Below are 72,089 nucleotides of genomic sequence, written 5' to 3'. Positions count from 1 at the left end.
GCTAACACATACTTGGTTAGACGTATTTTGTGGAGGGATCTTAGTTTCTTCATAGGGCCTTGGTGTATCATGAGAGATTTTAATATTGTGCTCTCGGCTGATGACTACAAAGGGGGGTGACTCCTAATCAGGTTTTGGTAATGAATTCCTTGATTGGATTAATATTAATGATCTTACTTCCATGCCTTTTACTGAACCTTGTTATACTTGGTGTAATGGGAGGAAAGGGTTGCATAGAATTCATAGAAAACTGGATAGGGCTTTATGTGTGTCTGTATGAATGGAATTCTTGTACTTATTAGGTTCTTGTTAAAAATTGTTCTGACCATTCCCTTATTCTTGCTAGTCTTGCTAGTAATTGTTTAAGGCAAGTTAGCAATTTTCGTTTCTTTTCTATGTGGCTTCAAGACACTTCATGTATGAAGCTTATTCATAATTTTTGGGCTACTACAGTTGTTGGTTGTCCTATGTTTATTTTACAACATAAGTTAAAGAGGTTGAAAATTGAGCTCCGAGCCTGGAATAAAAATTATGTTGGTAATGTTCACAATGCAGTGCTTGTTCAGCAAGGTCTCCTCCTTGGTATTCAACAAAATTTAGTGACTGCTAGTTTGTCTGATATTGATTAGTTTCTCTGTCAAGAAAAGATTGCTAAGGAAGAGCATGATCATGCTCTTCATTGTCAATATTTGTTTTGGAAAGAAAGGGCCAAGATGCTCTGATTTAAAGATGTGATAGAAATACTGTTTTTTTTTCTTCATGATGTGGTTAAGACGATAAATAATTCTAGTGGGATTCACCGTCTACGGATTGATAATGAGGTTATTGAGGATCTTCAACTCATTGATGATCATATTTTGGATTTTTATAAAAATCTTTATGTTGAGTTTGTTTCTAATTATCAGAATACAGGTAATATGAAAGATTTTATTGGTACTTATATTCCTGAGCTGGTTTCCTCTTAGGGAGAATTGATGTTGATTAAATGCCTTGATTATTTGGAAATAAAAAATGTATAATCTTAATGGTAATAGTGCTCCTGGTCTTGATGATTTTGGTGGTGTTTTCTATCATTCTTGTTGGAAAATTATTGGGACAGATGTTTGCAAAGTTGTTCAATAGTTTTTTAAACAAAACTAAGTTCTTCCTGGAATGAACAATAATGTGGTATCTCTTATTCCTAAGATTCAGAGTGTTGAATCCATTAAAGATTACAGGCCGATTTTTGTTGCTAATTTCAAATTTAAGATTATTTCCAAAATAATTGCGGATAGGCTTGCAATTGTTGCTGCTAGAATCATTTCTCCTAATCAATATGAGTTTGTGCAAGTTAGGCATATTCATGATTGCATTGGTATTGCTTTTGAAGCTATCAACATGCTTTCTAAAAAGGTTAGAAAAGGTAATGTGGTTTACAAAGTTGATATTCATAAAGAATTTGACACTCTGAGTTGGAAGTTCTTATTATTAGTTTTGACACGCTTTGGTTTTCATCCCTTGTTAGTCGGCGGGATTAGTACAATTCTCCATTTGGCTATGCTTTCTATCAAGATAAATGGTAGTTTGGTGGGTTTTTTTCCTTGTAGAGGTGTCAGACAAGGAGATTCATTGTCTCCTTTTCTTTTCTGTCTTGCAGAGGAAGTTCTCAGTAGAGGTATCTATAAGCTTGTGAATGATAAAAAGATTCTGCATATGACTAGTTCGCAAGGTTATGTCACTCCCTCTCATATTTTATATGTTGATGACATATTTGTTTTCTGTAGAGCGGATAATAAGTCTCTTAGAAATTTGAGTGTTTTTCTTAAAATATATGGAGATTTTTCGGGTCAATATGTTAATAATTATAAGAGTAGTTTTTTCACCATGGATAATTTTGCAAGATTTGTCAGCAAAATTCAACATCTTCTTTCTTGTAGTCATGGTTGTTTACCTTTAACTTATTTAGGAGTGCCTAATTTTTTTAGTGCTCCAAAGTGTCGATTTCTTCAACCTTTGGCTGATAAAGTCAAATTGAAGCTAGCATCTTGGAAAGGTAAATCTCTTACCATGATGGGTCGGATTCAGTTGGTTAATACGATGGTTACTATATTTATAGCTTATAACTTTAATATGCATAAATGGTCTTTCTCTTCTTAAGCAAGTTGAGCAGTGGCGTAGAAATTTTATTTGGACTATGGGCTAAGATTTATTCTTATCTTGAGAATGAAGGTTTGAAGATTATTAACCTTCATCATGAAAATAACGTGTATCTTCGTAAGCTTGCTTGGAACTTTGCTTATAGCAAGAAACCTTGGTTTTTTCTCCTGGAAGCCAGAGTTCTTAAATCAAAATATAAGTTTAGAATGCTTTATAGATCTTCATCTATTTGGCCTGGAATTAAGCAACTTTATGACACTATTCTTGACCATACTTCTTGGATTGTTGGTACAAGTACTTTTATTAATTTATGGAATGATAAATGGTGTTGTACTACTTCTTTAGCAAATATTGTAGGGTTATCTAATGGTGCTAGAATTCCAAATACAATATCTTAGTTTTGGACTAGTTGTGATTGAATTATTCTTTTGTCTTCACAGCAGATGCCTCATTTTATAAATCATATCATGGTTAGGGAGGAACAAGATATTTTCAATTGGATTCTAGATGAGTCTGGTCATTTTTTCTCTTAAATCGGCTAGGACTTTTTTCTTGGAACCAGGAGTTCCCTGTGGTTGGGGTAAATTCATTTGGTCTTCATATATTTCGCCTTTCAAAACTTTAGTACTCTGGAAAGTTTTTCATGGGCGGCTTCCTACAGATCAACATATTCAAAATAAAGTTTTGCATATATGTTTTATGCGTACACTTTGTGAAAAGCACGAGGAATCTATTCAACATTTATTTTTTGAATGTTCTAATGCTTTTCATATTTGGAGTCGGGTTCAACAAATTTTTCTTACTTCTCATTTCTCTAATTAAGGATGATCTTCTTTCTTTTATTAAGAGTGATGGCAGTCCTTTAGTTAAATTGATTAAGCTTGTTGTGATAACTTTTTTTATTTGGATGATATGGCGTATGAGGAATTATGCTAGATTTTAGGATAAGATTGATGTTTCTAGGGCTATTTCAGTAATTAAATATTTAACTTGTCTAGTGGCAATTCGTTTAAAGCTTCAATGAAGAATGATATGTTGGACTTTAAAGTCCTTAACTTTTTTGATATTAATACTCGTACTAGTAAATTTTGTCGTCATCTTCCTGTTAGATGGGAGTTCCCTTCACCAGGCTGAGTTAAAATTAACATTGATGGGTCTACTCGGGGATATCCTGGTCTTGCTACTTTTGGCGGTATTTTTTGTGAGAGTATGAGAGATTTTAATTGGTGGGTTCTTTACGTTTCTTGATTTTCAAATTGCTCTGATTGCTGAATTTTATGGAGTTATATATGCTATGGAGGAAGCTCAAAGGATAGGGCTTACTAATACATGACTTGAATGTGATTCTTCCTTGGTTTGTGGTGCATTTACTGCTAGGATTATTGTTCCATGGATGAGTCGTAATCGTTAGAATACTTGTCTTAATTACTGTGGCAAAATCAGGTTTAGGGTTACTCATATTTTTCGTGAAGGGAATGTGTGTGCTAATAAGTTGGTTAATTTAGGATTTATTCATAAAGAATCATTTCATTGGTATAATAGGCTTCCTTCTAGTCTGTTTTTAGAATTCTTTATGAATAAGTATAGTCTACCTATGAACCGTTTTTGTTAACATATGGGTTTTGGTCTAGTCCCTCCATATTTTTTTGTATTTTTTGTATTTTTTTCATTTTTTTCAATAATACTTTTTTCATGTGATGACAGATGATTGTTGTTACTTGAGGTGTCAGTCTAGCTAAGATGTCAAGTTGCATAGTGATGCCTAACATGAAAACTTTTATTAAAAAAAAATTATTCAAAATCTTAAAAAAAACAAATTATAAATTATTTAATGTCATATTTAAAAAATATGAATTAATAAATATTCTATATTATTCAAAATCCTAAACAAATACAAATCCCAAATTATTTATAATCATTCGCGTCTTTACCAAGTCTAAGGATTTAGTCTCATCATCAATGAAATGGTTGATGTAGTATAATTATATTATTTTTTATTCGAATAAATATATGAATGTATTTTAATAGTTTGATGAATCACTTAAATGGTAATTACAAAAAATAACTATGACAGAAGAAAATAAAAAAAGAGTAAATATGTAATAAATTTTTATAAAATTGAAAAAATATATAGTAGTATTTTTTAATATCTTTTTACATTCATTTTACTATTGATTAAATTTTATTACAAAATAGAATTATCAGTAAAAATGGTTAAAGAAAAAATACTCATAAAATTTGATAAATTTGAATGTATAAAAAATACATTTAAAAATATGTTAAGAAAATATGAATGTTTCTCACTTCTAAGTAAAACACTCGACCCCAGTATACAGTAATGTCCAAGACAAGTTGAAAGGTTAATAATTTTGTTTGAGTAGTTTTAATTTATTGCAAGTGCAAGGAAATTACCATAAGCGTTTTTCTCCTGCTCTTGCTCTAGTCCAAGGAACACACTTTAAGTTTCACCAGTAATATTCCCCAAATGCCTTCTCTTTTCCATTGATTGACCACAAACTCCACAACTTTCTCTCTCCCCTCAACTCTATATAAACCTTTCCTCACTCTTCTCTCTCTCATCACTCCACTTCCTTCTTCCCTTCATTTTTTTTTTCTTTCATCTTATTAAATGGAGGAAAGTGTGGCACCAAAGAGGCCAAGAGAAGAGCCCCTAGGGAACGAATTTGCTCTCAATTGTGATAACATACTAGAGTCCTCAAAGAGGTACAAACCATACAGCCACATACTCTCCCTCCTTGAATCAGAGGAAGATGACTCCACACAAGATCTCTCTCCTCTCATCACTGCCCTGCAACAAGAAATCACCAATTTTGCCTCTGATTCGGACACCCTTTTGAGCCAACACACAACCACCGGTGAAAACTTGGAGGAATATTCATCCTCCACCACTCCATGTTCTAGTGGCGTCGTGGAGGAACATGACAAAGAAATGGTGATGAGACACCTTCTTCAGGCTTCTGATGATGAGCTCGGGATTCCAAACAAAGGGGGTGATGGGTTGCTCGATCTTGGGGAAGATCGTGGGTTCAACGGTGGAGACATGCTTTCTTCTATTTGTGATGGGTTGTGGGAGTTTGAAGATGAAACTGCAAACTACTATGAACTCTTGCAGTCTCAACTCTTTTTCTAGTTTCTTTAGATGGGGGGATAGAAATTTATGAAAAAACAAAAGTTTTTCATGCTTTCAAGATGAAATCCAGGGAAAAAATTTTAAAAATCTGAAACACAAGTTTTTGTTATTTTTGTTTTCATTTTTACATCCCTTTTTTTTTGTAAATTAAGCTTGTAGGCTTATATTCCCTTACACAAAGTAATTAGGTAGTAAATGATGATCCTTTAAAGTCTTTGTATACTAATTTTATCTTATCTTGATTTTTTTAGGGTAAATGAAATATTACTCTTTTCGACAAACTTTTAAGTCTATTTTGTAATAAATTTCAATTATTAATAAAGAATAAAAATATATTTAAGAGAATGTATGCTATTTTTATTTTTTTTAAAGAACCGAGTTCACCTAACTTTATTTACTTTATTGTTTTAAGTAATAATAAAAATGATTTTTATTTTTCACACCCCCGAAACCTTCATTTTTCTTCATGGCCAAAGGGAAATTCTACATGGATCACTCATCAAAATATGTGGACCAAAATGCTTGAAACTACTGTACATAAGGAATACCTTTGTTTGTTTTTTTCTTATGAGGGACATTAGCAGAATAGGCAATAGCAATACAACACAGAATATATGAACTGAAAAAAAAATTAAATTCTACAATAACGTAATGTTAGAACCTTTTTCATAAGCACGTTGTTTGATTCTCAAATTAAAGTGTGGAATGCTATTATTTTAGTCAATTAAGGTAATATTCTTTTCTTAAAAAAGCTTTATATGTTTTTTTTAATCTCAAAACCTGATATATATATATATATATATAACTACTTATTGTACGTGAAGATTGAGAAATAGACTTAAATGTGACTCAATTTTGTAAAATTAGTTTATAAATGATATTTTTATTCATTTATATTATGAAATATTTTAATCTTTAATCGATGTGATATAAATTAATTTTATTACTTAATATTTTGATTTTTATTAAAATTTTATAACTAATTACACTTTTTAAAAAATATCATTTTATTAATTTTGGACACTAAAACAGCACGTACGAAGCTTAAATACCTTAAATTCGAAAAAGTAGGAGGCTTAACAGTTTGGATCAAATACTGCTAAATTCAAATTGTTAGTACAAGAAAATCATAAAACCAATTTTAGAGATAAAAAATAATTAGTTACTATAGTAATTAAATTAAAGACTATTTTAGGGACTAAATAAATTTTTAGTTTCTAAATTAGTTTTTATAATTGTTAAATAAAGTATCGGATTTGAATAATGTATCAAATCAATTTGATAATGCATTTTTTTCTTATTAATTACTATATATTTAATATATATATATATAAATTATTTTTTTTATGTAAGTCAAGTAAAACACAAAAATATTATATATTTATTGACAATAGAATATTTGGATGCTCCAAGTCTTATACATATTTACAAGTAAAGAAAAATCACTCATGCTCATTTCCTATCTGCTTATGAAGTTCTAAACATAACATCATTGTCCATTTACCCTCCTTAGCAACAACCTAAAACTTAGTTCATGGTACACACACTTTTAGTTCATATATTATCCCAAGGCAAGTTTTATAGAGAAAGACAACAAAATAATTGTATATGTATAGCCATCACAAAAGGATACAAATACAGAATATAGATACATACACAATTCTGCTCACTCAACAACTGGAGATAGTACAAGGGTGTGGATAACATTTCATATTTGAAAAAATGGCAATTCATTCCTGGATATAAATTTGTGTTGTTAATGCTCATATTTTATATCGCAGAATTGGGTTTTTGGTTCCTGTACATCTGAAGCAAGTCCTTACTAAGCGCTGTTTGCTTGAACACATCCTATCTAACACCCCATAATCACATAGACATCACTCAAAGCAAGAACACACCAATGCCCCTGTCCTTCGTTTGTGTTTGAATGCTTCATTCAATTCCTGGCCATTTTATTTTTACACTAATCTGGTCATCTATAGTAAAAGCTCTAGACTTTCAAGCCTGAGAATAATTAGATCCCCCAAAAGTAAGTAATTTTATGACCCTACCTTTCAGCCTATGTAACCTCTCATCGAATGTGTGATTCCTAAAACCAATGCATGTAGTAGGACATAAATTGATGTTGTTTGAGAGCTTGGGTTTTCGTTAAATTTGTCCAAACACTTTGTTTCTAAGTTTTACCACCCCGCTATTTGATATTTGTTCAATCATGTTTAGTTTTTCAAACAAAAATACTAAATTTTCCTCTAATGTAATATAAGGTCAATTTAGGTTAAATTTTAAAGAAAATATGTTAATTGAATCTATTGTTTAATATTTTGTTCTTGAAAAATTAAAAGGGAAAAATTAGAATTGAAACAAGAAATGTAAAAATGTAATGCAGTGAAGTCTAAACAGAAAACTATAAACATGTAAAATGTAAATACAATAAACCGTCTAACATGCGATCGTGAATCAGACCTCTAATGTAATTTATGCATAATCAATTATGTTAAAAATCGCCTAATGGAAAAGTAGAGATGAATAGTATTATAAATTGCAGAAAAATGTAAATGACAAGAAACTTAAATTGTTTGACAACTAAAGTGTTGGAAATGTAAATAGCAAAAAAATAAAGTGCTGGAACATTAAAGTGCAGAGAAAGTAAATTATTGGAAAGGTAAATTATAGAAACATAAAACAGGGCATCATAGAAAATGTAAATAACAATGAATTAAATTGTGAATTGAGAAAAACAAAAAATATAAAATATAGAAACTCAAACAAACAAGAATTAAGATAAATTGAAAAAAGGAAAAATGAAATTCAGGTTTGAAACGAAAAATATGGAACAAAATGCATGGTCAGTAATCCTCATCTTCAATTTGCAAGAGACCCAAATCTGGAATTGTTACTGAAAAAAACACAACCAATCATTTTGTGTGTTCTTAGAAAAACTACTTTCAATCGAAAATATAGTTCCTAAAAAGATTTTGGAGAAGAAAAATACTAATACAAAGCATCGTCTAACATGATTTTCATCTCACTATTACCCATTTCCATAATCAAATTCAACTTCGAACAACGATTACAAAACATTTAATGTAAAGAGAAGAAAACGAATAATTTTTTATTAGAACTGAAACATCAAAAATAGAAAACGAATAACAGAAAAGTAAACTAATATACTTCAATGTCTAAGTCCCTATCTGTCTCCCTAATATACTTAACTTCCTTTTCTCTATGTAATCAGTTCTATTTATAGAGTTTCTACATTGGAATGGATTTTAGCTTTGGCAGCTAATGACCCCCAATTAGAGCTACTTATTGCTATTATTATTTTTTATCAGCAATGAATTAATGAAAATTAAATTGGGATACTTAAGGGGTACCCCAACCCTTATACAAACTCAAAATACATATACAACTATCAGATTTACACAAACTCAACCATCTAGGCTCACACAAATACTGATATATCCTGATTAAAAGTTGCTCCTGCAGAGCCATAATGCACCTGAAGCACTAAAGGTCAACCGTCTATAAGACCAACTACCACACCTCCAACCCATTCTGTTAGCTCATGTAACCACAGCTGCAACCCCTAGGTCACAGATGCACTTGCTCACCTTTAATATAATTGAGTCTAAACCTGTTACTCCAGGTCCAATTCCTTTGGTAGTGAAGTTGATGGAAGCTCATCCCAATTAAACAGTTGGTCTAAAAGTCCCCCAAAACCAGTATAAACCAGTTAAACTGTCTGTTATAAGACTCCCTTTGACCGCGCCAAATCATGCCTACCAAGCGAACCATGTTCTTAGCACCATACCGCACTAAACTTTAGACCATTTGTTTCCTTGCACTTAACTGTGGCACCTTGGGATACAGCTTACTACCTGTTTACACTTATTGCACTTATTGCTATTATTGACCGTCTACTACCTGTTTTCAGCAAATGGTTGACCTTCTGAGGCTCGTTTTCTACAATTTTTCATCATTTTAGCTCTCAGTTTCCAAGTCTCCCTTCTTCAGTAGTTTCTTCCATGATTCTTAACTCAATTTCAAATCTAAATCAACTCTTCAAAAAGTTAAAACATTACATTAGATTAATCACGCAAAATATAAGCTACAAAAAGTCATTTTTAAGATGTTTTTATAAAAACTCTACTTTTTTTTAAGAAAATACAAATCTAATCTAAAAACAGAAAATAAGAACAAAACAAACTTCAAAAAAATATAATTAGTCTAAAAAAATATTGAAAAACTATCTTATCACTCTCCTCTCAATAGCTCAGTTTAGTTCCCAATACCATAATGTAGTCTAAATTCTCTATTGCTAGTTTCCCTCCTTACTAAAGTCCTATGCCATATGACCTCTCTTTTGCACTTATTATCTCACTAGTCTAATGCAATGTAAAGGGCATAAACACCAATTAGAGTATGAGAGACTCACTTTTGACATTTTACATTTCTTCCATGTCCAAGTTCTCATGAGTTATACAGAAAACCTATTCAGCATCCACCTTGGCTTTCCTAAACACAATGTTATTTCTTTGGCATCAAAGACTCCAAATAACCTTAATCCAAACCCCTTCAAAATCATATTCCCTTTATGATCAAGTTCTATTAAGTGGAAATGTTGAAAAATGTGTCTTAGGTTACAATTTGTGCAAAGTTTTTCTTCTATAAAATTCAACATGAAAATACATGGAGTAAGACACCCTATTTATAGGAGATGGTGCCTTGGTAAACAATAAGCAAGGGTATGATGGGAAACACTAAAAAGGAGGTAGCCTTAGGGTTTGACTAAGTCAAAACCCCACCCTAGGTTTGTCCTTTTAGAAACTAGCTCAAATTTCCTTCCTAAAGGGATAGGAACAAGCTAAAATGATAACTACATCCCTTATTATGATAAAGGCACCTTATTCTAGCCTATCTTGCTATTTGAGCCCCTAAAGTGAGTCCAAATTATTTACAACATGTTTTATTTTTAAGAAGACCATAAGAAAGAACATTTGATGTTCTGGTATTTGCCCATTTCTTCTTTTGGTGAGGTCTGCTAGATCCTTGGTAGGGTCTTCATTTGAAAGTTGAGATGACTTCTCATAGTGTGAATGGTCATGTGAGTCCTTGGTCATCTTCTTATTGGCTTGGATTGTATCAGATCCTCTAGACATTGCTCGGGCTTTTGAATTGCTTTACAATTTTTAATAACAAGTGTATGATGGAATCAATACAACTTAAATAATCTAATTCTATAACAGATTAAACGTCGACCTGATACTTGAAGAAAAATAATTTAAATATGTTGAGTATTTAACAGATTGAATGTCGACCTGATACTTAGATCAATATGATTTAAATAAGTTGTGACGAGCTTCAAATAGGTTGAACACTGGATGGGCGTTGAGGATTGTTGTTTTAAGACAGTTTCCTTAATCGAAGCAAACTTTATTTAACCGTTCTAGAGGGATTGTCTCATGGGGGGCAAAACTTCCTTAGCCAAAGGGTATAGATTGTGGATATCGATAAGGATTGCCATTTTAAGACAAAGCTTCCTTAACTGTATCGACGCATTACATGTTCATTTGGGAAGGGCTGCTAATTGTTAAGCAAGTTGCCTTGGCCAAAGAGTTCGTTCGAAAAAGGTTGTTAATTGTTAAACAAGTGTTATTGGCCAAAGAGTTGCATGTAGTGTCACATTCATTTGGCAAGAGCTGCTAATTGTTGAGCAAGTTGCCTTGGTCGAAGGGTTGTATGTAGTGTCGCGTTCGTTCGACAAGAGCTGCTAATTGTTAAGCAAGTTGCCTTAACCAGAGTGTAGATATGTTTAGGCATCAAGAGGGATTTCCAATTGTTAGGAAAAGTTTCCTTAACCGTGTCAAGCCTTGGGGCATCGAGATGGGTTGTCATGTTAAAGCAAAACTTCATTGACCGAATGGTGTTCAAAATTTTGTCATAATTGAAAATTTCCTAGATGTGTGGAAGTCATAATGAGATGAGAGGGCTCAACCTATTGACAATACTCCAACGATCAAGTGGGTATAAAATATATCAGTGTAAGTATGTATTGCATAGAATAATACTTATCTTGTTTTTAGGGGTCATCCTCTATTTGTAGAGTTTTGGGTGATCTCCTCCCATTCCTCTTTTTTCAGGAGAATAATATCACAACATTTTTTTTGGTCAGCAATGAATTAATAAATTAAAATGGGACACTTAAGGGGTGTCACAACCCTTATACAAAAACCACTCCTAGCTTAAAAAACAACAAGCAAAGCAAAGACAAGATATATAACACTTAACATAACAACATATTTAAATATTAATAATCATATATGTTATCTTCAAAATAATATGATAACAGATTTAAATAATAACAATCATATATATCTTCAGAATAATATGATAACAAAATTAAATAATAACAATCATATATTTTATCTTCAGAATAATAGCACAACAAATTTAAATAATAAGAATCATATGTTTTATGTTTAGAATAATATCACAAAATATTTAAATAATAATAATCATATGTTTTATGTTTAGAATAATATCACAAAAGATTTAAATAATAGAAATCATATATTTGTTGAACAATGTGCTTTGATGCTTCAAATCTGATTTGAAGACTTGAAGAACCTGCTGATGTGTTTGTGTGTGTTGTTTAGTAGTTTTTGAATTGTCAATTCACATCTAGTATTGATCCAAGCTCACTTGATTATTTATATCTTTTAAAAGAATTGTTTTCTAAAAGTTGTGAAATTTAGTCAGTTGTTTTTCAAATCAATCTGTTGAAAAATCTTTGTTCTCTTTTATCTTTTCTGTCAGGAAGAAACAATCAGTTATTTCGATAAAACAACTATTGTTTTATATGAAATCCTTAACAGAAAAATAAATTCAACAAGTTGTTTTATAAAACAATCTGTTGTTTTTCTAACAAAATTATGTTAAGAATTCCAAATTGTTTTGAATGTTTCTAACTGCATTTGATTTATGATCTAACAATTTTAACCACTTCTTTGAGTCTATATAAAGACTGTTTTGTGATCTTTTCAAGTACCTAAGAAAGAGAGCTTATTAAAAATGTTTTCAAGATAATCAAGATCCTTTGGATCCTTGCTTGTGTGTGAAATAGGAACTGGGTTTTCTATCCACTTGTACTACTGCTTTAGAAACCCTAGGTGTATTCTATTTTCTTCCTTGAATACTGTAAATGTGTAAATCAGTTTCAGAAATGGTTTCTGGAAACTGAGGTGTTGCCAATGAGTGTTATGTGTTCTTGAGGGATTCAATATCAACATTTTTTGTGTGATTTTGCCTAAGAAGTGTTGTATGTTCTTGAAGGGTTCAAGATCAACATTCTTAGTGTGTTTTGTAATCTAGTTTTGATTGCATAGTAAATTTTCAGTGGTTAGATGAGGATTGGATGTAGCTCTTGGTTAAGAGTGAACCAATATAAATATCTTTGTGTCAATCTCTTTATCCATACTCTTATTCATTGATTTGTAAATCGTTCTTTGTTTTATGGTATAAACAATCTATTGTTTCGAGAAAACAACTGATTGATTTTTTTATAAAGAACTATAAAACTGAAATTTTATCTAGTTGAACAAAAAATCAATTGGTTGATTTTTCAGAACTTTTCACTTTACTTCCAATCTTTGCAAAAATCTTGTGAAAACAATTCAGCCCCTCTTGTTTTGGCCACATATTCTAACAATCTTTCATCTTCAAGATAATATCACAACATATTTAAATGATAAAAATCATTTTTCTGATTACCACACTTCGGGTTTATATCCAATTAAGATCATATCGGTCAATGTTTAAACCTTTCCAATTAGGAGGAAGTTTTGCTTCCATGATTTGATCAGTAACGGGATGTCCCATAGGTTCCTCCTCCAAAATAACAGTGCATTACAATTGGTGAAGCCTAGATGATTGATGAGTCTGACTTTAGAGGATGGTCATCCTCTCTTGATTTTGTGTGTCCTCAGATTTTTCCGGGGAGGTTGTCTTATCACTTCTAGATTTGGCCTTTGGGGCCTTGGTTCAAGTATGATCCCGACCATTTGTTGCTTCATTTGATTATTCTATTCTCGGAGGATTCGTATTTCCTCTGTATTCTTCTGGTAGATGATTCACATCTCCTTGTTCTTCTGACGCATCTCTGCCATCTCTCTCTATAAAGTCTGGAATATAGCCATTTCCTCAGCCTCCGTCATTCTCAATCTTGCCATTTTCCTTGTTCATACCATTTGTTGCTTTTCAATACTATTTTGGCCTCACAGTATGCGCCAATTGTACTTGTATAGACTGATATGGCCTAGATAGTATCTGTTATTGGCTGGAACAGTTGTCTTTGATCCCTTGGTAGCTCCTCCTTCTCCTTCCTTCTCGTATTCACTCTTTGGTGCTCGATCGCTCTTCCTTCCTCTTCTCATACTCCTTCATATTCGATCGGGAGTTAACCTGCAAAAGGTTCTCTGATTATCAAGTAAGTTTTATGTATAAGCGTATATGATGTATTTGATAAAAGCATACCTTACACCTTTGTACAGGGTTTATTTATAGTATTTGGTCATTGGCCCTCTGTTATGATGGATCGAATCTATCAAATATCAATGTTAACTTGTTTCTAGGGAGGTTCCCTGATTTCACAGGACATTGTGGGATGTGCCCTGATTCTCAGAGAGTCTCTGCAACTACCTTAACTGCTATTATTATAACTACTTTAAATATATTTTAACTCGGTCGATCGGTAACCGAGACCGAGTGACATGACTATTTTGGTATCGACCTGTACATTTTTCTTTCTTTTTCTTAAAACTGAATTATATGAAACATTGTGTAAATTAAAGATAGTTTAGGAGTAGGTTATTACTACCTTCTAGTAAGTGTATAATGAGTAATAATCTTAAGCTAAAAATTTAAAAAATTTGTTTTATTAATAGCTGAACTTGTTAATAAAGTTAACTATATATAATTGGATACAGAACTTCAAAACTGAATCCATTTGAATAAGGGGTCATGACTTTTTTTTCTTATTCCTGTGCAATTGAGTCGTGTGGCAGACAAACTTAAATGGAACAAAACATGTTAGCATAGGTTTTATTTATTTTTATGCTTTGTGTGCATTAATAAAACATAATATAGCGTAAGATTGAATATATTTTGGTTCTCCTAACAAGATCAAATTAACGTGAATAAATAACTGTCCGTTGCTTTCTGTCTGCCCATGTGCCCAACTTTACACAATATTTTTTAATCAAAATCCATTTTTCAAATATATAAAAGTGAATTCTACATTTAAGTCAATAATGCATGCCTTAGAAAACTATCGAAGCCAATATGCCTGTGGAAATAATGATAAAATCTAAAAGTGAATAGAAAATTACTGAAATGGGGCTTAAATAAGACCTTTTTTGGAATAAAAATTGTAAAAAGTTTTAAAAATAATACGAAATAGCGAGACCCATAAAATATAAATTAAGATTTTTCATAATAATACTCACATTAAGAACTTAATTAATTCAACAAATCAGGTTAAACTTTGGATTGTCTCCTAACCTATGTAGCACGGATACGACACGGACACGGAGATACGTATAATATCTAAAATGTATGACACGGGGACACGGATCTATATATTATATAATTATGAATTACATAAATTTACAATAAAGATTTATGTGCACTAATTATATTTCAATGAAGTAGATGATGCTTGTTATATTGCAAGTCTCTTATTCAAGGAAGTTATTAGATTGCATGGGCTTCCTAGAAGTTTAGTATCTGACAGAGACACTAAGTTCTTGAGTCACTTCTAAAAGACATTGTGGGGAAAACTAGGCATTAAACTCTTGTTTTCTACTACTTGTCATCCTCAAACTGATGGTCAGACAGAAGTGGTCAATAGGACTTTGGCTCAAATGTTGTAATGCCTTATTGCTGGGAACCCAAGGGTGTGGGAAAACTTAATCCCTCATATTGAGTTTGCTTATAATTAGGTAGTTAACTCTACTACTTCTCACACTCCTTTTGAGGGTGTGTGAGTTCAATCCCCTCACACCCCTTGACCTACTTCTTATTCTATACTTGATGAGGTGTTGTGCAAGGATGATTTTGAAAAAGCTTCCTTTATTCAAACCTTGCACCCTCACATCAAGCTTCAAATTGAAAGGAAGGTAGGCAAGTATGCTCATCACACCAATAAGGGGTGCAAGTCATTGATCTTTGAACCCGGGGATTGGGTCTGGCTTCACTTGAGGAAGGATCGCTTCCCTACTCAAAGGAAGTCCAAACTTCTACCACGTGGTGATGGCCCTTTCCAGATCATTAAAAAGATTAATGACAATGCTTATGAGTTAGATCTGCCTGATACATACTTAGGAAGCAATTCTTTCAATGTTAGTGATCTGACTCCTTTCTCTGCAGGTCTTCCAAATTCGTGGACGAATTCCCTCCCATCCGGAGAGCATGATGAGGACCTAGAAGAGGGTGTGCCCACTGACCAAGCCCAACCTTCCAGGAGGATGACTCGGAGCATGACTCATGATACAAGGCTAGGTCAGGATCCAAATCTAGCCAATGCCTCAGCACCTAGCTTTCCCCAGAGGATCACCAGGAGTAGAGCACAAGCCTTGGGAGCTGAGCATCAGCTAGTATCTTTATTTTTAATCTCAATAGAATAGGTTTCTTTTAGCATAATAGGGGGTGTGCTTATCACTTTAGCTTGAGCATAGCCATTTAGGGTAGGATTTTGACCTATCTTCTAGAAGAATAGGCTTTATGGTGCGACATTGACTTAATCAATGCTTAAGGCCACATCTTTCTTTTGTTTCCCATCCTACCCTTGCTTCTTGTTTTCCAAGGCACCATCTCCTATAAATAGGGTGTCATACTCCTTGTATTTTTCATGTTGAATTGTATAGAATAAGGAAAACTCTGCATAAGTTGTGTGAGGCTTGTTACTCTATGCATTAGGTCTTATCTTGAGTGAGTTGAGAGCTTTCAAGTGGCGGCCATTTACACTCATCTTGGAGAAATTCACACTCCAAGTGGCATGTCCACTCTCATTTCATCTCCTTAAGCTTTCTTTCCTTTCATCCTTTCTTCCATTTTTCATTACACTTTTATCTTTGTGTTGGTACTCTTGTTTTGCTTCATTTTCATTTTGGTTTCCTTCCATATCATGTGTTTCCTTTCCTGTCCTTTACATTCCGCACCATACATCATGTTCACCTTATTATGTGATCTTCCTTTTTGACTTTGGAAGTGAACCTTCACACTTACTTAACCACTTGGTTAAGTTCATGTCCAGTGGGGATCTTCCCTAGGTCTCACCATATACTTGTTAAAATCTCAATCATAAGTAAAGTGTCACCTCTAAAATGGAACTATCTAAAATCAACTCACAACAGACTAGAAGGAAGCCTATTATACCAATGAAATTATTCTCTATGAATAAATCCTAAATTAGTCAACTTATCAGCACATGCATTTCCTTCACGAAAAAAATGAGTAACCCTAAACCTAATTTTCCCGCAGTAATTATGACAAGTATTTCATCGATTATGAAGCATCCACAAAACTAGTCCTAACAGTAAACTTAGCACAAACCAAGGAAAAATCACATTCAAGGCATACATTATTAAGCCCCATCTTTTGAGCTTCCTCCAAAGCATGTATAACTCCATAAAAATCAGTAATCATATTAGTCTAAACTTCAAGAAACGCATAGAAAGCACCAATAAACTCTCTCATACTCCCACGAAAAATACCTCCACAAGTAGCAAGACTAGGATATCCCCTAACAGCCCCATCGGTGTTAATTTTAACCCAACCTGGAGAAGAAAACTCTCATCTAACAGGAAGAGGACGAAGAACTTTACCATTATCAGTATTAATACCAAAAAACTTAATCATGTTGAAATCCAACATATCATTCTTCATTGAAGCTTTAGACGAATTTCCCACTACACAAATTAAATCTTTAATTACCGAAATAGCCCTAGAAACATAAATCTTATCCTAAAATCTAGCATAATTCCTCATACGTCATATCATCCAAATAGAAAAAGTTATCATAGCAAGCTTAATCAATTTAACCAAAGGACTACCTTCACACTTAATAAAAGAAAGAAGATCATCCTTATTAGAGAAATAAGAAGTAAGAAAAATCTGTCGAACCCAACTCCAAATATGTAAAGCATTAGAACATTCAAAAAATAAATGTTGAATAGATTCTTCATGTTTTTCACAAAGCATACACAAAACAAATATGCAAACCTTTATTCTGAATATGCTGATCTGTAGGAATCCGCTCATGAAAAACTTTTCAAAGTATTAAAGTTTTGGAAGGCGGAATATATGAAAACCAAATGAATTTACCCCAACTAAAGGGAACAGGGAACACTTGGTTCCAAGAAAAAAGTCATAGCCGATTTAAGAGTAAAACAGCTAGACTCATCTAGAATCCAATTAGGAATATCCTGTTCCACTCTAACCATGATATGGTTAAAAAAATGAGGCATTTGTTTTAAAAACAATGGAATATTCCAATCACGATCAGTCCAAAACTGAGAGGCTGTATCCAGAATGCTAGCACCATCAGATAACCTTGCAATATTTGCTAAAGAAGTAGAAGAACACCATTTATCATTCCAGAAATTAATAAAAGTACCTGTACCAACCGTCCAAGAAGTATAATTAAGTATTGTAGCATAAAACTGCTTAATTTCAGACCAAAGAGATGAGGATCTATAAACCTTTCTAAACTCATATTTTGATTTAAGAACCTTGACTTTTAGGAGAAAAGACCAAGACTTGTTGTTATAAGCAAAGTTCCAAGCAAGCTTAAGAAGATGCGCATTATTTTCATGATGAAGGTTAATAATTTTCAAACCTTCATTCTCAATAGGAGAACAAATTGTAGCCCAATTAATAGTAGTTATGCCTTTTTTCAGAATATCACCAATCCAAATAAAATTTCCACACCACTGCTCAACTTGCTTAAGAAGTGAAACAAACCATTTATACATATTAAAGCTATAATCTAGAAATCCAGTAATCACCATATTGACCAATTGAATCCGACCCATCATGCTAAGAGATTTTACCTTTCCAAGATGCTAGTTCAATTTGACTTTATCAACTAAAGGTTGAAGAAATCGACACTTTGGAGCACCAACAAAGATAGGCATTCCTAAATAAGTGAAAGGCAAACAACCATGACTATAAGAAATAATATGTTGAGGTGACAAATCTTGCAAAATTATCCATGGTAAAATCCTACTTTTAGAATTATTAACATATTGACCAGAAAAATCACCATATGTTTTAAGAAAAATAGTCAAATTTTTAAGAGACTTATTATCTGCCCTACAGAAAACAAATATGTCATCAGCATATAAAATATGAGAGGGAGTGAGATAACCTTGCGGACTAGCCATATGTAGAATCTTTTATCATTCACAAGCTTAGAAATACCTCTACCAAGAACTTCCTCTACAAGAAAAAAAAAGTAACGGAGACAAAGGATCACCTTGTCTGACACCTCTACTATAAGGAAAAAAACCCACCAAACTGTCATTTATTATGATAAAAAAACATAGTTGAACGGAGAATTATACAAATCCAACCGGCAAACGAGGGGTGAAAACCAAAGTGTGTCAAAACTAATAATAAGAACTTCCAACTCAGAGTGTCAAAGGTTTTATGAATATCAACTTTGTAAGCCATGTTGCCTCCTCTAACCTTTACCAATACAATCCTGAATTTGTCTACCCTGCACAAACCCATATTGATTAGGAGAAATGATTCTATCAGCCACAAGTGCAAGCCTTATCCGCTAGTATCTTGGAAATAATCTTAAATTTGAAATTAGCAACAACAATTGGCATGTAATCTTTAATGGAATTAGCATCCTGAATCTTAGGAATAAGAGATACCACATTACTGTTCATTCCAGGGAGAACCCAGTTTTGTTTAAAAAACTGTTGAACAACATTGCAAACATCTGTCCCAATAATTTTCCAACAAGAATGATAGAAAACACCACCAAAACTATCAAGACCAGGAGCACTATTATCATTAAGATTAAAAATAACATTCTTAATTTCCAAAAAATCAGGACATTTAATCAACATCATATTCTCCTCAAAGGAAACCAGCGCAAGAATATAAGTATCAATAAAATCTTCCATATTACTTGTATCCTGAACGTTAGAAATAGACTCAGCATAAGGCATTTTATAAAAGTCCAAAATATGATCCTCAATGAGTTTAGGATCCTCAATAACCTCATTATCAATCTGTAGGCGATGAATCTCACTAAAATTATTTCTCCTCTTGACCACATCATGGAAAAAAGCAGTATTTCGATCCCCATCTTTAAACCATAACATCATAGCTCTTTCTTTCCAAAACAAATATTGAAAGTGAAGAGAATGATCAGACTCCTCCTTAGCAATCTTTTCTTGACAGAGAAGCCCATCAATATGAGACAAACTAGCAGTCTCTAATGTTTGTTGAACACAAAGGAGGATTCCCTACTTAAGAATAATTGCATTGTGAACATTACCAAAAGAATTTTTATTCCAGTCTCGAAGCTCAATTTTCAACCTTTTTAGCTTATGTTGCAAAATAAACATAGGACAACCAACAACCTTATTAGCCCAAGAATCATGAATAAGCTTCATACATGAAGTGTCATGAAGCCACATAGAAAAGAAACAAAAATTGCTAACCTTCCTTTAAGAATTACTAGCAAGACTAGCAAAAATAGGGGAATGATCAGAATAATTTTTAACAAGAACCTAATAAGTACAAGAATCACATTCATCCAAACACACTCCATTACATAAATCCCTATCCAATCTTCTATGAATTCTATGCAACCCTCTTCTTCCATTACACCAAGTATAACAAGGTCCAGTAAAAGGCATAAAAGAAAGATCATTAGTATTAACCCAATCAAGGAATTCATTACAAGAAACCTGGTTAGGAGCCACCCCCTTTGCAGTCATCCGCCGAGAGCACAACATTAAAATCTCCCATAACACACCAAGGCCCTGTGAAGAAACTAAGATCCCTCCACAAAAACCGTCTAACCAAGTATGTGTTAGCACCATAAACACCTACAAAGCTAAAGCATTTATCTTGCAGAAGGCAAGTTACAAAAATAAACCAATCATTGACCAAAAAATTTTGGACAAGATTTGGAACCGACAAACACCAAAGCTTAGCAGCTTTATTAGCAATAGGAGACGTTGCCACCAAATGCATATTAACATATTTGAAAATGATATCGAAAGCATCAATGTACGACATCATAGGTTCAACAAGAAAAACAAGGAGGGGTTTATGTAGTTTAAGTAAACTAATCTACATCTCCACCGTTTTGTGGTTTCCCAATCCTCTAACATTCCAGAAAAATGAAGAGACCTTCATTGGGACGTTGTAGAGAGAACTGCCTTATCATTTTTTTTGGATTTACCAGTCCCCTTAGGTGGTCTCCTTGATTTTATTTTAGTGTGAACAATTTCCTCCCTAGTATCACTAACATTTTCCTCCATCTCATTAGGATTTGTCCAAAATTTGGAGACGACCTGATTTTCAACAGTGATATGTTCATAATTAAATTCCACAATGGCAGTCAAAATAATTAGCGTACCAGTATGAGGATCCCCTCCCACATCTATAGTTTCCAAACCATCAAGAGAGGAAAAGTGATTTTGCAGGACCAACGTATCATTAGCAGGGAATAGTGCTTCCCCAAGTGATTTAGTCTTCTGAGGAGAGATAGGACGCGACGGAGATGGTACAACCACATTAGCAGAAACCTCCACATGATGACCATGAATAGGAGTCGTAATTGGTCTTTTAGCATCCCCAAGTGATTTAGCCTTCCGAGGATAGGTATGACGCAATGGAGATGGTACAACCACAGGAGTAGAGACCTCCACATGATGACCAACAATAGAAGTTGTAACTAGATTTACTACAATTTGCGACTCTTAGCCTTTGGTTTGCATAACAACCGATGAATTCCTAACAGTCCCTGGTTCTGAAACCTTAACTGTGTCAAAAGTGGGAGTGAACAACCCCTGTCTGGGTGGGGACCTATCATGATCTGAGGCATCCTCGAGAGAAGGCATATATGCAAAATCTTCCTCCCCTCCATCTATTTTATCATAAGCAAGGTGATCCAAGGGTGACCCTGCATTAGTCCCACCAGGAGCATCAGTTTTCAAATTACCAATAGGGCCTTCCACGAGCTTCGGTTGGGGATCTTTCTTCTGATACTCTTTATGTTGTTTAGGAACCGCGACCTTCCCCTGTTCCTGTTCTTCAGAAGTTGTCTTAGGCTTATGTTGAGGTCCAAGAACACGACATTAATCACACAGCATTGAGCAAGCTCATGCCCAATCATCTTACAGTGAGAGCAAAATGAAGGGAGTCATTCATATTCCACGTCGGCTACAAAAGCAAAGTCTGAACGTTCAACCAAAACGTGATCGGGAAGAGGGAACAACAGATCCATATCCACCAGTACTCTAGCAAAGAAACCCCTATTCTTTCTCATGGTATGTGTTAGAATATATGGCCTTAAACGAGAGGGGGTGAATTATTTAAGAGGGATTTTCGCAAACTTTGAAGGTATAATAAAATTCAATGCCGAATTACAGAGAAAAGAATCAAGGAAACAAATACCAAAACTGTTTTAAGATTATATCAGAAAAACAATCGGTTGTTTTGTCGAAACAATCGATTGTTTTTATCAACAGTTAATAAAAAACAACTTAAAACATATATATGAGATCAGGGAAAGAGAGAATCACACAAACATATTTATATTGGTTCACTCTTACACCAAGAGCTACATCCAGTCCCCATAAACCACTGGGTAATCCACTATGCAATCAAAACCAGATTACAAACATCACACACCAAAGTAGTGACCTTGAACCCCTCAAGAAACACACTACCTTTGGCAAACCACACCGAAAATGTTGATCTTGAACACCTCAAGAACACACAGCACTCCTTGGCAACACAACTATAGAAATACAAGGAAGAAGGGAATAAATACACCTAGGTATTACAAAGCTTAAAGTTCAGAATTATAACCCAATCCTATTCCACACACTTAAGAATGATCCAAATATCTTTCAAATCTTGGAAAAACTGTTTTGATAAACTCTTTCTCTTACTTTTAGATTAGGAGCGTAAAACCACCTTTATATAGACCAACCAAGTGGTCAAAAGCATTTAATAAAGGAGCCAAGTTAGTTAGGATCATTTAAAATATATTAAAACCACTAACATAATTTTGTTAAGGTTTACAGGAAAACAATCGATTGTTTTGTCGAAACAATTGGTTGAATTGACTTGACAGCAGAGTCAAGCTTTTCCAAACCTTCTCAAAAACTGCTAAGGTAAAACAACCTGTTGTTTCAAAAAACAACCTGTTGAAATTTTAACAGCATTTTAGAAAACTCATCTTTTCAAAAGGTTAAAGATTCAAATAACTTGGATCATCTTAAGGAGTGAATTAACAAGTTCCAAACAACTAGACAACACACACACACACACCTAGCAGCAAGGTCTTCAAGCTTTCCTCTTGGATTTGGAGACATCAAAGCATCTTGTTCAACAATATGTTCATCCAAAGACAAAGGAGTGCCAATGCCTCTAGTGATAGAAAATATCACCCTTGGTCTCCAATATTCTAAAGGAAAATGGTAGATTCTAACCCAGACCTGGGTTTTAGTACTCTTCATAGTAGATAGAACAAAGTCATTTGTCCAGGCAAACAATCTCAAGAAACCATGAGATAACTGCAATGAACTCATCCCGAGAGTCCATCGCATTGTCTTCTAAAGAAGTGAACTCAAACACATATAAACCCTTCCCAAGAGGGATTGCTTTCCACGGTCCAATAGTCTTCCACACAAGCTGCAACTTTTTAGTTAAATCAAGATGTGTGAGAGCTCTTAGATAGAATAATCTGACTATGTTCTTAAATTTCTTATCTTTTCTTTTCATAAATGAGGTCTTCACTTGAGGAGGTAAGCTAAAATAAAGTATACTCTCACACTTATTCAATAACCTATTTTTAAAATAATTTTAAAGCTCCTTTATCGTCTAATGTTAGGATAATCATGATTTTTTTCTTTTAAAGGTTTGTAATAAGGTTAGAAACAAGAAAATGATAAAATCTCAAAAAGGCTACCAAGTGGATTATCATCAAGATAGACAAATATGACTAATGGCTCAAGATCCTACTCACGAATCTCCTTTAGAACCATCCCATCTCCTATTTCTTCATAACTCCATTCCCATGCCAACTTTTTCAAAAATTATCCTTCTTTCTGCTTCTTATAGGCGCTTGTGTGTACGTTTTTTTAGATCTTCTTCTTCCACAATGCATTAATGTTTTTCTTATGTTCTAGTTTGAATCCTTCCTTTGTTTCCTCCATCACTCGTTTGTTCTTCATGCCTATGATACTTTGGCTGGTTAAAATGCATTTTTTTATTCCCAATTTGAATCATATCCAATTGCTTCTCAACATATTCTGCATCCCTCACTTCAGAAAATCTCACAATGTTAAATATATGCCCTCTCCAATATTAGTTTTCTTATATAAACACTTCTTGTACTTTTTTCCACCTTTGAAAGATTTTTCACATGTCATACTGACCATAGTTCTTCGGAAAGTGGCTAAAAAACATATATGATGTTCCCTGTTAAGCTCTTATTCCTAGCCATTATCTTCGTTGTTGATTATAGACACCCATAGTTGTTCTTGAAAATACTTTGATATTAATGTTTACAATATTGATCAAGAAAAATAAATAAACAGTAGTATATCCTTGAAGTGGTAAGTAAACCACTAGAGAAAGTATATTAATTTATTGTAATATGATATTTACTCTAGAGTTAAGTCAAAGTTGTAGAGAATGAAAGAAAATATTTGTTGCAGAGTTTATCCGATTGTTACGTGACGTAAGTCATAATCAAATCATAACATTTAAGTTCTTATTATCTTAAGTAGAAAGAATTATTTTCTAACTATCCTATAATTGTTTATAAAGTTCTTATTACCTTAAGTAAAAAGAATTATTTCTAACTATCCTATAATTGTTTATAAAGTTCTTATTACCTTAAGTAAAAAGAATTATTTCTAGCTATCCTATAATTGTTTATAAAGCTCTTATTATCTTAAGTAAAAATAATTATTTCTAACTATCCTATAATTATCTATAAAGTGATAAATATTCTATTCAACAATATTATATTATATTTCTAACAATTGTTGAAAATAAAATAATATCACTTTATATTTTCGAACATTGAGAAATATGATTAAATGTCTACCTTAGATATTATATTAATTTGATTGATATATTTTTCAAATATTATAACCTTTGTTAAAGAAATTAATTTGAATAATTATTAAATTAGTGAATTTATTATGGTCAAATAATAAATTATTTTTAAAGTGAAATATTATTATATTATTTCCTAGCATTTAAAATATACATAATATAAAGGTGAAAAAACAGAAAAATATTTTGATAAAAAATTTGTTTCAATTTTGAAATTGTTAAATAATAGCGAGAAAATACAAAAAATATCGTTATTTCAAGAAAGTTTTTTCGTGTTATGAAAGTATACTAAGGGTTAGATGTTTAATAAACACAATTATCAGTTCTGTACCTCTTCTCTAAATGAGTACCAAAAGATCTTGAGATAGATTGTCTATATCCTTATTTTAAATATCAAAATGATTGATAACAAAAATCAATCTCGCTATAATAAGTTACCTTTATTCTTATATATATGAAAAAATGATTTTATTTTTATTTTTAAATCTACTTTTAAATAAGTTTATTCAAACATACCAATATTTCATAACTATCTTCTAAACCAGTTATTTCCACGAACAACTCTTGTATTATTATGTTCATGTCATCTAAATGTCTATTATGAAATGGGAATACTCTCACTTTCACTTCCTAATAATGCATGTATCAAAGATTTAAAGAGAAAAATAAGAGGTTAGACATTACTCCAAGGACAACTACTTTAATTCTTGTTATCTGTAATTTGTATTTAAAAAAGCACCATCTTATAAAATGAATGGAGGTTGGTGGGGAAAAAAGATTCAAATTAATAATGTCATAAAACTTATAGGAAGTTAAAATATAAGGCTGTTGCCTATGATGATATGAGCTGGATTGAATTAACAAAACTACTACCGCCAGCACAGTCCAACCAAAAATGGATTGACCCACAGCAAGCTTTGATTTCAGTAAAGTGGCTATTTTCCTTATGCATTGATTGCAGCCACCTCCCTCACTCACTACATCATTCTTATTCCCAATAGTTAGCCGTATGCATAACTCTTACTAACTTTAATTGAGTCATTAATTATTAAAGTTCAAGAAAATTAATGCACCCGTTTCTCTGTTATATGACTGTATGTGAAGTCGTTGTTTTATCTTGTCCGTCCCTCAATGCTTCAACTAAATCGGAGAATTCGGATCAGAGCCTGAAGTCTTAAAAGGTTTAAGAACAATGTAACGAACCATGGAACTTTCCACTTCCAATTTCAACAGCAGGATATAGTGAAGGGAAAAAGACTCGTGATAGGCCATGGAGCTCTGGGTAGGCAAGAAACTTGAGGAAGAAAAAGATGGTACTTTTGCTACTTACTCCCATGAAGATGCACTTGAGGGTAGTCACCATTTTTCCCACATTTGCCAATAACAACCTCTGCAAGATTTTAGGAGATGATAATCAGAAATTGGCGTTACTAATGAAGTCTATCAAAGGACCAATGATGATCCAAATTTACGGCAAAAAATGGTGTCCGAGTCCGAAGAATGAAAAATGAAACCAACAGACTATACGGGGCTTAAAAAAATGAATAACTACCAAATGTACAAATCCTCATTTTACTGAGGATACCTAGTCAAATTTAAATACTATCCCCGTCTGTACCTTTGGAAAGTTATTGAGTATCAGAATGGTAAAGGGACCAACATTAAACGCTCATACAACCAAGGATGTAAAGTGCAGTGCCTCGCTATGCTCTAAATGGAGTGAGCAAATTGTCAAAATGCACAGCAAGAGATCACTAGGTTGGCAAGAGATCACTAGGTTGCAAGAGAAGTAGCTATACAATAGGCAAAAAGAAACTGAAAAGAATCCTCAGCTGCAAGTAAACATACACGCAGTTATACCAAAAATAAAACAGCTGAATTTGCACCACACTTGTCAGTGTAAGTTCAGTAAAGAAAAAAAAATTCTGCTATTTTCCATTTTTTTTTTCTTTGGCTGAGGGGAGGGAGGTTGTAGAACCATTTTTCTGGAAAGTTACAAGTTTCCTCCTGCTGTGGTTTTTTTTTTCCCATAATTTTGTATCCTACCTGTCAATTTTGGAGAAGATCCTTGTTAATTTTGGAAGAGGGAAGAGGGGAAAAGAATTTACTGCTTCGATAGTGCACAGAAGAAGGATAAGCTTTTCTCCGGGGAACAGATTCTCTTGCATATTCTATAAAGCAACTATATTGTGCCGCTCCAATATTTTGGTTCCATTTTCGGCCCACCACTTTTCAGCCTCTTCTTCTGTGAAATGCTTTCGACTGTAAAAACAACTGATAATTTCAGTTAAGTGTGCAGGAAACCTCATTGCTGGACAGACAGATAAAGAAAATATTCTTAAACATTCACCACATATTCCTAAAATATTTTTAAAAAATACAGTAGATTTTATTTTTCCTTTTTTTTTGCTACACATACAAATAGCTTGCTATGGGGAGAATAAAAATGTCTCCTTCCCCTCAGTCCTCGATCTCAATTAGGATCGAGGATATGCCAAACAAAAAATCAGACCATAATTATTTCTCAATATATTGTTCTCTACTCACTCGAAAAGTGATAACTTACTTACCATAATACTTTGCACATTTACAAGAAATACTAATTTTTGGTAAGTATTGTCATCATTCACTTAAAGAATCAAGGGGTTAAATAAAATCGACAAAGTATAAATAAAGGTATATGCTGTAAGATTGATTCTGTAGCGATATCATAGTGAATCAAGTGCCGCTATGGAAGGGTTAACCTCTGCATGATGTCTGAATTTTAAATCTTAACCGATGTAAATACAATTACTGGACAGGTAAGACTTTTTCCTTCTGTAAACAATCAAATAATTTTCAAATAAGGAATTGCCAGAGGTCCAGCCAGTAAATAAATTGACTTTAGACATCGCAAAGTAAAAAGGTTATTTTGACACAAGTGTTGCAAATGGAAATATATTGTAGTCAACTATGAGCCATTCTGAAAACTCTTCATAAATATTTTTATGTCATTTTGAAATCTATTCATAAATAAATAATAAAAGGGTTAAATAAAACGTTTATCCCAGTAGAGAAACTCCAAAAACACTTATAGCTTTGTATCCAAACAGCCCCATGTAATTTTAAATATCAACAAAAATATTTTAAAATTTGGAAGATTAGACCATGCAAAAAGCAACACTATGATTTCTTTTTTGTTGACCATAACCATATAGACTGGGGTTTTGCATTGTACACCCCCATGAAATTATAACTGCACGCCCATACATTATTAAATGCTGACTTTGCCCTTCTGAATATAAATGTTCAAATGTGGGTGGCAATGTGTTGCTTTGGAGAATTTCTCAAGTTTGGAAAGTTTGTGTTGGCTCGTAGTGGTTGGTGTGCTTGGTGGAGGCTGCTGCTGGTGGGTGGCTGGTGATGGTGGCAGTTTAGTTGATGGGCGGTTAGTTAGTGATTTCGGTAAGTTTGTGTTTTTTGTTTTGCAGGTTGAGTTCCAAAATATACAATCCGATAACCTTCCAAATTGTACATTCCAAAATGGTCCAAAATGGTGAGTTAATTTTTTTTATATTCTATAACATAAAATCCGAAATACAAAATATGTATACCAAAACGTAGAATCCATAATGCATATATGTATACGTTCCAGAATACATATTTGTATTCCATATTGTATTCTGGAAATTAGAATCCAAAATACAAATATGTATTCTGGAACATAGAATCTGGATACATATACACATTTTAGATTCTATGTTCCAAAATACATACTTGTATTCTAGATTTTATGTACCGAAATATAGATGTGATGAATTTTAACATTTATTTAAATTTTTTGTTTTTAATTGAAGATGTGATGTGATGTAATTGATAGTGGTTGTTGAATATAAAGATGCAAATGGTGGAGGAAAATATCCAACAAAGTAGATAAGTTATCTAACATGGATGAGTCCAACATAATGAAGTCAGTGAATCTGAAGATGAATTGGTTGGAGGAAACTACGTTTGGCCATTTACAACGGATGAGGTAAGTGTAATTTCATCGATTACAATTGAAGACATGTGACATCCGATATTCTGAAAATGTGTTGTATTTTGTGTAGGTATTGGGTACACAAGATGACTTCAAATGGGTGCGTAACATTTGGACTAGGTTTTGTAGTTGTCATATTGACATCTGACAAAACAAATGGATAACAGGAAAGGAATACATGAGTGTTGTTAGGTGGTGAAAGGGATGGTAAGCATAGGAAATACATAAATGATCTGAAAGTGACTATAATTGGTACAAGAAAGTGTGATTGCCCTTTTAAATAGTGAGGCATACCAGTTGCTCGTGATGAAGGTTGGGTTTTAAGGATAATATGTGATATATCAACTATGAATTGTCTAAGTTGATCACCCTTATGCTAATAGATTAAAAGCAAATGAGCATTTGATGATTATTGACATGACTAAAAGTTTAATGAAGTCGGCAAACACATTACTTATTTTGAAAGAACACAATAAGGACAACATGACAACAATAAGGCAAGTTTACAGTGCTAGATATGTATATAAGAGATCAAATAGAGAAGGCAGAACTGAAATGCAGCAATTGATTATGTTGCCAGAGTGTGACAATTATATTCATTGAAGTTTACGTAATGAGTTTATATAGATGTTACAAATCTTTTTTGGACACATCCCGATGTGGTTAAGTTGGTGAATGCATTCATCATTATCTTCTTGATGGACAACACACACAAAACCAACAAATATAGGTTGCCTTTGCTTGAAATAGTTGGTGATGTCCACAGGATTGATTTTCTTTACTACTTTTGCATGGTCAGCAACAGAACGAGAAAACAACTTCATGTGGGCCCTTTAAAGATTTAGAGAGTTGTTTGTTAGGGCAGATATCCTCTAGTAATTGTCAAGGAAAGGGATTTTGCCTTATTAAATGCAACTAGCAGTGTGTTTCCCAAAGCCACCAACCTTCGATGTCAGTTCCACAATAATATGGACTTTCTGGAGGCATGAAAATTTGTTATGGATGCATGGGCCTCTATGATGGATTGTGGAGACCGTGATGCATTTGTGAAATGTGTGAAACGCTTTGAAGTTGTTTGATAACTGTTAGATATTATTAGATATAATTAGATATTATTTGATATTATGAGATATTATAGATATTGTTAGATATCTTATATTTATGTAATGGGCTTAGCCCATATGTTTCTTTTTCCCATATAAACATAACCCTATGTGTTCAATATACACAAGGGATTTACCCTATTCTTTCTTTTCCTTTAACATGGTATTAGAGCATAAGGTTAGAGTTTAGGGTTTAGGGTTCAATTTTTATTGGTGAATCCACTATTCACTGGAATTTTCCAGCCACCACCCCCACTGTCTCGCCGTACCCGCCTCCAGACCTTCGCCGGACCTTCCCCGGAACTTCGCCGGAACTTCGCCGGACCTTCACCGGAACTTCGCCGGAACTTTGCCGGACCTTCGCCGGAGCCGCCGCCGGAATCTCGCCGGAATTGCTGTCGGAGCCTTCATCTTTGTTGCTCCCGCCAATTAACCGGTGACTGGATTTGTCCTTATCTTTTATGGCTTCTTCCACTTCCGCTGCCACTATGGCTTCTTCTTCAGTCATTATGCCGGATTCATCTATTTATACTAATTACGTCAATGTTCATCTTTCCATTGACAAATTGGATGGAACCAATTATGACACTTGGGCATCAGATATTAAATTATGGCTTAAGAGTCAAGGTTATGTTGATCATCTTACTCATCCTACTCTTGCTGAAAATGACATTGTTCGTTGGTCGAAAATTGATGCTCAATTATGCATTGTTATCAAATCGACCATTCACTCATCTTTAAAACAAATTTTTCGTACCTATGAAACATGTTCAGAAGTTTGGGAACAAGCAAAATTATTATGCACCAATGATACTCAACGTTTTTATGGTGTGTGTCAAAATCTTCTCACAATTGTTGCTCCCAAACGTCTTGATGGTACAATGGCAGAATATCTAGGTAAACTTCATGCTCTTCTTCATGATTTTAATGAGTTATTACCTCCTGCCTCTACTCCTTCTCAAGAACTAGAACAAAGATCCAAGTTCTTCATGTTATTGGGTTTACATGGTCTTCCTGATGATTATTCTCACGTTCGTGATCAAATTTTGGGATCTCCTATTGTGCCCAATTTTACTTCCACTTGTTCTACCCTTTTGCGCGTGCCAGGTAAACACACCGCTGATATAACGTCTCATGTTGATGACTCTTCTGCTTTAGTATCTCAGCATAATGATCGTACTCGCCCTCACAAGTCGGGCAAAGGGTGTCACAAGTGTGACCATTGTGGCAAACTTGGCCACAAAATTGACAGATGTTATGCCTTACATGGTCGTCCTCCTAGATCTGTTGCGGTTGCTCAAATTGCCCCTGTGCAACCTTCTACCATGGACCATACTTCAATTGATACCCCAAGCCAGCCTGCTATTTTCAATGAATTTCTTAAATGGTATGAGGATCGTCAGAACCCTAGTTCCACGGCTTCTGTTGCACATTCAGGTACATCTTTTGTTGGCCTCACTCACTCCACTTCCCATGGCCCTTGGGTTCTAGATTCAGGTGCCACTGATCACATTACTGGTAATAAATCTTTTTTCTCTTCCCTATTTACTACGGGTTATTTACCTTCAGTTACCATGGCCAATGGATATAAGGTACCATCACATGGTGTTGGTACTATTAATCTTTTTTCATCTTTATCTATTGATAATGTTCTTTATGTCCCTGGGTCTCCATTTAACTTATTATCCATTAGTCGTCTCACTCGTTCCCTTGACTGTGTTATTTCTTTTACCAAAGATTTTGTTACTTTACAGAACCGGAGTTCGGGACGGATGATTGGCACCGGATGTGAGTCTCATGGACTTTATCAACTACAGATCTCTGCACATGTTGGCGCAATTATGGATTCTCCATCTCTCATTCATGCTCGGTTGGGTCATCCTAGTCTTGCCAAGATGCAACAGCTTGTTCCAAGTTTGTCTAATGTGTCTACTTTATCGTGTGAGTCGTGTCAGTTAGGGAAACACATTCGTAGTTCTTTTCCTCGTAGTGTCTCACAACGTGCTTCATCTCCTTTTGCCTTAGTTCACTCTGACATTTGGGGACCAAGTCGTATTAAGTCTAATTTAGGATTTCAGTATTTTGTTACTTTTATTGATGATTATTCAAGATGTACTTGGGTATTTTTAATGAAAAACCGTTCTGAGTTGTTTTCTATATTTCAAATATTTTACAATGAAATTAAAAATCAATTTGGAATTTCCATCCGAATTTTGCGCAGTGATAATGGACGTGAGTATCTTTCTCATTCTTTTAAAAATTTTATGGCTTCTCATGGTATTCTTCATCAAACTTCATGTGCTTATACACCTCAACAAAATGGGGTAGCTGAGCGCAAGAATAGACATCTTGTTGAAACAACTCGTACTATTTTAATCCATGGTGATGTTCCTCAGCGTTTTTGGGGTGATGCTGTTCTTAGTGCATGTTATCTCATTAATCGCATGCCATCTTCAGTTTTAGATAACAAAATTTCTCATTCTATTTTATTTCCACATGACCCTCTCCACTCTTTACCTCCCAAAGTTTTTGGGTCCACATGTTTTGTTCATAATTTTAGTCCTGGTCTTGATAAATTATCTCCTAAGTCACACAAATGTGTCTTTTTAGGGTTCACTAGATCACAAAAAGGATATAAATGTTTCTCACCGTCTTTAAACCGTTATTTTATTTCAGCAGATGTCACCTTCAGTGAATCTTCCCTTTACTTTAAGTCTTGTCCTTCTCCTTCAATTTCTTCATCTAATCAAGTTAATATTCCTCTTGTTGTGCCTAGTGCACCTAACAATTCACCACCGCCGCCAACTCTTCAGGTGTATAGTCGTCGTCAACCGTCTCATCGTCCATCAGCAGACTCTATTCTGGTGCCAACACCTCATCCCCCTCCGGCTCCTATAGTTGAACCTCCGACTGTTGAACCTGATCTTCCTATTGCTATCCGTAAAGGTATACGTTCTACTCGTAATCCCTCTCCACATTATACTGCTTTGAGTTACCATAGACTATCTCAACCCTTTTATACCTGCCTTTCGTCTATTTCTTCTGTATCCATTCCAAAATCTGTAGGTGATGCCTTAGCCCATCCTGGTTGGCGTCAGGCCATGCTTGATGAAATGAATGCGCTTCAGAATAATGGAACTTGGGAACTTGTTCCTTTACCATCTAGGAAATCTGTTGTTGGTTGCAGGTGGATTTTTGCTATCAAAGTTGGTCCTGATGGTACTATTGATCGTCTCAAAGCTCGTCTTGTGGCTAAGGGTTATACCCAAATTTTTGGTTTAGACTATGGTGATACTTTTTCTCCAGTAGCAAAGATGGCCTCTGTTCGCTTATTCATAGCTATGGCTGCTCTTCAACAATGACCTCTTTATCAACTGGATGTTAAAAATGCTTTTCTTAATGGGGATTTGCAGGAAGAAATTTATATGGAGCAACCTCCCGGTTTTGTTGCTCAGGGGGAGTCTTCTGGATTGGTATGTCGTCTTCGCAAATCCTTATATGGCCTCAAGCAGTCTCCTAGGGCTTGGTTTGGAAAATTTAGCAATGTTGTTCAACAATTTGGTATGACTCGCAGTGAAGGCGATCATTCAGTTTTTTATCGTCACTCGAGTGCTGGGTGTATCTATCTTGTAGTATATGTTGATGACATTGTTCTTACAGGCAGTGATCACCATGGCATCTCACAAGTAAAACAACACCTTTGTCAACACTTTCAGACCAAAGATCTCGGCAAACTCAGATATTTCTTGGGGATTGAGGTAGCACAATCCAATACTGGTATTGTTATCTCTCAAAAAAAATACGCATTAGATATTTTGGAGGAAATTGGGTTGATGAATTCGAAATCTGTTGATACTCCCATGGATCCCAACGTCAAGCTTCTACCCAATCAGGGGGAGCCTCTTTCAGATCCTGAGAAGTACAGGAGATTAGTTGGAAGATTGAACTATCTCACTGTTACTCGTCCTGATATTTCCTTTGCAGTCAGTGTGGTGAGTCAATTTCTTAATTCTCCATGTGAAGATCATTGGAATGCAGTCATTCGTATAGTGAAGTACATTAAAGGCTCTCCTGGAAAAGGTTTGTTATATGGTCATAATAACCATACTAAAGTCGTTTGTTATTCAGATGCTGATTGGGCAGGATCTCCATCTGATAGAAGGTCAACTTCTGGTTATTGTGTCTCCATTGGTGATAACTTGATCTCTTGGAAGAGCAAGAAACAAAGTGTCGTGGCAAGATCTAGTGCAGAAGCAGAATATAGAGCTATGGCCTCGGCTACTTGTGAGCTTATTTGGCTTAAACAGTTACTTAAAGAATTGCAATTTGGAGAGGTTACTCAAATGACACTGATATGTGATAATCAGGCTGCTCTTCATATTAGCTCAAATTCAGTTTTTCATGAAAGGACAAAACATATTGAGAGATTGATTGTCATTTCATTCGAGAAAAGATAATATCAGGAGATATCAAGACTGAGTTTGTTAATTCAAATAATCAATTAGCAGATATTTTTACTAAACCCTTACGAGGACCTAGGATTGATTACATTTGTAACAAGCTGGGTACATATGATCTATATGCACCAGCTTGAGGGGGAGTGTTAAATATTATTAGATATAATTAGATATTATTTGATATTATGAGATATTATAGATATTGTTAGATATCTCATATTTATGTAATGGGCTTAGCCCATATGTTTCTTTTTCCTATATAAACATAACCCTATGTGTTCAATATACACAAGGGATTTACCCTATTCTTTCTTTTCCTTAGAGGATTAGATTAATGAGACTTTTAAACTTGATAGCATTTGTGTTATTTTGATTATTTAATTATCTTATCAGTTTGACAACTAATATTTTGTTGTTATATGAACTTGTTTATTTTAATATTGTGGAATTGGTATCATGAATATTTTTTTACCGGAAAATTTTTCCGGCGGTTTTTTTTTTTTTTTTTTTTGCGTGAACAGGATCAAATTTTGCCAATCTGAAAAAAGTTTGTTTTGAACTCTCATGGACTCCCTTAGTAAGCCATCTAGCTATTGTTCCTTTACTATGAGTGGTAAGAGTTCTATTTTTTTATCCTTTAATGCTTCTAGTACTGAAAATATATGGATTATAGACTCTGGTGCTACTGATCATATGACACCTCATTCCTCTCTTTTTTCATCCTACACTACTTTATCCGGTAAGCCATATATTACTGTTGCTAATGGTTCCACTACCCCCATTAATGGTCGTGGTAACATTCACCTTCAACCTTCATTTCCTTTAAAAAATGTGCTTCATGTTCCCAAACTATCCAATAACCTCTTGTCTATTCAAAAGATTACCCAAGATTTAAATTGTGCAGTGGTATTTTTCCCTTCCCATTGTGTTTTTCAGGATCTTGCCACGGGGAAGACTATTGGAATTGCTAAAGAGCAGGGCGGGTTATATTATTTACAGCATGAAGAAAGTAAAAAGGGTGTTAGACTACAGGCACACACTTCTAATCTTCAGCAAGGTCGTGAATCTTGGTCATCCTCTCAGATATGGCTTCAACACAGACGTCTTGGTCATCCTCCATTTAGTACCCTAAAGTCCTTATTTCCTGTTTTATTTACAAAAGTGTCTGCTGAGTCATTTCATTGTGATGTTTGTCAGTTTGCTAAACACCATCGGACAACTTTTCCTCCGAATGGTAATAAAAGTTCTAAACCTTTTGATCTTATTCATTCAGATGTATGGGGACCTTCATCTATTCCTAATATCTCGGGTGCAAAATGGTTTGTTTCATTTATTGATGATTGTACTCGGGTTACTTGGATATTCCTCATGAAAGATAAGTCTGAAGTTTTTCACTTGTTTGTAAAGTTTTACAGAATGATTCAAACACAATTTGAAAGTCCAATTAAGAGATTGCGTTCTGATAATGGAAGAGAATATGTGAACCAAAACCTTTCCAAGTTCCTTGAGGAAAATGGAGTTGTTCATGAATTAACCTGTGTGGACACTCCTCAACAAAATGGGGTTGCTGAAAGGAAAAATCGTCATCTCCTTGAGGTTACTCGAGCTTTACTTTTCCAAACATCTGTTCCTAGATCTTACTGGGGGGAAACAGTCTTGACTGCCACTTATTTGATTAATAGATTACCCTCTCGGGTTCTAAAGGGTGTTACTCCTATTCAGGTTATGACCACATTCTATCCTTCTATTCCCATGTTGAATAGTCTTCAGAATCGTGTCTTTGGTTGTCCTGCTTTTGTCCATGTTCATAGTCCTTATCGGGGTAAGTTAGATCCTCGTGCCATCAAATGTGTCTTCATAGGTTATGCCCCTAACAAAAAGGGATACAAATGTTATCATCCTCAAAGTCGTAAAGTGTATATTTCCAAAGATGTCACCTTCCATGAAACAGAGTCTTTCTTTCCTAGTTCTCAGCTTCAGGGGGAGAGTATTCAAGAAGCTGAGGACCTTGAGTTGCCACCTTTTCCTTTGTTGCAGGATTTCGTTCTTAGGGAGGATGACAAAGACCCTGCACCAACATCATTACCAGAGAAGAATAATGAAGACAAATATTTTGGAAAACAATATCAGCGAAGGCAACAAGAACCCGTCCTGGTCGAACAGCAACTTCAATTGTCTGAACCGGAGGTAAGAACTCATACCAGTGAGACTCTTGAGGACACCTTAAATACTGCTTTTGAACCTAACCTAAATGATTTACCTATTGCCTTGAGAAAAGAAAAAAGATCTTGTGCCAAATATCCTATATCCCAATTTGTGTCTACAGAAAAACTTTCTATGCAGCACCAGAGTTTTCTTTCAGCTATTGATTCTATCAAAATCCCTTCATCGGTACAAGAAGCCTTAAAAGATGAGAACTGGATTCGAGCCATGAATGAAGAAATGAGCGCGTTAGAAAGGAATGAGACTTGGGAGATTGTAGAGAGACCAAAAGATAAGAAAGCAGTGGGTTGTAGGTGGATATACACAGTTAAGTATAAGTCTGATGGCACACTGGATCGGTATAACGCAAGGTTGGTTGAAAAAGGGTACACTCAAACCTATGGGATCGATTATGAGGAGACTTTTGCTCCAGTGGCAAAAATGAATACCGTCAGGATTATTCTCTCCCTGGCAGCACACTTTGGTTGGGCAATGCATCAATTTGATGTTAAAAATGCCTTCTTGCATGGAAGCTTGGAGGAAGAAGTATACATGGAGATTCCACCTGGTTATGGTATTGTTAATGAAGGGAATAAGGCGTGCAGACTTAAGAAGGCCCTATATGGTCTTAAACAATCACCTCGTGCTTGGTTTGGAAGGTTTACTCAAGCTATGGTATCTTTGGGGTACCGACAAAGCCAAGGTGACCATACTCTGTTTATAAAACATTCTCAGAATGGTAAACTCACTCTACTTTTGGTCTATGTAGATGATATGATTATTACAGGTGATGATGAGATTGAAAAACAAAATTTGAGGGAGAGACTAGCTGCTCAATTTGAAATGAAGGATCTTGGGAAGCTGAAGTACTTCCTTGGGATAGAGGTTGCTTCCTCGAGACAAGGCATCTTTATTTCTCAAAGGAAATACATCCTTGATCTTCTCAAAGAGATTGGTAAGTTGGGTTGTAAGCCCACTGGAGTGCCAATAGAGCAAAATCATAGGATTGGGAATGATGAGGAAAACCCAAAAGTGGAGAAGACACAATATCAAAGACTTGTGGGAAAACTCATTTATCTTTCACACACTAGGCCAGATATAGCCTATGCAGTTAGTGTGGTTAGTCAATTTATGCATGATCCAAGAGAAAGACACTTGCAGGCAGTAGATAAAATTATTCAGTACTTAAAAGCCTCTCCAGGAAAAGGATTGCTATTCAAAAAGGGGGAAAACTTATCCATGAAAGTATATACTGATGCTGACTATGCAGGATCGATTGTTGATAGGAGATCCACCACAGGCTACTGCATGTTCTTGGGTGGAAATCTGGTGACATGGAGGAGCAAGAAGCAAAATGTAGTTGCAAGATCAAGTGCAGAGGCAGAATTTAGAGTCATGGCTCAAGGGGTGTGTGAACTCTTATGGATGAAGATCATACTTGATGACCTAAAAATAAAATATGAAGCTCCTATGGGTTTGGCATGTGATAATAAGTCCGCTATCAGTATTGCACACAATTCGGTTCAACATGATCGAACAAAGCACGTAGAGATAGACCGACACTTTATTAAAGAGAAGTTGGATGATGGTCTTATAGCCACTGAGTACATCCCTTCAAGACTCCAATTGGCAGATATGTTTACTAAGGGACTTCCCACAAAACAATTCGAAGATCTTACTTGCAAGTTGGGAATGATAGATATACATTCACCAACTTGAGGGGGAGTGTTGCATAATCAGGAGAATTATGTTATAATTAAGTGCAGATTCCATTTTATATTTATTAGGACAGATTTGTTAGTGATTTGATTTTATTTGATTTGTAAAGCTTTAAACACTCATTATTTCTGGCTTTCATTGCCTATTATTTCTTTCTTTAATTAGGTTGTAAAACAGTCTATAAATAGAGACTGTAATCACATTTGTAAGATATCTCAGAAATATATTTCATCTATTTCTTTCCACTTAAAAAAAAAAAAAAAAAAAAAAATCAAATCACTAACAAATCTGTCCTAATAAATATAAAATGGAATCTGCACTTAATTATAACATAATTTATGCAACAGAATTTTTATATGAAGTAGACTCTTACGAGTCTATGAGTCGGGTTTACGAGTCTATGAGTCGGGTTTACGAGTCGAGTTTACAGACCTCCCACGAGTCTACGTAGACTCTCGAGTATGATAACCTTGAGTGACGAGATGAAGATGCTACATTGTTGGGTGGTTATGAACGGGTAGACCAACTAAAAAGATCATTACTTGTGGATGAAATGTCAACGATAAGTTATGACACACCTAACACTTTTTTCCAACTTCTACGTTATAATGATGACAATCTAACTGACATTATTGTCTTTGCAAGTTAGTGTAAACAAATAAATCATTATGCCCGATTTGGGATATTTGATTGCTAGGAGATACAATGTTGTGTTTATCATTATATTCCCATCACGAAGTAATCTTCCAACTGATATCAGTATGCATCGATTCATATGTAAACGATTCACATTTTGTTCAAGTATTTCTGTAATGTTTGTTTTAATGTGTTTACATTCATATTCCCAACTACTTACCGATTATATTATATGATGGAATCTGGTGCAAGTAAAATTGCAGGATGGTTCTCCCATACCAACTATAAACATATCGTGGTCTACAAACTGTTATCCAGAGGCTATGTTATGGTCTTCCTATTATGTTAGTACGATGCAAAGTTTTACAAAGATGTTAGGAATTACACGCACATATGTTAGCTTTGTATACAATTGAATTTATTCTTGCACACTATTTTATTGTTGCATATGACTTTTGAAATCCACACTCTTAGAATTTAGTATATGAATGTATACTCATCTCTTTTATTCACAAGTGTTTCTTTTTCTCCACAAAACAAATACATTCTGGAATGTAATAATACATTTCAAATTGAACAATCCAAAAATACTTTCTGGAATATGCAATACAGAAAGCACTATTACCTTCTGGATTGCACATTCCAAAAAGTATTTCCAGATACAGAAATACATTTTAGATTGTACAATTCAGCGCAGATTGCACATTCCAGAATATAAAATCCAGAGTGTATTTTTTCAAGAACAACTTTGTCAATTCACCCCCATGGGGGTGCAGATTTAAATTCATGGGGAGAAAAATGCAAAACCCTACATATTAATCATCACCGTCGTATGCAATAATTAATATCCTCATAGGAACACAAGCCGCTATCACTTGTGTCAATCAATTAGTCTATGACTTATAATGTATTTAAAGCAACAAAAATCTGCTTTTTCTTTCTTTAAGGAAAAAATGGTATAATGGATCAGATTATTCAATTCATTGTAAAGATATTCACTAAAATGAACAATCTTTGACCACTTCAAAGTTATAGCAGGTGTTGATAGCTTGAATTGTGACATTCTATGGGAACAATTTTCTATTAGGGCCTCATTTTCAGACAGTACAATAGTGCGAGCAGCATGCACTCAGAAAGCTGCATGAATACAGAAGCTCTATCCATCCCCCACATCAACCACCTCTAATAGTATTCCATGTTTTCGTGGAGTAACAAGTTGTAGATGGATGTAGATGTAAGGAATGATGGTCCCTTAATATAATCTCTATTGAGTTTCAGATTCGATAAGGAAAAGAAATAGATAAAAATAAATGGTTAAAACAGAATAGATATAGAATACATGAGGTGGTTGAAAAAGTACTTTGAACAGCTTGATCACCAACATCCACCATGCTCTTAGTTAAAAGTACTGATAAAAACATTTATAGGTGAAAAGAGGAAACCCAACACATGCAAAATGGTCTTTAACAAAGCGGCGTCACTTCTCATTTAATTGGAGAATATGAGCTCATAAACTATTTGTAATAGATCTATATGAATGCGATAAAGTTTTGATATGCTTAAAAATTTAGAGCATAGCATACCTGAAGCGAACACGCATAAGCTCATTACCACCACCTGGCTGGGGGGACAAACTCACGAACACACCTGTTTCATCTTGCACTACCCACTCTGCCTTCCCACTTTGTGTTTTGGCACCATTAGGTAATATCAGATTTGCTACATTGCTGCTGCCTTCATTTTTTAGAATGGCAGTGTTTCTTATATGGCTCACATCTAAGGAATGATCAATAATATTTTGAGTGTATTCAGCACCGAGCTCTGTACTGGAGTCATCATTGTGTCTTTCTGGCACTCTTTCCACCATTTCCTTTAACTGTAACACAATTAAACATCCAGAGTCAGATAATTCATCAAGGGCTAAAGCACAAGAATAGTAAACTTCACAGAAATCACTTAATCCAGCATCACTTGCCTGCCACAAGCAAAAAACAATATATCATAGATTTAGTGCATGTTTGGTACAGTTTTACTAAAAAAATAACTTTTTTTCTGCTTTCTGATAGATTTTTTTAAAAAATAGAGTCCCGGTTAACATGTCATTGGGTTTTTCCACCCTGCGTCCACCCATCACAGGTAGTCAATCACGTGTATAAATATGATTAACTTTGTCTAACTAGTTAAAATTAAATGAACGTGATTGTATACAATTATCAATATGCAGTTAATAGTGTGATTAACTTTGCCTCGTAAATAGTTAATAGAGTCATGAGATTATTGACTATCACAAGTGGTTTTAATTACATGCATATAGTTAGTTAACTGAACGAGAATTGATGTGTTGTTAGTAGTGACATGAGACTTTTGAAATGTCGAACAGTTAGTCAACTTTGCGTCTCAAGTAGTTAATATTAACCACCTCCATAATAATCATGTTCATTGTCATTTAACCTTTGTCAGGCAAGTGTCTAGATGGACATAGCCCAGTGAATTGTCCAACTTTTTCCTTAATAATTGATTATGGAAAAGCTGAAGTAAACATATAGCTTATCACAATTCTAACATATTTCAAAATTATTTTATATACCAAAAAAAATCTTAAATCCATCAACAGGTCACCAGTGTTTTTGCCATTTATGATTGGTTTGTCAGCAATACAACACTTATTATACACTTTCCATGGAGTTTGTATGGGAAGACAAACATAAGATTGTTTTTCTAGAGCTCTATTCCTAACATACTCTTTTTTCTTCATTCTCTCAGTCCAAACATTTATAGCACAAATGTATTAAAGATTTAGAAGGGAAATATCATAAACAGAAGGGAGAATTATTTTTTATAAGCTTTTCAATTTGGATTGAAGAGGTAAAAGAAGGCCTTCAAAGTTGGCGATCCAGATGGTATTCCTGTTGAAGTTTAGAAGTGTGTCTGAAAACAAGATACCAATTGACTCACTAAGCTATTTAATGAGATTTCGATATCTAAGAAAATGTTAGGTGAGTGGAGAAGGAGCACTTTGGTTCTTATATTTAACAAAGGAAATATTTAAAATTGTGCAAACTAGAGAAGTCTAAAACTTATGACTCATACTATGAAATTACAAAAAAAAAAACATGATTAAGAGTCATTTATCTTTTACAGGAGTTGATGGAAAGGTATCAAAACAATGAAATGAAAATAACTTACATTGTAAAAGAATGATGTTTGCATGGCTTATATCCATGTTATACAAGACATGCATGATGGGATAACTACTAGTGTGATCAGGCAAGACTATGGACTAACCAGTAGGGATAGGATTACATCAAGGTTCAACCTTAAATCCTCATCATACAAACCCTGGAAACGAATCCAGTATAGCAGTAATGTTTGATGAAAAAGAGGAGCTACTAGAGAGCACTTAATGGTAAGCTAGAGCCTATGTCTCCTATCCTGACTACCTCAATACAATATGCACGAATGCCCTGTCTTGTCCCCTAGTGACCTATTAAGGCATGCTGCTCATGGAATCCTGCTGCAAATGCAGTAAGCATATGCCATGTCACCATTAATTCTCTCTCTCTCGGACATACCCTCCATATGATGGGCTTATTTGGGATTAAGTTCAACATTTGATCCAATTCTTTCTAATTATCTTAATTGTGGCCCAAGGGCCTTATCACTATTTTTAATCTAGTTTTGATTATGTTTATTGGGACATACAAAAGATTATCCTAATAGCATGATTTTGTGAGTGGAATAGTTTTGATTGAGAAATCAAGGGAAGCAGTTAATTTTAAAGTAGAGCTTTCATGAAAAACATCAAAAGGAAAATATTTTCACTTAAATACGAACAAGACAAAGTGTGTTTTGCAATTTTAGCAATAAATAAGAGGAATATGATTTAGAAGTAAAAATGGGAGATGTCATACCACAAGTTTGACATGTAGGATTGTCATAGAAATTAAAATGCTAAGATGGATGTGTGACCACACAAGAAAGAATATGATACGAAATTATAGTCTGTGAGAAGAAGATATTGGTTTGACAAAAAGGGAGGAAAAATTATAAAAAATCAATTCAGGTGAATTTGAACATTTACAAAGAAAACCACTAGAAGCACCACCAAGGAGAGTAGATTACACATGCGTGTGACATCTACGTATCGTCTTCCTCTCATCAAAAAAACGTCACACCTCCTCCACAAAGCTCGCCAAACCTCCTTGTCTTCATTTCTAGCATGGTTGAAAGTCAAACCTAGGGTTCTCCTTTTGTCTCTTATCAGATGTCTTCTTCTTTGTCAACAAAAAATGGCTTCTAGACGTGTTGTCTCTTTCTCTAGAATTCCTACCATTACCTCTAAAAAATTGAATGGAAAAAATTATCTCTCTTGGTCAGCCTCAGTCCAACTCTGGTTCCTTGATCAAGGTTTCCACGATCACCTTGAACAAGATGGGAGTAATGTACCATCTAATCAAGTTGAACAATGGAAGAGAACAGATTTTCAGCTATCTTATTTTGGCAATCTGTGGAACCCAAATGATTGGGTACTCTTGAGTTGTTTAAAACGTGCAACTCCTTATGGAAAAAGGCTCGAGGAATATATTTGTAAATGATATTCAACGCCTTTACGATTCTGCCAATAGGCTTGCTTCTTAAAACAAAGAGACCACGACATGTTGTCTTTTATGAGTGAAGCACAATCTGCTATTGAATAATTAAAAATATTCTTAGATGTTGAGTCAGACCACGACATGTTGTCTTTTATGAGTGAAGCACAATCTGCTATTCAATAATTAAAAATATTCTTAGAGGTTGAGTCATTAGACGAGCTCAAGAAGAAGCTGGATAAATTCTATATAGTGATGATCCTTTGTGCCATACATCAGACTTTAAACATGTTAGAGATCAACTTTTAACAGGACATGAAGTCTCATCCATGGAAAGCTTGACAACACGACTCTTTTGGGTTCCAACACTTCAAAGACGAAATGTTCAAGAACCTACGGAATCTTTTGTCATGGTTTCCACACATGGAAGAGGAGGACGTAATGCTAGAGGACATGGTGGTAGGGGATGTCCTCAATGCACTTACTGTAAGAGAATGGGTCACATTCAAGAGAACACAGCTTTCCTAACAAGACCACCAATATCTCCAAAATTGATGTTGTTGAACCCAAATTCTCTGAAGAAGAATATCCAAAATATCTAAGGTTGAAATCCAATAACTTGGCACAATCATCTACAAATCACAACTTGTCAATAGCTTGCATCTCACAACCCGTGGAAAGTCAAAGCCCATTGATAATTGACTCAATTGTTTCTAATCACATTTCTGGTAATAACTCTTTGTTCCCATCCCTTTGTTTCCCAAAAAATCCTCATTTCATAACCTTAGCCAATGATTCTAAAGTTTCCTTCCAGGGAGCTGGTCAAGTTTCCCATTCTCCTCCCTTAAATCTAAAATTTGTTCTTTTTGTTTCTTTTTGCCCTTTCAATCTTATCTCTTAAGTCAATTAACCAAGTCTTTTAAATTATTCAATAACATTTTATGACGATTCCTTTGTTATACAAGAATGTGGTACAGGACGACTGATTGGAGAAGAATGTGAATCTAGAGGTTTATACTATTTTGGAAATAGTCCACATGTGTCTTGCTTTTCAACTCCATCTGCTAAATTTTACATGATCGTTTAGGACATCCTCACTTCTCAAAATTACAAAAAAAAAGGGTGCCCTGATCTAAGTAGTCTTCAAACGTTTGAATGTGAGACATGTCAGCTAGGAAAACATGTTAGATCTACTTTTCTTAAAAAGTCTAAATCAAGATGCAATTTTGTTTTTTCTATCATTCATTCCAATATTTGGGGACCGAGCCATGTCTCATCTTTTGGTTTTAGATATTTTGTTACTTTCATTGATAAATATTCCAGATGTACTTCGGATTATCTTATGAAATATTGATCTAAACTTTTGTCCATTTTTACATCCTTTTCGAATGAAATCAAATATCAATTTGGCCAAGTAATTAAAATTTTACTGGGTGACAGCGCCAAAGAGTATTTCTCCTCTAATTTCTCTACAATTTTACATTCACATGGCATTTTAGACCAATGTACTTGTCCTCACACACTCAACAAAATGGTATTGTAGAGAGGAAAATAGACACTTGGTTGAGACTACTCGTACCTTAATTTTTGGTGTCAATATACAGGTCCATCATTGGGGCGATGTTATCTTAATTACTTGTTTTGTTATTAACATAATGTCATTCTCTTCTCTAAGCAATCAGGTTCCTTATTCCATTCTTTTTCCAAGTGATCCTCTCTATTCATGTTTCCTCCTATGTGTTTGATGATTGTGTATGTTTTGTTCATAATTTATCTCCAGGGTTGGAGAAACTCTCTGCCCATGTTGTTAAGTGTGTCTTCTTGGGCTACTCTCGACTAAAAAAAGGGTATCGTTGCTACTCTTCTGAAACCAAGAAGTATTACATGTCTGCTAGTGTCACCTTTGAATGGACTCCTTTCTTCTCTTCGTCTGTTGAAGATTTTTCTTCCATCCAACAGGTCCTCCCTATACCATTAGTTGACTCTAGTATTCCTCGTGCTCCTAACAATTCCATACCTGTTCAAAATCCTCCTAAACCATCATCACCTCCTTTTATCACCTACCAATGCATAACCCAAATGACTAGTCCTATGCTTAAAGGTGAATCCTCTTCATCAAGTTCTTCTCGATTGTTACTCAATACCATGGCTCCTATTAATGATGATTCAGCATGACCCATTGCCCTCCAAAAAGGTACTCATTCTACCTATAATCCACATCCAATTTATAGTTTTCTTAGCTATCCAAGGTTGTCTACTTCTTATTGTATTTTTAATATCATTTGTGCCTTCTATTACTACTCCCAAAAATGTGAATGAAGCACTTGATCATCCTGGATGGTGACAAGCCATGAATGCAAAAATGTAGGCTCTTGACCATAATAGCACAAGGGAGTTGTCTCTTCTTCCACCTGGGAAGAAGACAGTTGGATGTTGATGGGATTATGCCATTAAAGTTGGCCCCAATGGTGAAGTTGATCATGTCAAACTATGCTTAGTTGCCAAAGGATACACTCAAATCTATGACCTTGATTATAGTGATACTTTTTCTCCAATGACCTATCAAGTTTAGAAGGAATAATATTTTCTTCTATATAAATTATGAGGTCATTAGACCTATATATACATGAGAGCTTGCTAGTTATTTTAGGAAATATGGACAACTAATTCTAGAGAAACAAATCCCTATGATTGTGGGATTGTTTCTAAATACATAATCCTAATATTAATAGTAAGATACAGCTGTGATACAAAATAAAAATATAATAAGGATAAAATATAAAACTTCCTAAACAGTTTTGACACTCCCCCTCAAGCTGGTGAATAGATGTTCTCCATTCCCAGCTTGGATATAATTCTTTCAAAGTTACTGCAGTTCAGTCCTTTGGTGAGTATGTCTGCAAGTTGACTCTGAGTGGACACATATGGGGTGCAAATCAAGCCACTGTCTAACTTTTCCTTGATAAAATGTCTGTCCACCTCGATATGTTTAGTTCTATCATGCTGTACTAGGTTGTGGGCTATGCTGATTGCAGATTTATTGTCACAATATAACCTCATAGGTTCATCCCATCTTATCTTCAAGTCTTCCAATATAATCTTCAGCCATAGAAGTTCACATATTCCTTGGGCCATTGCTCGAAATTCTGCTTCAGCACTTGATCTAGCTACTACACTTTGTTTTTTACTCTTCCAAGTCACTAGATTTCCACCAAGGAAGGTGCAGTATCCAGTAGTTGATCTCCTATCCACAACTGACTCTGCATAATCTGCATCCGTGTATGCTTCAAGACGAACACTTTTGTTTCGTTTGAACAAAATCCCTCTTCCTAGAGTCCCTTTTAAATACTGCATAATTCTAAGGGCAGCTTGCAAATGTGCCTCCTTTGGTTGGTGCATAAATTGACTGACTAGACTCACAGCAAAAGCAATGTCTGGCCTAGTGTGAGATAAGTAAATAAGCCTGCCCACGAGTCTTTGGTACATTTCCTTGTCCACGGCATTATCCTCCTCCGCACTTCCCAACTTTATATTTGGATCAACTGGAGTACTTGCTGGTTTGCAGGCTGTCTTTCCTGTTTCTCTAAGCAAGTCAGTAATATATTTTTGTTGAGATATGAAGATTCCTTTCTTGGAATGGGCCACTTCAATTCCCAAAAAATATTTAAGTCTCCCTAATGTCTTAATTTCAAATTCTGTGGCAAGACATTGACTTAACGTTTGCTGCTCCTCTTTGTCATCTCCAGTTATTATAATATCATCTACATACACCAATAATATTGTTACTCCTCCTGAAACTGAATGTTTAATAAATAAAGTGTGATCTCCTTGGCTCTGTTTGTAGCCCAAACTTGTCAAAACTTTGGTGAATCTTCCAAACCATGCTCTTGGGGATTGTTTCAGCCCATATAGAGCCTTTTTTAGCTTACAAACGGTTCCAGCAGCAACCTGTCCATCATAGCCAGGGGGCAACTCCATGAATATTTCTTCTTCAAGGTCTCCATGTAGGAATGCATTCTTCACATCGAACTGCTGCATATCCCAATCATGATTTGCTGCTAATGACAATATTACTCTGACCGTGTTCATCTTAGCAACCGGAGCAAATGTCTCCAAGTAATCCACTCCATAGGTTTGAGTGAATCCTTTGGCTACTAACCTTGCCTTGTAACGCTCAATAGTCCCATCAGCCCGATACTTTACAGCGTATACCCACTTACACCCTACTGGTTTTTTTCCAGTTGGTAAGGTGACAAGCTCCCAGGTCCTGTTCTTGTTTAGTGCCTCCATTTCCACATCCATGGCTTGTTTCCATTTCCTGTCAGATAATGCTTCAGATACAGAGGAAGGTGTGGGTGTAGAGTTTAAGTTTGTGAGAAAGGTTTTATGGGTAGGAGAGAATTTTTCAAAGGATAGGAAATTTGATAGAGGGTAAAGTGGCTGTTGGGTGCAGGTTCTGGTTCCCTTTCTAGGGGCAATAGGAAGATCCAGGTTTTGATCCTCCTGTGCTTCTGAATTTTCCAAAATAAACTCATTAGAATTATTGGAATGTCTAGGATTAGAAACTGTTACCTCATGTAAAGATGGTAGGTTGGATTCTTGGACATGGATAGATTCTGGAATGACCTTTCCTCTTCTTGAATATACCAGATTTTTTCCGAACTTCCCACCACCATTAGGTGCAGATTCAGCTGCTGATTCAGGTGCCTGTTCAGGAGCTGATTCAAGTCTTGCTGCTGGTTCAGGTGCTTGTTTTGTTCTTGTCTCAGTTTCAGGGACAGCAATGCAATTTGTCCCAATTTCGGGTCCAAATGCCATATTTGGAAGCATGAGAGGCTCATCTTCCTCTCTTACATTCTCCCCTTGAAGATGAGGCTGGAAGTAGCTCTCTTGTTCGTTGAATGTGACATCCCTTGACAAAAAGAATCTCTTTGACGGGGGGTGAAAACACTTGTATCCTTTTTGTGTGGTTGAGTACCCTAAGAATACACATTTGACAGCCCTAGGGTCCAACTTTCCCCTTTCATTACTATGAACATGCACAAAGGATACACACCCAAATATTCTAGGTTAGAGTTTATTTGTAGGGTTTAGGTGTGGGTAGAAGGAGGATAGGACTTCCATGGGGCTTTTTGATGCTAAGATTTTAGAGGGTAACCTATTGATTAGGTAGGTGGCCGTAAGAAGGGCTTCCCCCCAAAATTTCTTAGGGACATATTTTGAAAAAGTAGAGCCCTAGTTTGGTCTAATAAGTGCCCATTTTTTCTTTCTGCAATCCCATTCTGTTGGGGTGTGTTAACACATGAAGACTCATGAATTATCCCTTCCTTTTGGCAAAAAGAGTTTAGCACCAGGTTAAAGTAGTCCTTGGCATTATCAGACCTAATTCTCTTGATATTAACTCCAAATTGATTTTTAATCATAGACACAAACTGAACAAAAATGGAGCTAACCTCAGATTTATGTTTCAATAGGAAAACCCAAGTCACCCGTGTACAATCATCTATGAAGGTTAAAAACCACTTAGCACCTGAGATATTAGGAATATTAGCAGGACCCCAGACATCAGTATGGATAAGAAAAAAAGGGAAAGGACTCATTTTACTACTAATGGGAAAAGGTACACGCTTGTGTTTCGCAAGCTCACACACCTCACAATGGAGACTCTCCACATTTAAATTCTGAAACAAGGAAGGGAAGAGCACTTTTACAACTTGAAATGAAGGGTGTCCTAGCCGACAATGATATAGTTGAGCTTTCTCTTTACTGGTCATGGTGGATTCAGATATGAGAGAGTGACTATTGATACCAAGATTAGGATCCTCCATGTAGTATAGGCCATTCCATTCTCTAGCATGTCCAATCGTCCTCCCTGAGTTTTTGTCCTGAAATACACAATAGTTGTTATGAAAAACAACGTTACAAGAGAGATCTTTTGTGAGTTTCTGTACAGAAATCAGATTGGTGGACAATTTAGGGACATGAAAGACATGTTTTAATGTTATAGATGGGCTTATTTGGACTTCTCCTTGACCTGCGGCAGTTATACATGTTCCATCTGCTGTGGAAATTTTCTTGTTGCTAGGACATGGGATATATGTGGAGAAGTATTTAGGTAGAGGGGTCATATGGTCAGTAGCACCTGAATCTAGTATCCAGAAATGAGTAAAGGGTGTATTTGAAGCAGTAAGTCCAAAAGAAAATGGAAACTTACCAGAATATGTTAAGGAGCACATACCTGAGGGCTTCTCCAATTTACTAAGGAAGGACCTTACCCTTTCTATCTCTTCATGATTCAGCTGGACATATTCTTCTCCTTGTCCATTAACAATGTGTGCTTGTCTTTGTCCTTCCCTTTTTGGAGGGCCTCCTTTCTGGCCCCATTCTCTACTTGGGGGTTTTCCATGTAATTTCCAGCACTTTTCCCTTGTGTGGCGCAGCTTGTTGCAGTAGGTACACCAGACTTCCTCCTGTTTTTTCTCTATATTGGAAAACCCGCTTTTCTTCTGGTTAGTTAGCATGGTTGTTCCTCCTTCAGCTTTCATTGCTGAGCTTTCAGTAGTTGGGGTCTCCAACATCAGTCCTCTCCTGCTTTCTTCACTTCGAATAATGGCTACCACTTCATTAAGCCCTGGGACCTTCTCTTTTCCCAAGATTTGGATACGAACCTGATCATATTCAGGATTCAGGCCTACCAAGAAATCATAGACTCTATCTTGTTCAATATACTCCTTAAGGATTGTTGAGTCTTCTGAACATTTTGCTTTTATAACTCGGTAGTGATCCAATTCCATCCATAGGGACTTGAGTTGATTGGCATATTCTGTAACAGATTTGTTTCCCTGCTTGGCAGCCACGGTTTTCACTTTTACATCATATATTTGAGCAGCATCCTTGGCCTTAGAATAGGTTTGTTCTACTGCCTCCCAAATTTCCTTTGCTGATTTAAGGAACATGCAGGTATCACTGATTTCTGGGACCATTGAATTCCACAGCCATGCCATGATCATGGAGTCTTCTTCATCCCATGATTTGAACTTGGCATCCTGTTCATCAGGGGCCATATCAGTCAGGTGACTGACCTTTCCTTTTCCTTTCAAGATGGTTCTAATGAGTTGAGACCATTTGAGATAATTTTTTCCATTTAATCTATAAGCAGAATGAACATTCTGCAATTCTCCAGCAGTTTGGGATCTGTCCCCAATAGGATTCACGATCTCAGTGATCTCAGCCATCACAGTGATGAACAGTAGCGGCGGTGAACAGTAACCGTGATGAACAGTGCGTGGTGAACAGTAACCGTGGTGAACAGTAGCCGCGGTGAAGGCTACACAGCAATGAAGGCTGCGATTAGGCCAAGGTTGTGCAGCAATGAAGGCTGCAGCAAGGCTCAATGTTGTGCAGCAATGACGGCTGCAACTTAGGGTTTTCAGGCACGGTCAGAGACTCCTAAAGATCAGGAGCTCTGATACCATATCAAGTTTAGAAGGAATAATATTTTCTTCTATATAAATTATGAGGTCATTAGACCTATATATACATGAGAGCTTGCTAGTTATTTTAGGAAATATGGACAACTAATTCTAGAGAAACAAATCCCTATGATTGTGGGATTGTTTCTAAATACATAATCCTAATATTAATAGTAAGATACAGCTGTGATACAAAATAAAAATATAATAAGGATAAAATATAAAACTTCCTAAACAGTTTTGACATGACCAAAATGACTATTCATCATTGGCCACTTCATCAACTAGATATTAAAAATGTTTGTCTCCACAAAGATCTAGAAGAGGATACATGAAGCAATCTCCTGGGTTTGTTGCTAAGGGGGAGTTTGACTTAGTTTGCAAGTTGCACCACTCCCTCGATGGTTCAAGCAATTAACATGTTCTTGGTTTGGAAAATTTAGCTACATTGTTCAAACCTTTGGGCAAAAACGAAGTGAAGCAGATCATTCAGTTTTTTACTATCATTCATCCTTTGAAAAATGTGGTCTACTTAGTGTATGTTGATGAGATAGTAATTACAAGGAATGATGTTGCTCGACTATCTCAGCTAAAGGAACACTTGTGTAAACATTTTCAAACCAAAGACCTTGAAAGCCTTAAATATTTGTTGGGTGTTAAAGTCACTCAATCAAAAAAGGGTGTTGTAATCTCTCAAAGAAAATATGCTCTAGATATCCTAAAAGAGACCAGTATGATGGGCTATAGACCAGCGGATAGTCCTGTGGATCCAAATCATAAATGAAAAAACATGGTGAATCTTTCTATGATCCGAAAATATATAAAAGACAGTTAGGAAAACTTATTTATCTTACTATTACTAGACATGATTTGTCTTTTGCAGTTGGTGTTGTTAGTCAGTTCATGCAGGCTCCATGTATTGACCACTGGAATGTTGTTATCCATATTCTAAGATACCTTCAAAAGGCTTGAGGACAAGGTTTGCTATATGAAGATAATTGTGATGTTGACTAGGCAAGATCACCTACTGACATATGCTCTACTACAAGATATTGTGTTTTCCTTAGAGGAAATATTATTTCTTGGAAAAGAAAGAAATAAAATGTAGTTGTCGATCAATTGTTGAAACTGGATATAGGGCAATGGCAACTCTTGTGAAATTCTATGGGTGAAACAAATACTTCAAAAACTTAACTTCTGTGAGATTCAACAAATGAAGATGTATTGTGATAGCCAAGATGCTCTTCACCATATTGCTTCCAATCCAGTGCTCCATGAGAGGACTAAACACATAAAAATTGATTGTCACTTTGTTCGGGAGAAGTTGTTGTCTAAGGAAATTTGTACTGAATTTGTTGATCCAATGATCAACTTGCATATGTGTTAACAAAACCTTAAGGGACCCTCGAATTGAATTTATTTGTTCCAAGTTTGGTACATACAAGGGGGAGTGTTAGAATAGGTATTAAATAGAGGTAGGAATTAGTTGTATTAGAAGACTACTATATGGTGTACCTATGAGCTAGGACTCTAGTTTGATCTTTGCACTTCCCTGTAATCATTGTATTAGAATTCTATCAATATAAATATCAGAACATATGATAAAAGGAGTGATAAGCTCTCTAAAATATAGCCGATTTTATTTATCTCAACTTTGTTCTTACATCATGTTATCTCGTCAATTGTATGCCTCATGACCTTGACTAGCTCATCCCTTTTCTGAAAAGATATTTAGTCTAGTCGTAATCAATATCCTCACTATGTTACAATATGTTATCATTGTCTTTCCCTTTGCACTATACATGTCTCTATTATGTCTATATTGCGTATATTCCTAACTCTCTAGGTGATGTCTTATCTCACCCCAAGTGATGGTTCAACAAGCAAATATTGATGAAATGTGTACACGAAGGAATGGTAAATGAAAACTGGTCAAACTTTAACTCACAAGTCCATATTTGGATGCCAATGGCTTTATTACGCTCTAAAAGTAGGTCCTGACAAAAACAATGACCATTGCAAGGCCCACCTAGTTGCCAAAGGTTACATACCGGTATTTAGGCAACACTACACCAACACTTTCCCCCATATGTCCAAAAGGGCATCACCTAGACACCTATTCCGCGGCTACTATTCACCATAGGCCATTGTTACAATTTCACATTAAAAAATGCCACAAGGGAAATCATGAAGAAGAGATATATGGAGTAACCACTTATATTTGTTGCTCAGGGGGAGTCCTCTACATTGGTAAGCTAACTTTGCAAATCCTTTAATGGGCTTTGTTGGCGATCTCACATCGACTAGAGATTAGAGCCTTTCATTGTATATAAGTGGGTGCAAACCTCAACCCTATGAGCCGGTTTTATGGGGTTGAGTTAGGCTTAAAGTCCATTTCGTAATATGGTATCAGAGCCATTTCGAGCCTATCCTAGCGAGTGTTTGTTGGGCTTATCAGGCCACCCGCTATCGGGCCGCTATCGGACCACCCATAATATATAGTCCCACGCACGAGTTGGCAGTCTCGGCGTGAGGGGGGTGTGTTGGCGATCCCACATCGACTAGAGATTAGAGCCTTTCATTGTATATAAGTGGGTGCAAACCTCAACCCTATGAGCCGGTTTTATGGGGTTGAGTTAGGCTTAAAGTCCATTTCGTAATAGGCTTAAATAGTCATAATGTGCCTGGTTTTACCCTTTTGATACGATTGTGAAGTAGTTTTATATGATTCGCAATGTTCTATTGCCACTCACCTATGGGATGCACCTACTTCATTGTATACGTGGATGATATTGTCCTCACAAACACTAATCAACCTAGCATTATTCACCTAAAACAACACTTCTCCTACCAATTCTAGACTAATCACCTTGGTAGACTTCACTAATTCCTAGGTATTGAGGTTGCTAAATCCAAGGATGGTTTGGTTATCTCCCAAAAGAGATATGCTATGGACATCTTGAAAGAAATTGGCCTTCTAAATGTCAAACCAATTGACATCCTAGTGGACAATAGTATCAAATTGCTAGCCAATCAAGAAGAACCTTCATCAAATCCTGGTGATATAAAGGTTAGTTGGAATGCTGAACTACCTTAATAGTTACTCATCAAAATATTGCATTTCCAACCAATGTAGTGAGGCAACTCCTGAATTCACCTAGCCAAGACCATTAGAATGTTGTAATTTGTATACTGAAGTATATTAAAAATGTTCCAAGCAAAGGTCTCCTTTATGAAGACAGAGCATGCAAATTCTTGATCAATCCAATGTGGACTAGACTTGCTCACCCAATGATAGACAATCCACCTTGAGGTACTATGTGCTACTAATTGGAGGAAATCTAATATCCTGAAAAAACAAGAAACAAAATGTTGTAGCAAAATCCAACGTTATTGCAAATGTTGAAGCAGAATACTGAGCGATGAGCTAAGTGACTTGCGAATTCATAATGCTGAAGCAACTCCTAAAAGAGCTTAAATTCGAAGATTCTACACAAATGATAATGATTTGTGATAACCAGGCAGCTCTGCATGTTGTATCTGATCTAGTTTTTCATGAGAAGACAAAACATATCAAGGTAGATTGCCATTTCATGAAGGAGAAAATTGAATTTGGAGAAACTACAACAATATTGGTCAACACTAAAGATAAGCTAGCCAATATCTTCACCGAATCTTTGAGGGGTCCTACGATTGACTATATTTGTTACAAGCTAGGTGTATATTATTTATATGCTCCACTAAAGTTTGTTATTTCATTAAAAGGCCTATATTTGTTTATTCCTTCTTCTTCTTCTTAAGATCCCCCTCTAAAGCTTTAGTTATTTATCTGCCCTTGCAAGAAAAGTTTACATAATACGTAAAAAGACCTAACAAACTTCAACCGTGCTTAGCAATGTAGAAGAGGAGAATAGACAACCCAACGTATAGAATACCCAACCTGTGCAGTCAATGATTTTATGACCTCTTTTGCTGATTTACACTTTCCAGCTTCGTCTGCAGCTACAGCAGTCACTTCCTTCAATTGCTTTGATGTTCTCTCAAGTTCAGCCTCTAAACTTTTTGATTTTCGAGTAAGATCTTCAACCTAACCAGTATATTTTATCAGTTCCAGGCTGAGTATACTTCAAGCATTTTCAACATTTAGAAACCATAAACAAATAATATCAGAAAGTTAAAAAGTATAATTATTTTAAATTCAAGTATCATGTAATTATTTTAATTCAAGATAAAAACAGATAAACATATAATTGTTTGTTTCAATATCATGTGAATGTGAATACACAGACCTGAGCAGTGAATAAAAACTAGTAATGAAAATGCACTGTAAACAGTTGATCCAAATGGTGCTATATACGGATTCTTTAACATTAGAAAGTTAAAATGGTACAGTATATGCAGAACCTTCTCATCTTAGAAATTCTTTTATTATATTTGCATTTTATATTCTGTCTTTAACCAAGAAGAATAATGCCATGTAATCAACTTCATGTAGAATAAGGCTTTGCTGTTGTAAGGTGGACCCCTTATCCTCCACACTCAGTCATTACTTTGCTTTTATTTTAAGCAAATTTGTCTATCCAAAAGAATTTTATAACAAATCAAATGTAATGAGATATGCAAGCTTTAAGAAGTTAATCAACAATTTCATCAAAAATAAATTTCTTTCAAAGCGTCAAAGTCCTAAACAGATCAATATTACTTATGTGCAATACAGACATATGACATGAAAAGGTTCTCTAGAAGGATAGATACACACATGAATAAGATATATATGATTAGGCTTACCTGAGTCCTTAAAATTATAACTTCTTGACTTAAAATATCATTTCTATGCTTTAAATCATCATTGATATCCTCATACGATTCTCTTGGACTTGACTTTGACGAAACTGGAGATGTTGTTTGACAAGATAATCTTGCAGCAGGCTCTGAAAATGGAAGGTTTTTCTTAGAATCAACAAAAACAGAATTTGATGATTTTGAAGAAGCAAAACCCTTCATTTCTAGTTTTCCATTCGAAGCTGGGGAACGGTGGCTATCTTGTGAATCTGGAAGCTTCAATTGACTACTTTCTGTTTGAAGAATAGAACCAAAAGATGAAAGTCTCAATAGTGTTCCCTGTATTTTAGTGGTTCTATTCTCTTGCAAACTTACACTTCTCAAGCTAGGAGTTTGCACCAAGGGTACTGATTCAGCAGGCTTCTTAAGCTTAAGATAACAGTCCTCGCAAACTCGATACGGCTTGCTAGTATTGGGAGCAAGGGAAGCTTTTCTAGATTTCTTGCTGGTGCAAGATTTGCAAAACACAAGTCCACAGTTGTAACAATTATGACGTTTTCTTCTGAAATTAAATGGATTACGACATCCAAAACATGTAGAATGATCAACACTTGGGATCCATTTATGAAGACATACAGCAGCTGTAAAGTTTGAACCACAAAATACACTTTTCACTTGTTTATCTTTTAAAAACTCAACAAGTGTTGGTTTATTCCTGTGATCATTGTCTCCATGACCTAATTGCCCATTTAAACCCTTTCCCCATGTGTAAACCTCTGCCTTGGAAGTCAAGACTGCAACATGATATGAACCACAGGCAATATCTTCTACAAAACTGTCAGCAATTTTAACACATGTAGGGACTTTTCCATCAGATGCAGGACAGCCAAGTTGCCCATAAGCAGTGCTTCCTATTGTATATACATGTCCTGATGTTGTCAAAGCAATTGTAAGACTGTGGCCACAAGCCACCTGGCTAATGTTTTCAGTACTCAATGCAATTACACACTCAGGAACTAGTCTAGGCTCCCTATCAGCATGTCCAAGTTGGCCTTTATCTCCGTCACCCCAGGTGAACAATCTTCCACTAGATGAGCGTGTAGAAGATTCCACAGATTCGTTTATCGCCTCCACAACTGCAGCAGTGTGCCAAACACCACATGCAACCTTGGTTGTTCTAAACCCTCTCAAAATTTCTACTTCTTGAGGAATAGTTGCACTACAATGATTTCCATGTCCTAAGGCACCAAAAGTTCCATCACCAAATGTGAACAGTTGCCCAGCTGATGTAACAATAGCTGTGTGCCAAGGTCCACAGGACACATAAGATACACGTAAACCCTCCAAGTTACCACTAATTTTTTTAGGAATCCAGTGAGTGGCTTCATTTCCATGTCCAAGCATGCCAGAATTGTGAGCACCATCACCCCATGTATAAAGATCCCCAGAATAAGTAACAGCGCATGTATGATATTCTCCACATGCTACTGACTCAATATTCATGCCAGCAAGAGTGTCAACAAGCTTAGGGTGAAAAACATCCATTTCTACACCATGTCCAAGCCTACCTCCTGACTCCTCTCCCCAACTAAATATCTCTCCCTGCTTGGTAACCAGAACAGCATGTCTGTAGCCACAACTAATACTGTGAACATCTAGAACTAACTTAGATTCGAATGCCTTGGGGAGGAATGCATCCATACTAGACAAGGCTCCAACTCTATGTACACCTCCACCAAGAATTCCATTGCCAATACCTTCTCCCCAAATAAAAACATCACTTAGGGAATCAAAATCTTCATGATAAGAACCCTGGCTGGAGGAACTTACAGCACTAGACAAACTAACTCGAAATGCCTCAGATGCAGAATTTCGATTGCTTGAGTTATCCACACACCCAGAGGACAAGGAGGAGTTTGCAATAGATTCAGCTTGACTGGTACTCTTGCTTGCTGCATTGGAAGAAATTATTTCAGAGAAAGCCTTTACCCATCTATTTTTCACATCAAAAGCAGCTCCACCAGCATCTCCAGGGTCCTGTTGTATAAAATTGTAGAGTGAAAATTATAGAAAATTGTAAATGTCTATCTGAACTGTATGAAACAACACAAAGATGAAAGCCATTGTTACAGAAAATGGTGTATTTGATGGAGTGGATCTTCGTGTGCTAGATTTTGGACTATCAGAACAGTGACTGTCATCAGTTCTTGACTCAAACCACTTGCGATTGTTCGCTCGAGTAACTAATGCCTTAAGACCAACAAACCAGATTTCAGCTTCTTCTTTGTCCTTGCATATCTGTACATAGATTAGCAGTGAATCAAATATTGAAGCTCATAAGTTATAAATTCCCCATTTTACTCAACCCACTAACTTAATATCAGACTAGCTTTTCACAACCAGATCAGTGAGAAGAAAAAGATGATGAGACAATCTTCATTACAGGCCTAGTAGGTTTAATTTTCATAATAATAAACAATTATGCAGAGAGAAAGCGCACCAAATCCAAGGACCTATCGCTGTATATAAGAGAAAATGATTGATATTCCTTCTCAGGTCGTGGATACCGCTGAAATGTTGCCTGGATGATAACATCAAACCAAAATAATGAACATGGTGCAGTAATCCAATAAAAAAAATAAAGTGCTAAGGATCAGTCAAACATATGTATTTTTCCAACTATTCCTACAAAAATAAAGCCCCAAGGTCATTTCAGAATGATGTATTGAACTCAAGTGAAGGCTTGAAATTTCAAAAAAGGCACCAAGAATTAACCAGAGAAAATAGTCTCTAGGCTTTTTACAAACTTACAGTCCGCTGCCCTGGAATGATCCTTGAAACGGTACTGAGTTTAAGCTGTTTCTCTTCCTTGTCAGAGTACCATAAGAGTATAGACTCATCCTAAAACCAAAACCAATAGCATTGAATAGTGTAGAACAGAAGATACATGTGAATGGGAAAAATCAGAAACAAGTAAATAAGCACATTTTAAATTCCTAGCAAAAGCTTAATACTCAAAAAATAATATATAAAATTCCTATTTTATAACATTGAAGACACAATGCATCTAAAGGCATTTGACCTTTTGTTCCCCTCACGAATAATTTGCTGTTATATATAAGCTGCTTGGCATCTTAGATTATTCAAACAAGATTCACGCATTCCTAAACTACTGTTCATTACTGGATTTTATGCATATTTAACAACTTGTTTTAGTCAATTATAATATTTTTTGTGGTCATCATGTATATAATAGCGACCTATTTGTTGCTGTGTTTACCACTTTCCATCAGCAAACTGTTACTGTCAGTAAAATCTTAAGAAAATTGTCATGTATAAATTGTATAAAGTTCTAAATCAAAAAAGTGGTAGTTTTATGTCCTTTTAGGCTAATACAATTGTTTTAAGAAGCAATAACAATAGCAACTTACATTGGAAAGCCTAAACGGGCAGAACTTCGGCTTCCCTCTTCGTCCGTACTTTAGAAGATATGAGCCTTTCTTAAGAAATGCAATTGCCTACAAAGGGAACAAAAAAGGTTAATTATCCTGGAAAGAAGATTATCCATGACTCCAAAACTAAGAAGCACAAGGCAAGAAGTCTGCTTCCAGTTTCAACGTTTGGTTATGTCAGCAACCATTGTATATTAGGACAAAACATAGATACGGATTCACATGTGTTGATTATGCTGTTCTTCAATTAGAATTAAAGTTTCACCTCAGTAATCGGCATAATAAAGATTCATATTAAAGAATTATGCAAATACCAAAATAAAACTTCAGAAAAAAACAGTAAACACAGCACATAAGGAACTGTATATGACTCCCATACTAAAAATTATTATTCACCCCACTAAAAACATATTGAATGGGACACACAGGAAAGTAAATTTTATTTTCATTTTCTATTTTGCTACACTAATCATTAAAAACCAAAAGAAACAATAGAAGGAAAGCCAAAACTGTTGAACCTGCTCGATATCTCTCTCCCCAAGAGCAGTTTTCTGAGGATCAGCCATTCAAGTTGCAATAAGAGGCGCTTCCCAAGAATGGACCCAACACCCATTTGAACAACGAACCAACACAAAGCATATACCATAAAGCAACGTCCAACCCCTCCCCATGAAACCCAATTCAGCGCTTTCAAATTAACCAAGCGAAGCTAGTCTCATCTACCCCATAGCTCAACCACACCGCAGAGTTCATAGAACCGCAGAGAAATGCGCCTCCGGTCACCACTTTCAGCTCGAAACAAAACCCTAGAAAACGCGGTCACCACAGAAACCTCGGAATTCCTCGGATTCCCTCTAGCAGAGACGGCTCGGCGTCGCCAATGCGGGAGGAAACAACGCAACGATAACCGAAACCAGCGACATTGCGAGGAATCCTCGGACAACGCGAAAAAACCTAACCGTTTGAGGAGACGTCGGGGTCGTTGGAACCGCGGCGAAGGGAATTGGAAGAAGGAGAGGTTGCGGTGTGGAGCTTGCGGTGGCGAGAGACAATGCCTTGGGTTTTTCTTCTTTCTGAGCTCGAATTCGCGGAGCTTCGTTTGAAATTTTGGTAACACGCGAAAGGGGTCTCTCTCCTGAGAGGAGCTAACTGTTTTTTCTGCCGGTTAAAGCCACGTCAGCAACTGAAATCTGGGAGATGGGGATGGCTGGTTTTGTCGTTTTCTGGAACTTTGGGGGGACAAATGAGTCCAATTTCGGGATTTGAAACGAAATGCCTCGCTGGTGTCGCTCTCTTGGGGAACTTCACTCCCCTGTGCTTTGGACCACGCTAAGACCTCCTAGGGATTTTCCTCGGTTCATCTGGGATGCATCCAATGGGATAAAAAACTTCATTTTCGAGGGTGCACCGTACACCGTGCTCTTTACCACACGCAGTAACTCCAGTTGGATTTCGCGGACTAAAAAGGGAATTTGGGTGTTTAATCTAATGTAATAATGTAACCATATTCACTCGAGCTTTTATTACACCAATGGGAAGGATTTGGTTCCATTTTGAAATTAATCATAAACATTTTTTAATATTTTTTTATTTGTCGCATTTACTTGGTTTTAGACGAAAATTAGAACTGGTTGTAATTAAAATTATTTTCATTCATGTGGTTTGAATTTGTCAAACAAAATTTGCCGTATTTCAACCAAACTAAGAAATTGTCATCAGATAAATATAATCTTATGTTATAATTTGATTTACTTATTTATTATAAATTTAATTATATTATATTTTATATTCAAAAATGTTTATTGTTATGACTTTTAATTTCTTAAAGTAGATTTTCTACGACATATAAAAACACTACTTGTTTCTATTACCAATAAGAAATACTACAATTTTATATTTTCAGTTTTCAAAAGGCAATTTAAAATTTTAAAATTATGTTTTTAAAGCCCAAAACACACAACAAGTGCTTGATGTTCTCTTTTAGTATTTGCCACCCACTTTAAAATTATAATGGGTAGATCTGAATGACTAACTACAATATCCATGTTCATATTTATATTTTAAAAAAAATACTTGTATCTAATATGCACATGCCAAGTGCAATTTTATTTAATCATACTTTTTAACCATTATTCCCTACCCGCGTATTCCTCAAATACATGACAGTGGTAAAGAAGAACATATAAAAATTATATACAATAAATGACTTAATATATCAAATACTTAATACCAATCTCATAAATTTAAATTTCATTACAATCTATTAAATTAATTGGTTTTAATGTGATTATATCTAATGAGATCACTCAAAAAAATTCAATGTCATTTAGTTTATAGGTTTATAAATACATTCATAAAAAAATAAGTGAATTTTTAAACTTTACAATAAATTAAGAATATAAAAATAGGAACTAATACATTTGAAAGTGTATCGTTCGATCGTGATTAGGTCATGACATGATCACTTAAAAGATGTTTCCTCGCGTCATTTATCTCGAGTCCAAGAGACAATGTTCGGTCCAAATAAGGACAGGGCCAATGACCCTAAAAGATGTCAGTTTTTTTACAAAACGAATTAGGTACTAAAGTAACATAAAACAACTTAAGTATTTAAAATATAAATAGTTATATTCTTTCTTAGCACAAGCTCAACAAAAGTAAATAGTTAGAGACAATACTCTATATATCAACACCCTAAAATAAAGGGAATATATTAACAAATTATTATATGTTTACTAACTCCTGAATAATGATCTATGAGTATTATAGAAAGACTTTAAGATCCTGAGCAAAAGGTAAGCATTATTCTATGCAGTACACACTACACTCATATTTTTTAATGCTCACACTAAATTTGATTCTCGGAGTCTTATCAATAAGGAGATCATCTCATTGTGATCTTCAAGCATCTCAAATAGGCAATGTTGAAAGGTTGACTTGAAAATCACCTTCAAGACCTGACTTGGTCCAAATTTACTGACATTGAGAGAAAATGATAATTTTTTATAATTAAAACAAAAGGCATTACTAATTATTTCTTATATAAAGGATTAGAGGTGGTATAATTTATCAAATATATTTTTATTTTTTATCAAAAAATATTATTTATCACATTTTTATAATAAAGAGTTTTCCTGTTTCAGTATCAATAGAAAAAGACAAATTTATAACGATCAACAACATAATTTAGTATTTATATATATTTCAAAAGAATGTTATGTTTAATAATGATGACTTGGTATTCATTGTTGTTTGTAAACAACAACCTCTTATCAGTGATTGTTAGATTATATTATAGTTGTTCCTTTTGTATGAGTTGTCAAAGAGAGTGGTTTGCCACATTTGAATATTTTGAAGGTGGTAGCATGTTAATGGACAATAATGCTTCATGCAAGATGGTTAGTATAGACTATGTTTGGATAAGGATGCATCATGGCAAAATTATACGTCGTGAAGTTGAAGAAGAATCATATAATTTTGCTTTCTAAAAAATTATCACATATTATAATTTGGCTCCTAATTATTTAAATTTAATTAATTTTAAAATGCGATTATAGTTTTAAAAATATTTTTATAACTTCTTAACGGTGTATTATTATTTTTTTCTGAAATATAACATATTTTCGAAGTTTTCAGATTTTGAATGTGAAACAATCAAACCTTATTCTAAAATATTTATAAAACAGCAATCAAACTTTAAATTGAAATAATTATACTTTTTAAATTAAATGAAAACATATTTTAATAATTAGGTACCTAATTAAAATATGTAATAACTTTATCACTAGATGATGATATATGAAACTAATTTAAACACCTTTGTTATAATACAAATTTAATTATTCTAATCCCTTAAAATTTAATGGAGTACACCATAATTTCTCTGGTTTAATAACATAAAATTGTCATATCCTCCATCCATAATAACACACCACCCTTATCTTTAGTATTTTTCTTCTCCCACAAGATGAACATGTTCTTTCATATGACTTACGCGTAATCTTAGCATATACTTAGAAAATTTTGAGGTTATTACAGAGAAAAATTAATTTTAAAACGTAATAAAAAACATTAGTATCTCAAAATTTTACATTCGGAAGTTATAAAATAATATTTTCCATATAATATTTTAATTACATTATTAATAAATAGTGTAAATATCTTATTATTTTAAGATTTCTACAATATATTGCATAAAATACAACAACATTTGATAACTATTTAATAGATATAAGAATAACACAAAACAATTAAAAGTAATAAATAAAATTTAAAGATATATTAATTATTAAAAAAAGTGAAAACTATTTTTCTAAATTTATCTTCTGTATAAAGTGATAAGAAGAGCTAAGAAGAAAGAAGAAGAAATATGGTTATCCTAGGAAAAAATCAATAGTAAAATAAAATAAAATTTAAAAACTAAAAAATAAAAGGGAAGAATGATGAGAATTTTTAACCTTCTAAAAACACTTCTAGTTCTAATCAATAAAGTAAATAAAAATAAACGTTTATAATTTTTATACTTACTCATATTTTATAACAATAATTATTTTGTAGGGTTTCAGGAAACTCATTTTATTCAATTATTTTATAATTATAATTGTTTAATGAAATACCTTCAACCATCTTAGTTATTTATATTATTTATAACTATAATTATTTGATAAGAGGTTTCAAACCTCATATTGTTTAATTATATTACGTTAATTATAATTATTTATAGTAAGAATTGTTAGTGTAACTTAACAATTCTCACTTGGTGAATTTTCTTTATCTTATTTAATTATTTTATATTATTTATAATTATCATTATTTAGTGAGGTATTCCAAATATTATTTTATGTCATTTAATTATTTCCTTATTGTAATTATACACATTTCTTAATTTAATTTAAAATATAAATTTTTAGTTCGTAAATAAAATATAAATTGTATGTATGAAATGGAATATATATTTATTTTAAATTTTATAATAACTATAATATATGATAAGGGTGATTTATATATACTCATTATATTTATATATATTTGGGTGATTTAATAATATACTCATTATATTTATATATATATATAATAAAATAAAAATTTGAAGTAATTTAAAATTAAATGTTTGATCTTAGAAATTTAAACAAATAAATATTAAGTAGATGAAAAAATCTTATATAATTTTTATTATAGTTGTTTTGTAATCAACAATAAACAATAAATTAAATATGAACCAGTCCAGGGTGGTTTAACCCTTATACATATTCTGCCAACCCTCACAAACCAATGGATCAAGACACCAGTCAGTAAGAGAAAAAAAAAACAAAATGTGATTTGGATATAACCCAAGACCAAACCTTTAATTGAATCCTAGCAAACAACCCTCCTTTGAGAATGACATTATTCTTGTGATTCCAAATCTCGCTAACTACTACAATCTAAATTGCTCCCCAAACATCGTTAACAGAATCAAAGGTGTTACACAACCTAAACTGAAAAAAATTTAACCGTGTATCATTGTTCGTCACACCAAGCCAAGCCAAACAATGACTACATACAAACCAAGCAAATCTGCATAACAAATGACGACGAGTCTCTTCCTCTACCCCACAAAGACTACACAAAAGGCTTTCAACCACAATCCCTTGCATTTCTAAATTGACCCTTGTTGCAATCTTATTTTTCTATTAACTACTACAAAAATATTTATTTTTTATTTTACCTTGTTACTTATCAAATATAACTAAATTAATCATTACAAGATACACTACTTTAAAAATAGGGAAGGGAGTTAGAGAACAAGTGACCCAATAACATAGTTCAATAGGTCATCATCAAACATCACAAAATATGATTAAATGAAATATTAGCAATGATGCTTTAACATTCAATATCTTGTTAGAAAAAATAACAAAGTTCAATATCTATAGTCGTCATCAAAGATCATGTAATTTCCAGTCCTCCTTGTCCTAGCCTGTCTGTCATTCTGCACATCAAAACCAATTATGTTTTCCATGGATTAAAATATTGTTCCAAACCCAAATGAAATTTCAACTTGTAAATGAAATTTCAGCTTGTAATTCCTGGTTCTCTACCTCAAATGATTCATACAAACTTTCTTTTGAGAACTCAATTAGAAAATTGAAAACTACTCTGATATTAAGTTTGGTAACTTCAACAATATGTTTGTGGTTAAGTTACCTTTGACTTACTTTTGCAAAGGATCCCTTTGTTACTTGTGAGTTGAAATGCATTGGAATTCATGCAACCATAAGTTTTAAATGAAATACAAACAAGACTTATACAAGACAGTTATCTCCCATGCTAGCCAGTTATTGTCCACAGTTCTGATTTTAGTTCACAAATAAATTATGTATAATTCTGATTTTAACATGCAATTCCCTGAGCAAAGCTGAATAGTCCCAAAAGCCACAGTGTTCAAAATTTACAAAGATCTTAACTTAGAAGCAGGAGCAGTTATTGTGGACTAAAAGCATTAGTAATGTGTGTGTACCTTGGTTATAAGTCTTTCAAAGGCTTCTGTACCATGCTCTTCCATGTATCTCTCAGCAGCACTCAAAACATCATCTGAGCCACTGAATAAGGACTTCTTTTGGGGAAAATACCAGATTTGAGATCCTTGTGGAATTGGAATTTGTGGGTTCATATAGAATGGTCTGATGTAATTCTTGTACACAACTGCAGCTCCATTGAAGTGAGGCAGAACCAACCAACAACTGAATATCAACTTGGCAAAGGGCCAAATGGGAAGCCTGAAATTAGCACCAAACTATTATATTGGAGAAACAACACACAAACAGATGTAAAGCAAATATAAAAAATAGAGAAATCTATTGGTTCTCTATAGAAAAAAAATATTCATCGTGCTTAAAAAATTAGAAATATAAGTAATAAGTATTTACAAAACAAATATAAAATAATTAATTAAAAATGTTTAATTTAAATTGGACTTTGTTTGTGAGAAGGAAGAAAATAAAAAATATTAATGTTATTATTGAAAATAATATTAATGTTATTATTATTTGTGACACTAAATTAACATAGGATTTTAAAAATTGCAATAACATAACTTGAATTTATAAATGTAATTAAGGATAAAAACTGTTGTATGAAAATAAAATTAAAAATAGATAAATAATAATGTTAATGTTAAATTAAGCAAATAATTAAATGTTTAAAATGTAAAGTTGATGTAACTATATATAAGTAAAATTTATTTTCATTATTATGGATGCTATAATCATGTTAGTTTGATGTAAAAAAATTGTAGTAGATAAGTTTGAAAGAGCAAAGTCAATTAATAAAGTTATATTAAACCAAAAAATAAAATGTTATAAATATAATGTTAATGTAGTTAGGTGTGAGTAAAATTTATTTTCATATGATATAGTCATGTTAATTTGATATAAAAAAATGCAGTAGATAATTTTAAAACAACAAAGTCAATTAATAAAGTTATATTAAACCAAAAAATAAAATGTTATAAATATAATATTAAGTAATTAGGTGTTAGTAAAATTAATGTGATATTTTAAAACTTGACAATTCATTTTAAATGTGTTGGACCCCTTGAGACTCTAATGGTGAGCAATTCTACATTGATGACTACGTCTGCTATGTGATGGGTTGCGTCATGATGAGTGCGGACGGTTGTTGCGATTTGTCACTGTATTCAAATTGTGTGGGTGGTGTATTCATTTGGAATGAAATGGAACAACTTTCTCCTTCATTTTAAAAATGTGTGTTGGATGAATATGTTGCTTGTAAATATTAACATAAGGTGGTGTATTTAAATTCACTCCAAACAAGTTAAACAATAAATCAATGGACACAAATGATTGTTTTCTACTATTCATTACAAATTGTGGTTGAGGTGAATTGAATTGTTCAAATGAGAACGAATTTGGGTAATATTCTTATTGTAACTGCAAATAAATGTCAGTAAAATTCTTTTGTGGATAATTAAAATTAGTTTCCTAATATGTTGACACTCTCTGTACATGACACACATTTGACGTGGTAGACGTGACAATGACGTGACAGAGTGAGATTGTGCGTGAATGAGCGGCGCGAGCTTCAAAATAGGATAAAAAAGAATATATCACATCGATTTTTAGAAACAACCGATATAATATATGATTCTTATTAAAAAAAATTGATTTTTTTTCCATGAATAGTGAGTGACTATAAATGTCACATAAGTAACCACTTACAGACACACGGGTAACCAGTTTTGCGTGTGCTATGGGTCATATATTATAATCTAGAGTCAGTGTCACGTCTTCGTCAAATGTCACGACGTCTGCAGCGTCAATTAGTGCCACGCAAGTGGTGTCAAATGTGTTAGTGAGAGAGAGTGTTAATAAAATATTTTTCTTAGTTTCAACTAGGATTGATGGATTTTGTTATGTGTGTGGATGAACAAAGGTACATGCATTGCACGACCATTTAATGCTAGTTCTTGGTGGTTGATTCACTTTCCATGTTTAATCTGCCAATTTTCGCCAAGTCGTCTCCACATACCAATTTTTGTGTAGTTTTTCCAAATTGTTTGTTAGGCATGGTAGAGTTCTCTTGGAATAGACCAAATTGAAACTAAACTCTAGAAGATTTGTATCATTCCACTATTGTAAAGAATGATAAGAGTCTATGTTATCCAAAGTTCAACATTCCTATACGCTTCTAGCGGGGGTTGATACCTCAAAATCCTTGTATGTATTCCATTTAAACCGTAATAAGTTATTATTATCAAAAGATTTGTGTTAAAGTTTACATCGTTTGGGATAGGTGCAAAGAAATGAGGGAGGAAAAAAAAGGAAAGGATACCCCTTTTTTTGTGAGATTGTGAAGGAAAGAAAAGAAAAACCGTGAATATGTGAGTGGAAGAAAAGTAAAACAATGTTTAGTTATAATGTGTATTGGAGAATTAATTACCAAATCCGTACCATTTGTGAAAAAAATGATAGGATGGCACAGTCTCTTATCTTTATTTCATCAAGTCTTGCATAAAAAACAAAAAAAGTCAAGGCAAAATGGAAACATGAAGCTAGCCCTAGCACATATAACTTTAATCTTCGGTTATTTATATATAATAGTTGTTGCATACATAGGATTATTTTATAGGATAATATAAATATAAAGAGAATAAAATAAAATAAAATATTTTGAACTAATTAATTATAATGGAGAAAATAAATGATAAATTATATTCTTATAATAAATTGGACTTGGGAATAATAAATTCTAATTTGTATTTTTATAATAAAAATAAATTGAAAGAAAAAATTAAAATATTGAGACTGAAATTAAATTTTGTATTTTTAGTTCGTTAATAACATATCAAAATAAGCAATAAGAAAAAATAAATAAAATTATTTGTGTATTTTTTAAAATAAATATCAATTGAATAATTTAAAATTATATTATCTATATTTTTGTTTAACATTTCCTAACTGTATTGTTTAAAATCATATCAAAAAAATTAATTTACCGATAATAATAAATATTTACAAAAATTTAACATTTTTTTCTATTTTTAAAATTTAAAAATATTTAAATTATCCACAAAACCAATTTATATTAAACGTTACATAATTTAATATTTTTTTCTTTTCACAAACCATTTAAAACTTATTATTCCTACTCTTAGTTAAATTTTTTAGAATCTTTTTAACAATTTTAAAATTTAATTTAATTTAATTTTTCCTCCCTCACTTTACTTCCCTTCAACATAGTGAGAAATAAATGAAAACCTCATCTCCGAATCCAATCTGATCATCACGGATTCCAATTCTGATAAAGTTTCAAATATTAAATTGGAAAAAATTTCTTAAATTTATTTTATTATTTTACTATCACGTACTACGAAGCAGAAAAAATTTAAACCCTCTTTCCGGAGTGAAATTTTAGATGTCAAAATTGAAAAATGAATATCAGGATTATGATAACACTCATGCTTAGCTCAGTTCCAACATCAAAAATGAAAAAGTTCAAATTTCTAAAAGCCCTTCCAAAACTGAATTTTGGAAAGATTTCTTTTATTAGAAGTACAAAAGACAACTGAGTTATACGCACTGATATAACAGAAACACCAATATAAAAATTCCTACAATATCTAAAATATAAAATATAAAAACATAAATTTATATATTATATAAATTTACAATAAAGATTTATGTGCATAAATATATTTAAGATTATTTTTTAAAATAAAAAAATATTTTTCACTGATTTGTTTTTTATTTTTATAATTATAATATAAATTTATACAATAAAATTAAATTTTTAAAAAATTAATATATTTTTTTATGTTAGAACTGTAATAAAATTATCATAGATTTAATAAATATTTTTTAAATTAATTTTCTTCAGATACTGTGATATCATACTATGTCCAATGTAAATATGGAACACGTCATTTAAAAAAAAAATTCCACTTGCTTTATAGCAAGTGACTATTCCACTGTCTAAAAACCAAAAACACACCTCTTCGCCCCCGAGAAACAAATTTTGAGGGTAAACACTAAATGATTCTAGAGTAGGAAATAAAATGCAAAGTGTTTGGGGATTTGTTTTCAAAATCCTTACTTTTCACGGAAAAAAAATCTCAATCGCAAAAATGAAGTTGTAATAGTTAAAACATGACTAGAAGAGAAACTCACAGTTCAAGAACTTTTGCAAAAGTGAGCTCAAAGAGTGTGAGAATGGAATACAGAATCCAATAAGTGAGCCATTGTTGATCATCAGCAGTGGACTTAGTCTCGATGGCCTTAATTGAAGCATATCTGACCATAAAGGCAAAAGGGTAGGCAGAAAAGTTGAAAATTCAGACATACATTCATTTTCCCAAATGAAAGAAATACAGCAAAAAAGAAACATACTTACAAAGGGTAAGCAAGCGTAACCAAGGGTCTGGAGTAAAGATCAATTATAGAATGAATTTAGTAACAGCGACACCAAAATGATTGCCACAACTTGAGCAAGAGTGAAACAAAAAAAGTATATAATTTGAAAAAGAAGAGAGGAGATTTACAGAGCAAGAACGTCGAAGTTGTTGAATACAACTTGGAGAAAGTGATTGTTGTTGTCCGAAGCACCCATATTTTGCAACCAAAGTTGGTCTGTTTTCTACACCTTCAATGTGGGAGTGAGAAAGTGGAGAGTTTGAAGCGAGAAAGTGAAGAGGGAAGAAGAAGGTGAGAGAGAAAGAAGGTTTAGAAAAGAGTGAGAAAAGTAAGATAGAAAATGTGGGAAAGTAATCTTTGAAAAGAACAAATGTTTTGGACACACTCTATTGCACACAACCAACGAGGCACCGAATTCCACTTTTTCCATACGGCAATTTTTCCTAATATAATGTTATTTTAACTTATAATACCTGAAATGGACTTAAAAGGAACATTAATTTCTGAATTAGGACGATTACACTGTATCAAATGCAATTCGGGCTCCCGCCTGATTTCACAATTTCAATTTTGTGTTCGGGAGTTCGAAACTCCCCGATATTCGGTCTTTGGAAACTGGAGGAATCCAAAAAGAGAGAAAGGAATGAAAAAAGAAAATCAAATAATTAAAAATAATGAGAATCAATTTTGATTTAATTGAGGAAGTGAAAAAGTAAAAATAATTGAAATTTATAACTTGTCTTATCTAAAATCAAAATTCCTCCAATCAAACTATGTAAGTTCGAAAATGTGTGTCATATTAGTTTCATTTGTAAATTTATCCTGATTGGTGTGATATCTAGATAAGTTTCACACATTTTTTTACCTATCAAGCATTACGAGGCTAACGATCGATGACTCATCTACTTTAAGATGCAGTTGAAGTGAAATTTCTTGTAATGTGGTCGTACACTCATAAGTTAGAAGGAAGAATGTGTGAGTTGTGGACACAATTGACTTCATAGGTTGGGGATTTAATGGAGCCTTAAAATCTTTTTATAATAAATAAAAATATATTGTCTAATATATAATCTAATAAGAATAAATCAGATCATCTAGGTTGACTGTCTATTTAAGCAAAACAAAGCAACTAGTGAGAGTAAAGAGAGAACAACACACAAAAATTTATCCTAACTCACAAATTTGAGCTACATAAAGTCCCCTTATATAAATTGCTTAAGAGCTTTCACTAACAAAAAAGTTGGTTACAACGAGTAATCAAATATCTCCCGGTCACAATGAGTAAACACACTTCTTCAAGTTACAACGAGTAATTAAACTTCTCCAGGTTATCCCTTCTTAACCTCCCTTGAGATTAAGAACACTCAAGTTCATAAAGAACACTCTCAAAGAGAGCACAAAAAAAGCTCACAAGGAAATATTTGAAGATTTGAGAGATTGGATGTGTGAGAATTTGATTCACTAGTACATAAGACAAAATCTACAACCTCGTATAAAGACGGTTCATAAAGATTTTTCGTAATAAAAGAGACGGTGGCATTTTTGTAATTGTTTTGCTATTTTTGCCATTTTTAATGACGGTTCCCACCTAAACCATCGTTATATATGCATTTGTGTGATATATGCGGTTTCATCCTGAACCGTTGATATATGTTAGATCCAGAACCTATTCGTTCACGCGGGGCTCCCTTTACTCTCACTCTCTAACTCACTGTTGATTTTGGCTTAATCCCGAGTCCCACATCGGTGGGTTCATTCTTTCGGAAGGAGGTTTGAGGGTTATAAATTAAACGCTCCTCCTTCACTGTTAAATATCTCAATTTGTAATATCTTCTCCCTTAATAATAAAAGCGAGATGTTTTTGCTGTGCTCGGAGATTAGGCTAAATTGGCCGAACTCCGTTAACAATTTTCTGGTGTGTTTTTTTCCTCTTTATCTCTTTTATTATTCCGCTTTATTTATTCAATATTATTTATCGGGTAGCTCTGTTAGGGTTTAGTTTTAGTGGAAAAATTACCCATTTTTCCCAACAAGTGGTATCAAGAGCCGAAGGTTCGCCCTTGGGTTGTTTGAAATTAT

The 72,089-nt window shown here is 34.1% G+C and overlaps 4 protein-coding genes across 7 annotated transcripts; 1 reads left to right on the top strand and 3 right to left on the bottom strand.

The window, feature by feature from the left end:
• The first annotated feature begins 4,702 nt into the window (after window positions 1–4,702).
• On the top strand, window positions 4,703–5,568 carry LOC137806595 (uncharacterized). The gene has a single exon (XM_068606797.1). The coding sequence runs from the start codon at window positions 4,766–4,768 to the stop codon at window positions 5,285–5,287; it is 522 nt and encodes a 173-aa protein (XP_068462898.1). The 5' UTR covers window positions 4,703–4,765; the 3' UTR covers window positions 5,288–5,568.
• Window positions 5,569–26,425: 20,857 nt separating this feature from the next.
• On the bottom strand, window positions 26,426–60,454 carry LOC137806591 (PH, RCC1 and FYVE domains-containing protein 1). Of its 3 annotated transcripts, XR_011080370.1 has the most exons (10): window positions 59,619–60,260; window positions 59,080–59,166; window positions 58,460–58,549; window positions 58,149–58,229; window positions 57,779–57,946; window positions 55,655–57,685; window positions 54,807–54,953; window positions 54,155–54,215; window positions 40,389–40,681; window positions 26,619–26,932 (listed from the first exon to the last, which is right to left on the bottom strand). XR_011080370.1 is itself a non-coding variant. In XM_068606795.1 (9 exons), the coding sequence occupies exons 1-9, from the start codon at window positions 59,664–59,666 to the stop codon at window positions 26,842–26,844; spliced, it is 3,036 nt and encodes a 1,011-aa protein (XP_068462896.1). In that variant the 5' UTR covers window positions 59,667–60,454; the 3' UTR covers window positions 26,426–26,841. The 3 variants fall into 3 exon arrangements, 2 of the variants coding, with proteins under 2 accessions (XP_068462896.1, XP_068462895.1); XM_068606795.1 differs by lacking the exon at window positions 54,155–54,215 and having other exon boundaries at window positions 26,426–26,932; window positions 59,619–60,454; XM_068606794.1 differs by lacking the exon at window positions 54,155–54,215 and having other exon boundaries at window positions 26,426–26,944; window positions 59,619–60,364.
• LOC137806594 (uncharacterized) lies at window positions 49,042–50,826 on the bottom strand. Its single transcript, XM_068606796.1, has 2 exons — window positions 49,609–50,826; window positions 49,042–49,279 (listed from the first exon to the last, which is right to left on the bottom strand). The coding sequence occupies exons 1-2, from the start codon at window positions 50,627–50,629 to the stop codon at window positions 49,245–49,247; spliced, it is 1,056 nt and encodes a 351-aa protein (XP_068462897.1). The 5' UTR covers window positions 50,630–50,826; the 3' UTR covers window positions 49,042–49,244.
• Window positions 60,455–64,876: 4,422 nt separating the features above from the next.
• On the bottom strand, window positions 64,877–70,347 carry LOC137806590 (HVA22-like protein c). 2 transcript variants are annotated; one of them, XM_068606792.1, is made up of 5 exons: window positions 70,139–70,347; window positions 69,991–70,017; window positions 69,768–69,890; window positions 65,600–65,858; window positions 64,877–65,071 (listed from the first exon to the last, which is right to left on the bottom strand). In XM_068606792.1, exons 1-5 carry the CDS (start codon window positions 70,204–70,206, stop codon window positions 65,003–65,005), a joined length of 546 nt encoding a protein of 181 aa, XP_068462893.1. In that variant the 5' UTR covers window positions 70,207–70,347; the 3' UTR covers window positions 64,877–65,002. The 2 variants fall into 2 exon arrangements, with proteins under 2 accessions (XP_068462893.1, XP_068462894.1); XM_068606793.1 differs by having other exon boundaries at window positions 65,600–65,822; window positions 70,139–70,345.
• Window positions 70,348–72,089: the final 1,742 nt, after the last annotated feature.

This window comes from Phaseolus vulgaris, chromosome 3 (assembly GCF_000499845.2).
Source record: "Phaseolus vulgaris cultivar G19833 chromosome 3, P. vulgaris v2.0, whole genome shotgun sequence".
Classification (NCBI taxonomy): domain Eukaryota; kingdom Viridiplantae; phylum Streptophyta; class Magnoliopsida; order Fabales; family Fabaceae; genus Phaseolus; species Phaseolus vulgaris.
This window is presented reverse-complemented; position numbering and strand designations above follow the sequence as displayed.

Bases quoted from the DNA above. Each gene is read 5' to 3' on its own strand.
- LOC137806595 (XM_068606797.1), top strand. From the start codon at position 4,766: ATGGAGGAAAGTGTGGCACCAAAGAGGCCAAGAGAAGAGCCCCTAGGG.
- LOC137806594 (XM_068606796.1), bottom strand. From the start codon at position 50,629: ATGGCTGAGATCACTGAGATCGTGAATCCTATTGGGGACAGATCCCAA. The intron at 49,280-49,608 runs GTAAGTTTCCAT...TGTGTATTTCAG, and splicing joins GTGCTCCTTAACATATTCTG to GACAAAAACTCAGGGAGGAC.
- LOC137806590 (XM_068606792.1), bottom strand. From the start codon at position 70,206: ATGGGTGCTTCGGACAACAACAATCACTTTCTCCAAGTTGTATTCAAC. The intron at 65,859-69,767 runs GTGAGTTTCTCT...TGCTAATTTCAG, and splicing joins TTTGCAAAAGTTCTTGAACT to GCTTCCCATTTGGCCCTTTG. The intron at 65,072-65,599 runs GTACACACACAT...TTTGATGTGCAG, and splicing joins TTGAAAGACTTATAACCAAG to AATGACAGACAGGCTAGGAC.
- LOC137806591 (XM_068606794.1), bottom strand. From the start codon at position 59,666: ATGGCTGATCCTCAGAAAACTGCTCTTGGGGAGAGAGATATCGAGCAG. The intron at 57,947-58,148 runs GTGCGCTTTCTC...ATCTATGTACAG, and splicing joins GCGATAGGTCCTTGGATTTG to ATATGCAAGGACAAAGAAGA. The intron at 57,686-57,778 runs GTAACAATGGCT...TTTATACAACAG, and splicing joins CATCAAATACACCATTTTCT to GACCCTGGAGATGCTGGTGG.